This window comes from Dryas octopetala, chromosome 8 (assembly GCF_963921425.1).
Source record: "Dryas octopetala chromosome 8, drDryOcto1.1, whole genome shotgun sequence".
NCBI lineage: Eukaryota > Viridiplantae > Streptophyta > Magnoliopsida > Rosales > Rosaceae > Dryas > Dryas octopetala.
Genome location: NC_141373.1, coordinates 12,764,562 through 12,825,509, shown reverse-complemented (window position 1 = coordinate 12,825,509; position 60,948 = coordinate 12,764,562). Strand labels below are relative to the sequence as shown.

At 35.5% G+C, this 60,948-nt stretch overlaps 6 protein-coding genes across 9 annotated transcripts in view; 2 read left to right on the top strand and 4 right to left on the bottom strand.

Annotated features, from left to right (window-relative positions):
- Positions 1 to 327: 327 nt before the first annotated feature.
- On the bottom strand, positions 328 to 12,863 carry KUP7 (K+ uptake permease 7). The gene is made up of 10 exons (XM_086254102.1): positions 12,339 to 12,863; positions 9,455 to 9,683; positions 8,965 to 9,213; positions 7,938 to 7,988; positions 6,300 to 6,560; positions 4,358 to 4,410; positions 4,111 to 4,225; positions 3,655 to 3,909; positions 1,525 to 2,047; positions 328 to 1,246 (listed from the first exon to the last, which is right to left on the bottom strand). The coding sequence occupies exons 1-10, from the start codon at positions 12,612 to 12,614 to the stop codon at positions 703 to 705; spliced, it is 2,556 nt and encodes an 851-aa protein (XP_086110228.1). The 5' UTR covers positions 12,615 to 12,863; the 3' UTR covers positions 328 to 702.
- Positions 12,864 to 19,517: 6,654 nt separating this feature from the next.
- Positions 19,518 to 28,891, bottom strand: LOC147277343 (CD2-binding protein-like protein). The gene is made up of 10 exons (XM_086253658.1): positions 28,736 to 28,891; positions 28,388 to 28,610; positions 27,659 to 27,784; positions 25,972 to 26,124; positions 25,382 to 25,511; positions 25,211 to 25,252; positions 22,235 to 22,570; positions 22,082 to 22,124; positions 20,870 to 20,947; positions 19,518 to 19,998 (listed from the first exon to the last, which is right to left on the bottom strand). Exons 1-10 carry the CDS (start codon positions 28,807 to 28,809, stop codon positions 19,932 to 19,934), a joined length of 1,272 nt encoding a protein of 423 aa, XP_086109784.1. The 5' UTR covers positions 28,810 to 28,891; the 3' UTR covers positions 19,518 to 19,931.
- A 3,729-nt stretch (positions 28,892 to 32,620) lies between these two features.
- CLPP6 (CLP protease proteolytic subunit 6) lies at positions 32,621 to 41,305 on the top strand. Its single transcript, XM_086254367.1, has 9 exons — positions 32,621 to 32,796; positions 32,912 to 32,973; positions 33,288 to 33,357; positions 33,862 to 34,063; positions 34,187 to 34,252; positions 35,568 to 35,708; positions 39,609 to 39,662; positions 40,459 to 40,551; positions 41,109 to 41,305. Exons 1-9 carry the CDS (start codon positions 32,711 to 32,713, stop codon positions 41,154 to 41,156), a joined length of 822 nt encoding a protein of 273 aa, XP_086110493.1. The 5' UTR covers positions 32,621 to 32,710; the 3' UTR covers positions 41,157 to 41,305.
- Positions 41,306 to 45,556: 4,251 nt separating this feature from the next.
- Positions 45,557 to 50,855, top strand: LOC147277341 (tropomyosin). Of its 2 annotated transcripts, XM_086255160.1 has the most exons (4): positions 45,557 to 45,572; positions 45,750 to 45,956; positions 46,677 to 46,833; positions 50,531 to 50,855. In XM_086255160.1, exons 2-4 carry the CDS (start codon positions 45,783 to 45,785, stop codon positions 50,662 to 50,664), a joined length of 465 nt encoding a protein of 154 aa, XP_086111286.1. In that variant the 5' UTR covers positions 45,557 to 45,572; positions 45,750 to 45,782; the 3' UTR covers positions 50,665 to 50,855. The 2 variants fall into 2 exon arrangements, with proteins under 2 accessions (XP_086111286.1, XP_086111285.1); XM_086255159.1 differs by lacking the exon at positions 45,557 to 45,572 and having other exon boundaries at positions 45,701 to 45,956.
- A 2,088-nt stretch (positions 50,856 to 52,943) lies between these two features.
- On the bottom strand, positions 52,944 to 56,419 carry LOC147277340 (annexin Gh1-like). The gene is made up of 5 exons (XM_086253686.1): positions 56,344 to 56,419; positions 55,818 to 55,963; positions 54,473 to 54,694; positions 54,185 to 54,397; positions 52,944 to 53,237 (listed from the first exon to the last, which is right to left on the bottom strand). The coding sequence occupies exons 1-5, from the start codon at positions 56,417 to 56,419 to the stop codon at positions 52,944 to 52,946; spliced, it is 951 nt and encodes a 316-aa protein (XP_086109812.1).
- A 2,738-nt stretch (positions 56,420 to 59,157) lies between these two features.
- The window catches only part of LOC147277339 (plant/protein), a 3,354-nt gene continuing 1,563 nt past the window's right edge, over positions 59,158 to 60,948 (bottom strand). For 2 of the 3 annotated variants that reach the window (XM_086254470.1, XM_086254469.1), the window contains exons 4-5: positions 59,805 to 59,973; positions 59,158 to 59,614 (exon numbers count right to left, since the gene is read on the bottom strand). In XM_086254470.1, the coding sequence (XP_086110596.1) occupies positions 59,395 to 59,614; positions 59,805 to 59,973 (389 nt within the window). In that variant the 3' untranslated portion in view covers positions 59,158 to 59,394. The remainder of the gene's footprint in view (positions 59,615 to 59,804; positions 59,974 to 60,948) is intronic. The other variant, XM_086254471.1, reaches the window with a different exon arrangement.

Genomic DNA, 60,948 nt, shown 5'->3' with positions numbered 1-60,948 from the left:
TCTTTTTTTATTATTCAAAGCCCCCCACTATAGAGAATTTCTAGATCCGTCCATGCCCAAAGTGATGCATCATTATGGGTTACATGAGGTATACTTAATTTAAAGGGCCCTGTATACAATGGTTCTCTTTCATCAGCTTTCACTATTGAGATTGAGGCTCCTGCAATTCCCTTCTAATCAACTTGTGCACTACCAAAAAAGACTTGTGCACTAGGTATGAATCAATGCAGAAAACAGTTAAAAGTAAATCCACAATGGTGAGAGAGAGAGAGAGAGCACCTAATAAAACTCACAGGTGATCTCAATTTCGTATAATGTCTATACAAGTTATATGAATGCCAATCCAGCAATAGTCGTTTCAATGTCAACCAATTGTAAGTGGAAGGAAGTCATTATAAATTTGCATTCACATAACTTCAACATGGTAATTACAGTACACTTTCCAAATGCATAGCAGCGAAAATCTATGCTTGTAAGATAACCCGAGGAGTACAAAACTTGAGCGATGTGACATCCTAAAGGATTGGTGGATCCAAATGGTCAACAATCAAAAGAGCAAAGAAATTCTAAGAAGCACGTGATTGTAAGCTGCAGCAATAGCAAGGCGTGCCACATCTAGGCCTTTTTTGTAACACCAGTTGCCTGTGTCTTGACCCTGGTGTAAAAGTTAAATTTGCCTTATTTCGGTAGAAAAATCGACCCTCAAACCATGTATGTCATGCCAACCTGCATTAGATGCGTATGGGGCACACTCAAATTTGCAATCCCCCTCCTGCAATTCTTTCTCAAGAAGGCATAAAAGTAATTAATGATTAACTTCTTAATAAACCAGGAATCTTTCCTGGCCCTAATATCCCCATGGCCAAGAAGATAGACAACCCCTGATTCTTTGGCCTTGTGTATAAAAGATAGTTCCCCCTCAATACTCTGCTCAGCATCGGACGTTGTTGACTGTGTAGGGGGTGCTGGCATCACCTCCTCTGATGTGCTTGCTTCTGCGACTGGCGGCTTGCTTGCCTCCTTGTACTCAGCCAGGAGAGGAACGCCAAGTGAGTAGACACTTCCATTGGGGGCTATAAGAACCCTTGAGCAAGAGGACTCATCCTCAGAATCTGTATCACAGTCATCCCCATCACTCTCCAGTGACCGCTCCTGAGCTTCCCGACGAATGAATTTCTCAAGGCTCTCAATTAGAAGCTGTTCAAATGTCTGGTGACTTTCTTTACGGACATCCTTGTAGCCATACCTGTTGAAGTCATAACATCAGACGTGTAAGGAAACTAAACAAATGTGAACATCAATGATTCCACCTTATCTATTGTCAGATGTTTTGATTGAAACTAATACATTTTAGCTGAGGCTGACATTTTCAAGAATGATTTGGCAATTTGACATTTCATAAAACACAGGGTCATGTGGTCATGCCATTGAGGTCCAGTATTACAATATGGATAAAAAATTTGCACAAGATTCAACAATGGCCAGCACCTAACTCTCCCAACTCACAGAAATTTAGCATGTTACCTGGCGATGCAACGAAATATGTGGTAGCTTTTTGGGCAGACACGCCGGAAAAGAAACCTTTCACTTTGAGGCACTACAGGAACTGGAACATACTTTATACAAACAAATATGACCATTGAGTGGATTGCAGGAAGTGTGGTCAGAAAATGGCCAAAAATTGCTGGTATTCCCTTCACCAGCTCATTATATAGCAAGCCAATGCCTGGAGCTCTGATTGTCCCAAGATTGCAACCCAATTCCCGCATCAAATCCATTGACAGCTTTTGCTTGACTTCAGTTTCATACTTAAGCTTGCTTCCATAGTTCCAGATAAACATTATAAAGAACATAATTATGGCAAAGACCAAAATTATCCAACTTCCATCCCCCACACTCCACAAAACTGATGAGAAAAAGGTCAACTCCAAACCCAGGAAAATTACTATGAAACCCAGCACAATGATAACGTTTATCTGCCATATAAGAAGCATAACAATTGTTACTAAAATGGTCGTCATCATCATCACTCCTAGCTCAGCAATGCCTGTAGTAAAAGAGGATCATTATCAAGATATTAAAAACCTGTATATAAATCGGTTTTATGCAAATTAAGTTCATCCATGCAGGTACATGAAAAATATAATTGATATAGACTGTTGAAATAATTCATGACAATACCTGTATGTTATTTTGCAAGCGAGTAAAACCAGTTCAGTGGTTGATTCTGAGTTGGAACCACAGAGATATTTTAGAATGTGAGGTTTCAAGTCATGTAGGACTGACCTATTGGGTTCCAACTTAGAAAAACAAGAAAGTGCAATGACGGGTTCAAAAAGTGAAAGTCACCAAATACAAAAAGGGATCATTCCATAGCATTTAGATGGTTTATCCATAAAAGATATAAGATGTAGTATGTATTGCATCTAAGAGAAAAAAAAAAAAAAAAAAAAAGACTCCAAATTAGTATTATTTTTATTAATCATAAAGAATTTTAAATTGAGATTCTATTACGAATTTTAATTTATATATCTTTATGAGTTATTTGATTTTATTATCAAGTAACTAGATGGATCCCACACACTGTGTTTAAATGTGACTTTAAAAATATAAAAATAAAAAGTTGTGTGTTTAAATATCATAGGAGTAAAAAGAAAATGGGTTGTGCTTAGATGAGTAGTTGGTTGAATTAGGATAATATGTAATTACCATATTATCCATGATTTTAAAGCTTATTATCACAATTGTTAAAAAATAATGGTATACTTGGGATTTTAAAGCTTATTATCACAATTGTTAAAAAATAATGGTATACTTGGGATTTTATATATGATGATTGAAAAAATGGGTTCTCTTGAAAATAGTATAGAATTTTTTTCTTTGAAGAAGTAATTTGTTTTAGAAAAAAGTATTAAGGAAATTGAAAACTTTTAAAACACATGATATACCTTTCTTCAAAATGAAAAATACAAGAAAGTTAGTTGGAAGTAAGTTTCAGGTATGGAACGGCCAAAAAAAGTTCTAATTGTTGGGATTAGGCCAATAACAAGAATAAACAACAATAGAGAGGATAACTTTTCTCAAAAAAAAAAAAAAAAGGAAAAAAGAAAAGGGGATAACTTTAAAAATAAAATAAAAACAACAAACACAAGCAGTATGAAGTGAAGGCTAGAGTGTATAAATAAGAAAAAAAAAAAAGGGAGAGAATTTTATTATTCAAATATTGTCATTTCAGTAAGGCATTTTTGTTCAACAGATGTTATAACACACTACCACATTTTCTTTTTCTTCTGGTACTAACTCCCACTTTTATATATAACACAAAAATAGATTACTTTTACTTTATAGCAACATGCAAATGATTTAGAACTTACCTTTTTGTTGAAAACTACAGCAATAATAAAAAATTGTCTAACCAAACAAAGTTTGTCTAGTCAAGTGTGTGAAAAATTGGAAGTACTACTAGGTGAGGGGATGCAAAAGATTGATTCAGATCCCAAACAAACCTAAACAATTAGCTTTATGTAAAAGCTTGTTTTGTAAGACGGCTACAAGTAACCCAAAATTTACCTAAAGTTCATTAACAAATGAAAAACAAACATGAACAGAATATGGGATTAAATAGTTTGGAGCATAATGAGAAATGAGTATTACCATATGCATTTCCAATCTCATCGATGCTGGAAATAGAGCAGATAGACACCAGGCAAACCACCAGCAAAAACCAATTTACGACAGGGATATATATTTGCCCCATGAATTTCCGGGAGGTATGTATGATTTTGAGACGAGGGAAACAACCAAGTGCCATTGATTGTTTAATGCATGAAAATGTGGCTGTTGTCATTGCACGACTAGCAATCAATGCAGCAATGTTAGCAATGAAGAACACAGGCCAGAAAGCACCATCTGCAGGCAAAGACAGTAGAATTTCTCAAGAATTAATTTCCATCTATGCATGCAATACAACGTTACAAACTGCTAACAAGGGATTTATTAAGTTTACAATATATCTAAGAATTAATAAAACAAGTATGATCCCTGAAGAATACGTAGAAAGTCCAAACCAATTAGACTACTAATGATGGAAATGAACCAATGATTGCTTACTTGGAATTGAAGAAAAGAAAGCTTGCCCAGCCCCACTGGGGTTCTCCATAAGGTATGCGGCTTGACCCAAATAACCCAACATAAGACAGGGCAAAACAAGAAACACAAATGTAAGCTGCAAAGAACAAGTACCCAGTAAATTAATGTAGTAATCAGAAGGCCAACACCATATGCTCTGACACTATGTTGTATCACAAGAAATGTATAAGATAGTTATCCAGAAACCACTAATTTCTTCATTCTTTACCTGGACTGATCGAACAGAAAAGTAGCAAAGATCTGCAAACATTGCCTCAGAACCTGAAACATACTATGCCATCAGTAACAATAAGAAAAACAGGCAAAAATTTAGTGTTGATACCCACTAATATTTAGGTTCCCAGTTCACCATATGAATCAAGACACAAACTTGAACCCTATTTGCATATAAAAGCTTAAGAGTTCTATCAATAATTCACACCTTGTGAGTGATGTTTCACATCCCATAATTCATGCTTTGAGTTCTTTCAATAATAAGACAATACCAACACCACACCCTTTTTTTCCCTTATAAAAAGAAACAGAAGAAACAAGCTACGGGATAGAGTAAGAAGATTTTTTGTTTTGATTTGCAAAGCTGTGGAATACTTCCCCAGTTTCATTATAGAAGAATTACAAAGGCGATGGGGTGAAGGAACTATGGGAAAAGATTTTGGGCTTCTTTGTGGGCGTCAGTTTCAGTTGAATTTAGTGATTTATAACTTTCTACTATTCTTTTAGATTGGAAGGCAGCTATAAATTAGGGCTCTCTAAGTATGTTTAATAAGAGAGGTGAGCAATCTAACCAGCCATCTCTCCTCGTTAATAATTAAGCAACATATTGCCACTAATTCCAGAAACCACATTTCTAAAACCAAAATCCTTGTAGCTGAGCCTTTATACCTGCAATAGCCTTATTTGTTTCTGCATTAAACCTTATCTCAGTGAACTAGTTCAATAACTCAAATTCCTGACCAACATTCTGCCTCTTTTCTGTTGTCTTGGGATTTTGGCTTTCGAAGGAATCTAAATGATCAGGAAGTAGGGGGAGTTAACAGAGTTTTTGGCCGTCTTAGAGAATGCTTTTCTGGTTCCTTCAAAATCGGATAGAAGAATATGGATGTCTGAGCCATCAGGAGATTTCTCATGTAAATCCTATTCAAAGCAATTGATGGACAATTCTTCTCTCTCTCTCTCTCTCTCTCTCTCTCTCTCTCTCTCTCTCTCTCTCTCTCTCTCTCTCTCTCTCTCTCTCTCTCTCTCTCTCTCTCTCTCTCTCTCTCTCTCTCCTTTTGGTCTCTCTCACGCAATTTGGTAGGCAAAAGTACCTCCGAATGTACAGGTGTTAGCTTGGATTATATCCCATGGGAGGATGAACACCTGTGATATGGTTCAATGGAGACAACCTTCTTGCTGTCTCTCTCCCCACTGGTGTGTAATGTGTGAGAAGGATGCTGAAAGCTCAATTCATTTGCTGCTTCTTTGTCCCATTGCACTTACCTTGTGACAGAGACTTTTAGGGAGACTAAAGTGAACTGGGACATTCCAGCTTCATGTGAGTGCTTAATGTGTGCTAGATATAAGTTTTTTTGGAAGGAGAAAGAGGGGTGTGGTGTTGGGGATGCATGCTGTGATGACTGTTTTGTGGGTAATTTGGATGGAGAGAAATAAAAGGGTCTTTGATGATGCTAAGGGGAAAAGAAGTAGATAATTTGTAGGGGAGAGTTTGGTTTTGGGCTTCATTATAGGCATCAGTCACTCCAGCTTTCAGGGACAACTTAATTCCTGCAATTATGTCTTATTGGGAGGCTGTTATGTGTTAGCATTTAATTATTGCTGTTTCACTACTCTGTTATACTCTATTTGTTTGGCTTTTACTATCCTAGAGTTTGTTACCTAGGATCTTGTAGGATGGTGGACATCTTGTCCACTGTATTGTTCTATGAACTTCGTTATTTTCATTTAATGAAAACCTGTTTCTCATTAAGGGTTTACAGGCATTAAAATAATTTGTAAATTTCTTTCATAAGAAACAGAAATTTTATTAATAAAGAAAATGATTCCAGTGGGAATGTGATCCATTCATAATTTAAAATTTAAAATTTAAAATTTATAGAAACAAGATAGCAACCATAATGCATCCCCAAATCCACGTTCTCCAGATTGATTACCTGTTGCGCATAGAATACAACCCCCGAGAGAATACCAAGCCTTAGCTGAGTTCCTCTTGAAGAAGTAATAGATGTGAACAGGATTGAATGCCTTAAAGACACTGCTGTCATATTTAACAAGGTTGTAAATCCCAATGCTCCCAAGGGAACAAAACCATATGAATAAGGCAGGCCCTACAACAAGGCCAACTTTACTTGTCCCAAATTTCTGTACACTGAATAAAACTATAAGAAAGGCAACTGAAATCATCACCACTTCATCTGCACCCATAAGAAAAAGGGAAGTAAGAATCTAATTTTATGGTTAAACTAAAACAGCATAAACAGCTCAACTATATGTAGAACAAAGAAATAAAAAGAAAAAAGAAGAGAAAGAAGAGGGAAAAAAGAATAGGAAACAAAGATTTTCATCCCAGTCAACCACTTCAAAAAACTGCTTTCATGAAATGAGGAATGCATGATTTGGCCAAAATTTAGAACCATTGATATTACAAGCATGTTGTGCTTCAAGAAATTGATAAAACACACATGAAAACAAAAAAAACATTACTGGGGAAGCACAAAAGACAGATGTAAGAGGCAAAAGCAACAAAATGATATACAAAATGCTTAATTAAAACAAGGAAAATGACCATCAGTAATTACTTAACCATCAGACTGGGGGACTACTTCATATTGTAAGTGACAAACTTTAGAGCAATAAGTACGAAATAGATTTAGTTTTCATAGATACTTCCATAGCAGATCTGGAGGCATGTCCTGATGCACGTGTTAGAGAAGAGACCCAGGCAGGTCTTTTCTAGAATAAAATTAAAAAGTTTCCTTGGTAAGCTTATGCTTCACATCAGAGGTACACAGAGAGTATTTACTCTTTTACAAACACACACAATATTGTTGCTTTTCCTCTTGCTAACCACAACTCAAGCTGCACAAAGCAAAAAGTAACTGCTGTTTTGATGAGGGAAAAAGAAAAGGTCCACTTGTTCATTCCAAATCATAATACACCCATTGGATATTAATGTCATACCATGAAGGGCAGCATTCTTTACCACTATAAGTTCCAATAACAAAAAAACTCCTCAGTAAGCTTATGCTTCGCATTAGAGGTACACACAATATACTTTTACTGCTGAGACACAAAATATGGTAGTACTTCGTTTGCTAACCACAAGTCAAGCTGCATCAAAGCTAAAAGTAACTGTGGTTTGATGAGGGAAAGAGAAAAAGTCCACTCCTCCGTTCCAAATTGGATATTAATGCCATGCCATCAAGGTCAGCATTCTTTACCAACTAAAACGCAACCACTGTGACTCCAGAAATCCGCATTCATCATAGGCAAGTCAAAATTATAAATATACGCATCACATGAAACAGTTCTTTATGCTAAGATATCAAATTTTAGTTTTATTAAGAACCACAAGATTTCCATATTCTAAAGTTCTATGCTAGAACTCCATACTGTCCAAGCCATACTATCCCTAGCCCAAAACCTAAACTATCTAGCCCCTTAAGCTCAATCATGACTGTAAACTGCCAACTATGATAACAATACATCAAACAAAAAAAATAGAAAAATAAAAAGCAGAAAGACAAAAAGTAAAGTCAAATTTGAGACTTGCTCAACAGGTTAAACAATACCTTGCTCAATTGCATCTACTCCAACCTTTAGACCACCAACAGCTGACACTACTGCATTAAGAAAAACAAGAAAATGAAAAGCAATCACAAGGTAACACCAAACATAAAAATAATTATGCAAACCCACTCTCCTCAATATAGAATGATATAAAAATATACATGGAAGGATCATTGCAGTATTTCCTCATTTCATCACATCATTAGTAGGTTGATCAGTTGCAACAATAAACAAAAGAATGGTGATGCAGTAGCTACAGCTTGGTTAGAAAAGAAGTATCCTCTGTGGAAGCCCAAGACTAAGTCCTTTAGCCTAAATCTAACAATAAGGCCTTTTGGGTCTAAAATGAATTTCCAATGTCCCATGGTAGTGCAAGAATCAGAAATAAATAAATAAGTCAACGAGACAATCTAAGAGTTTTATTAAGAGTTTATTTGGGTCTAGTGTTATTAAGAGTCTACTTATTTGGGTCTTAGGAAAATACAATGTCTCTAGGTTCTTTAAGGGTCTCTTAGTGTCTAATGAAGCTTCTAGTATTGTATATTGTAATAAGACTTTTGGTATTTTACGAGTCTTTGGGAGATGTATTTGAAGCCTATAGATAAGGCTATTTTCTGTACACCAATTGAGATTTTGATGAGTTAAAATTAAGTGTTTTTGAAGCCCACGTAGTTCTGTTTTTTGTTTTGTTTTTATTGTTAATCTTTGTTAGCTGTAGCCTAAAGAGTGGATGTTCAGGGGACAAGGTGTGTCCCCTTTGTTTTAATTTCATTTCTTAATGAAATTTGTGTTTCTAATTAAACAAAAAAAAAAAAAAAAGGCTTGGTGCCTTGGTATCTCCTCTACCTTCTCTCTTTTCTTCCTACATTCTTCTCCATCTCTCTTATTTCTCTAAACTTACAGCAGGCATAAACCCTATTTGTTCCATTAAAATATTATAGTCCTAAAATTTCTATCACCCTAATCCCACCATAATCATAGGCAACACCCACCTTGTGTTGTCCTGCATCAAATAGATTGTGCAAATACCTGACATTGCTGGCGTAACAACCCCATCAGCTATCACCATAGCAGTACCAGCAAGCACTAACATCAGAAGAAGCTTTTTCAGAGTCAGTGAAGCCTCAAGCCTTTCCTTGATTTTTAAAGATCTCTCAAGTTCAGGAGATGGCACCTTTAGCCTGAAGCTCGATATACGGGCATCTGACGGAAGCTGATTAGGAAGAAGACTGACCTTAGCATGTCGACAGATCAATGAGTACAAAGCAAATGTACCACCTGGAACAATTAAATAGCCATAAATAAATATGCATTCAAGCAAATATTTACATTTGTACTACATAAATAATAGGTTTGTATTTTGATAGATATATATACACATATACATATATATATACATATAGAGAGAGAGAGAGAGAGTGAGAGAGAGAGAGAGAGAGAGAGTGAGAGAGAGAAAGAGAAAGAGAAAGAGAAAGAGGATGACAGAAAATGGAGGCTTGATTTACAACATGAAGCATACCTTCACCATCATCATTAGCCCAAAGAACGACCAGCACATACTTAAGCAAGGGGATCAAGATTAAGGTGTATAGGACTAGCGACAATGCTCCAAGAACATCTTCATTTCCATTAATAGGTGCCTTACTAAACATCACACTGAAGGTATACAATGGACTTGTTCCAACATCACCAAAGACAACCCCAAGGGTCTGAAACGCAATTATTATTTTCCTTCCAAAACTGAAATCCTGCAATTAAATATACTTTATTATTACAACAAAGTCTAATAACAAAATGTGTGCCCTATGGAAAGCAAATATAATTCAGCATAATTCAATAGTGTTATTGTCACTATTATTAACTCCTCCCCTAGAATAAAAATAAGGTTAACAACGTGAAAGGAAACAGAAGAAAAGGGGGAAAAAAACATAGGTAAAGAGACAACTATATGAGGAATATTTATGCTCCAAGAAAGGACTCCTGTAGCAAGGTTCCCTTTCAGTAGAGAATTCAAATTTGATTCGGATGAACCATAACCTATCTATGAATTCATATTAGACGAACTGGATAGTTCCAAAAACGAGCAGGGTTCCCTCTTTCTGAAGAAAACTCAAAGTTCATAATGAACTATAAGGCAGACAATCTAAACCCATATTGGAGAGAACTGCATACTTTCTCCAGTGGCCACAGAAAAGGTAACTGAGTTAAGTGCTTTTGTGAAGCAAATTTGTAATCTACTATCAGTTGCCTAGGTATTAGTTCAATATGCAAATTCATATATTGTACTTTCTGCTTTTTAATAAAAGTCTCTTTCTCATAAGAAAAAAAGTGCAAATTCATCATACTGGTTGGGTTATGGTTACAATCCAAATATCTATATCTTACCATCTTCCTAACATGAAAATACTAAGTTTCTAAAAACCTAAAATTCAACCTCCTTCACAGATGCACAAGGTAGCATACGAAATAAAACAGGAAATTACATATAACTAAGGGTTTATTGAAAATCCTTGAGCAGAAATTTGCTCCTCTTTTGTCCCTATAAATCTGGTACTGATTGCTACTATTATTGATCCTTCTCAATGCTAGCTATGCCTCCAATTAAATGTAATTAGATTTGTGGTCAAAAGAGATTTAAATCATAAATAGTCAACTAGAAGCACCACACACTTGAAATACATGTGCAGTGTGATGGGCTGTAATGGAAGGTACTACAGTGTGAGAGAAGAGTAATAATAGGGAGAGAAAAAGTAGGGTATGGGAGAAATAAAGTGGGTGGGTAAAGAAAAGGGTTTGATTATTATATTAACCTTAATTTTTATATCTATTATTAAACTTTTTGAATGTAAAAGGGGAATAATTGATATTTTCTACATTGACAAATAGAGTTTTCTCCATAATTGTATAGATAAGGCAACTCTATATTCATCCATTAAAATAAAATGCAGCACATTACCAGCCTTACAGCAGGAAGTATGGGATATTTTTCATGACAGCAAATTTAGATTTTACTAAGTGAAAAGTGTATGAGTTAAAAAATAATGTTCAACCGTGAGGTCCACCACTTAGACAAAGCTATAACCACCACAAAAAAAAAACTTCAGAACAGCCGTATACAAACTACTCCAATCTACCAGCAGCAATCCTCCAAATATCTTTCAATCTGCCTCTACCTATTTCCACAAAGAAGCCAAAAACCTCACCCAATCCCATAAAGATGACACCTCCTCCCCTAAATTTTCCTCAAATATTCGACCATTTCTTTCTATCCAAACCACCAAAAAACAGACATAACCCCGCACTTCCACCAAACTTTAACCTTCCTCACCCAAAAGCACAATGTTTCTCAAATAATAATTATACAACCCAGCTCAACCTTGCCTCTCCAAAAAGCTTGTGCCACAATCCAAGAGCTATTGGGCAATGAAGAAATAAAAAAAATGATCAATATTTTCTACCCATTCTTGCACGTAGAAAACCAATAGGGTGATAGGCATATATTTGGCCTCCTACCCTCCTTCCCTCCTCCAACCCCCCCTTTCCTCCCTTCTCTGCTGGGATAACCAATAAGAAAAGAGATAGAACAGGAATAATAAAGGATCCTATTGTTATTATAGCTACACGAATAATAGTTACCCATTAAAATGCCAAAATTTAATCAGTTTATTTATTTAAACCCCACCTCCTTAATTATTGTATACCAAGTTAGGAGCTCTACTCAAAGACTAAAAAGATTTAAAGTCATCCAATCTTAATTCTTTACCATAATTAGAACACCCATTACTTATGTTTACCTTTAAAAAGCCACTCATGCCATGCTCATGAGCTCTTATATAACATTCAGAATGTGATCTCATTAAAGAAGAAAGGGAAAAAAAATCTCAAAATCCAAAACTGTAGATAACAGAAATGCTTAGGCATTTCTTTTTGTTTTTTCATCCCAGCATTCTGCAGAAAATCAAATAGCTATAAAGGGTAATCATTCACAGAAGTAACAGTTAAAACTCCAAGCTATAAAAAAGTGACAGTATTTTAAAGTGGTTAGGATGCTAAAGATGTTCCCTACAAAGGGCATTAGCTTGCTTCAGCATAAACGTTGCTATGACATGTCAGGCAACATTCATTCTAACTAAAATAATAACAATAATAATAAAACAAAACAAAAAACAGCTCCACAAGTACTATTGTTACACCTAGATTCGCATCAGATAATTTCCCAATAACTATATTTCCCAAAATGTACAATAAGCCATTATAGGAAACCAAAGCGAAGACAAGCATTGATTTCTAGCTCATACAAAGCAATGTTAAAAGAGCAAGGCCACTTGCACTCAAACCACAATGCAAATCTTAAGCTCGTTTCAAAATAAATAGTAAAACTGAGAGTTTCAAGGTCGAAGCACCTCATATTCGTTTCGGTGAGCGCCGGGGACCTCAAGTGCTTCGACGTCGAAGGAATCGATGCGAGGCCCTGTGCGAATCAACCGCTGCTCGGCATTATCGTCGTCTTCATCGTCCTCCGAATCCACAACCGTCCGATGCCTCACATCTTCCTCTGCGTCCTCGTCGTCGATCTCTGAGTCGTCCTCATCCTGGAAGACCCACCGTGACTCGATGGAGTCCATGGAGGGTAGTCCGCCATTGATCTCGCCCCTCTCGGGAGCTTCCTCGTCAGCCATCAATGACAACTGTCCGTCTCTATTTTTCGTTTATATTTTGTGTGATTTTGAAGAGGAATTAGGATTGGTGAATACTAGAGTGGGATTTTGTGTTTGGATGGGAGGAAAGTGATGGAAAATTTTAGGATTTGGCATACGAAATGGGGAAAAAAGAGGAAGGAAATTTTGGGTTTGGAAATGGGGATGGGGATTTTGTTTATTTTTGGCTAAAGTTGGGGTTGAGCTTCTTCAACATCAACGGGAAATGAAAAATTGAGTGAGCTGGTGTTTGTGTGACTTGTGTGTCCGTAGGAGGATGTACAATGGGGCGACCCGATCCAAACCGGTTATGAATTGCTCCCTTTTGGGCCACGTCAGGCCGGTCCAGAAAGAGAGCAAGTCCATGGGCTCAAGCTTGGAAAACGGGTCATGCATGCATTATTCGAATCAAAAGTGTCGGTAATCGGTATTGACACTTCCATAACTGAAATCGAACTAGGAAGCTTGCCAACCGACAGGTTCAATTAACTGAACTGATTGGCTCGTTCGATTCGGTTATCCAGTTTTGAGTCTTTTGACTAGGGCTCTGATTTTTTAGAAAAAATTTTTAGATAAAGGCCCAATTTGCAAATATATCTCAAGCCTATTAACACTAAAAGGTCATACAATTTCAAGTATCCCACATCAAAAAAAAAATAATTTATTTATTTAAAGTCTATTTTACAGTCCTTAATAATAAACAAACTCACTTAAAAAATTACAATGACAAATATATTCACTTTGTAACAAATAAGCCCATTTTATAATTTCTCTGTGTTTTTTGTGCTGAGATCTCGGTGGGTTTAAAAAAAAAAATTGGACAAATTGGCACTAACAGACAACGGCAATTTGTAACAGTCATTTTTATGCCATAACACGGGTAGATGTGACTTCATAAACTTGAATTGTGTATTTTATGTTGGTTTCATTAGTTTTTAACATGTTTATAGTATAAATACCAACTTTTATTATATTTCTTTATTTCTAAATATCACATCTCTAATAGAGGTAAGACCTATTTGTATTGGTGGGTTTCACCTTTATTAGAGATATGGTACTAAAATATGATACACCTAGCATTGCCCTTTTATTTAGCTCTATCACAAATGCGTGAGACTCTATCTTTATTTTTTAAAGCCATTTGTTGTGTTCGTCGACCCAAAGACTATTTCAGTGAGGCCCAATTATTTATTCCTTTTTGGTACTATAGTCGGGAGGCCCAATTAATTATTTTCAATTGAAGAGGGTTGTTAGCAACTTAGCATAGACATTAGACACGGCACTACTCATGAGATCTTTGTAGACACCGTAACCAAATCCCACATTTGAAAATTGGGATAGCTTATAGGATGAAGCATGTTAATTTGTGATAAGATATCATAAGAATATTATTAATTAATTGAGAATGGCAATTAAGGTCCTTGTACTGTTTTTTTTTTTGTCAAATGTCCTTGTACTTGAAACCATATAATTTCAATGCATTTGAAAACCATACATCATTATCCTTTATTCATCCAAGTTGCAACCGTAAAGAACAAATAAAAATGTAACTGAAAACCAATTATTATGATTACTGCTATTTGCACACCATTTTTTTTCTTTTTGCATACCTTTCTTAACAAAAATAAAAAATCAAAGGGAAAAGACCAAACACACCTCTCTCTCTCTTTCCCACTCTCTTCTTCCCTCAACCAACACACCCCCCCCCCCATCAACTTAGACAAAAATAAAAAATAAAAAATAAAAATAAAAATAAAAACATACACCTAGCATCCCTTCCCCTTCCCTCACCCCGCCCACCTCCCTCCCCAGCCTAATCTCTCTCCTCACTCTTCTTCTCTCTCCCGAACACACACACACTCTCTCTCTCACCTCACTATTCTCTCTACCGAACCCACTATCTCCCTCACTCTCTTTCTCTCTCTCTCTCTTGAGCCTTACTCTTCTTCCTCGACACCGCCGAAAATGATGAACTCGCCGGATGGTGGCTGGTTCAGCAGTAAAAAACATTTACAGGTAGTGGCTGGTTCGGCGGGCCAGTGCCGAAACCTATGGTTTCGTTCGGCAAGTACCCGCCGAACAATCTTGTTCAGTTCATCAAGATTATTGATGATCGTAAGATCCTTGTTGTCTGTTTGTATGTGGATAACTTAATTTCCACATGTACTGATACAACCACGTTTGATGCTTTTAAGCATTCAATGATGACAGATTTGGGCATAAGAAGTATGTGTAGGAAATACTGGACAAATTTAAAATGTTGGATTGCAATCCAATTAGTACTCCATCATCACAAGATTTGATGCTCATAAAAAATCCTGGAGGAATGAAAGTTAATCCTACTCTCTACAAGAAAATAGTGGGTAGCTTGATGTATTTGACTTCGATAAGGCCGGATATTATGCACGTTGTTAGTTTGGTTAGTCGATACATGGAGAACCCAACGAAGATTCATCTCTTAGTTGCAAAGAGGATCTTTTGTTATCTAAAGGCTACAATTAATCTTGGTATTCTGTATAAAAAGGAAGTAAAATCAGATTTGATTGAATTTACAGATAATGACTATGCAGGAGATCCGGATGATAGAAAAAGCACATCCGTATATGTGTTTAGGATGGGTGCAGGGGCTGTTTCTTGGTCTTCAAAGAAACAGCAGATTGTCACTTTATCTACCACTGAAGCAGAGTTTGTTGCAGCAGCTTCATCAGCTTGTCAGGCTATTTGACTTAGACGGATACTGGAGTCACTTCACAATGAACAAGAAGATTCAACATCATTAATATTTTATGATAATGTCTCTGTAATCAAAATTTCAAGAAATCATGTTCTACATGGGCGAGGCAAGCATATAGTGAGATTTCACTTCTTGCATGATCTTTCCAAGGATGGTATCATTGACTTGATTTATTGCAGAAGTGAAAACCAAGTGGCAGACATTTTGACCAAGCCTCTCTAGCTACCAGTGTTTTAGAAGTTGAGAAAGTTACTGGGAATTTGTTCTATAGAGGATATGGCTTGAAGGTAGAAAGAGCAAACAAGCACTAGAGTTGCAATAATTTTTCTCTAAATTGTTGTCTGATTTAATTTAAGGGAGAGTGTTGAGAATAATTATGATTATTTATGTTATGTTTATATGAATTACATAGTGGAGTCAAGGAAGTCCTATTCTTTAAGGACACAGTTGTTTAGTTGCAAGTTTATAGGAGAAGTCAGTGCCTGAACGAGTTTGTTAGTCATGCACTAGTCTTTGTTATTTCCTAATTTAGTTTATTATTCTTTCATTTTATTTAAGTGTAATCTGTTTTGAAGTTATCTAACAAGTTTAAGTCTTGCAAATATTTTTCACATTCATTTCTCGTGCTTGCTCCTTTAATTAATTAACAAGGAGAAGCGATGTCGACCACCAAGCCTCATTTTCCCTCCACAAGAACGGAGTGCTCCATGTCGATGACACTTACATCTGACCAGTTCAAGTAATTGTAGGTGCCAAATGGGCTGGGGGGACCTTCTAATATTGTTGTGGTTCTTATCTTGTCACCGGAAAGGGTCGCTTTAATGCCAGTCTTGGGTGGGATGGTTATGGCTTGGATGGTGCACTTAAACCTGGTCGTCTAGAGGCAAGCAATAAGAGTATCGGTTGAGGGTGAATTTGCTGAGCTGGGTCACAAGACTGGAAGGATGGCCCTTCCTTAGTCCAAGCATTCCGCCTACGACATTGTCTTGGATAGAACCCAAGTCTTCTATGTAATTGAAAATACCTGACCCGAAGGCCAACTTGGTTGGGACAAAAGAAGCAGACACAACATTATCACAATGATCAAACATTTCAAAACTAAGCATGTCAAAAGCCATCTCACCTTGGTTGAAGACAAGGTCATAGATGCACAAATTTCCTTCTTGGGCAACAATGTGAGTGACACAGTATGGGTGGTTGGGTGGCATGTCTTCGAATGTCAAAATGGGTTCCTAATAGGAATGTAAGAACCACAACATTATCAAAAGACACGACAACAGAGACCTTGAAACACCCGACAAGAGAATCTAAGCTGCGCACCCCTTCAGTCAAGACCTCCTCCAAGAGGCAAATATGCATAAGCAATAGAATAGAAATAAAACAAATAGAGAAAGTAGGGAGTAAACATCTCATACGATCATAGCTTCCCTCAGGGGATCATTCTAGGTTTGAAAATCTTTATCAACATTTCTATGTGAAAGATTGATTTCTGAAATCCCAAAACATTTCCACAAAATCGATTTAACATATCAGCTGCAGCAGTATATAGTAAACATACATAAAAACCTATAAATAATAATAACTCAAATGGTTGATACACATTAGATACAACTACGACCAACTTTAATAAAAAAAATAGCATCCATAGCGAGAGTGTCACAGTAAACAAAGATATGAACTTGCAATTGAGAAACCGTATCACTGCCACTTGATCAATCATGAGTTCTCGTTTCGCACAAGAACACGTAGCCATGTGTTAACCTAGCTAGACTCCTTATAATATACAGATCCATTCTTCTATAAGGTTTAAAGATTTGAACCCAGGGTCACGTACTACGCTACCCAAACTCTCAGACCAATCACAATAATAATAATAGCATGTTATCACAGTTTAAAAACTACACATACACACACAAAGTCCATAGTGAGGAATGTAGGATAAATCCCCCTACCTGGAATCCAATGCACTTCAAGTATTTTCTTCCACAAGGCTTCCACGTTCGCATACGGTCCTATCTTGGCAAATCCGTCGTAACTAGACAATTATTGCAACCTTAACCTTTTAATAACTCAACAATTGGGTAATCCGATAGAAACAAACACGACAAGAGAAAACAAACTCTAAGTTAAAGACGATTAACAATAAGGGAAAACGATATGATATTTCCTTTAGTCATATGTCGATCGTTTCTAGTCCTAAGTGGACTAAACTCTTCTCTTTAGAGTTTACTTAAGGGTTCACAAGTTTCAACTTTTATCTTAAAGTCAAACTAATTAACTAGTTGTTTTAACTCAAAGCAATTCCCTAAAATAATTTAAATTAATTCAATTTAATCTCTACAATTGAAACTTATTAATTATAGCATGCTAATTATTTTCAAATAAGTAAATAAGTCTCTAAAAATAAGGCTAGATATGCTTAATTAATAAATAAATCATACTTATTTAATTTAAGCATGCATCCTAAAATTAAAACCTAAAAATAAATAAAGCAGAAATAATAAAATACTTACCCGATTGTAAACCTCCAAAGCTAGACTCCACTCCTAAGGTCTCCTCTTTGCACTCCCAAAACTTTAAACTTTGGGAAGTTTATTCTCTTTTGGTATATCTTTTCTTAGAAAGACTCTCAAATAACCAAGGAATGAGTAACTCTAACTTGGTGGTGCAAATGAAAATGAAGGACAAGAGTCTCTATTTATAGGCACTAGAGGGTTGGAAAAAGTTGTAAATCTCTAACGTGGGGCAAAGTGTACTAAAAATGCTTAAAAGAAGCCTAAAAGTTGAACTAGGTTGGAAAAAACCTATTTCCTCTCACAAAAACCCCACGAATCAACCCAAAAGCCCACACGCGGGTCAGCCCAACCCAGAGCTACAGTGGCCGGTCTTTTAGCCCAATCAACAGTCCAGATCAAGCCTTGTTTAATGAGCTCGAACGACTCTAATTAAATCGCAAGAAGGGGATCCGATGAGACGCATCCACGGGAGCTCGCCTGTGTCAAAAGCTCAGCACCTGCGTGGCGCCAGCTATCATCATGTCAGCTCGCACAGTCAACCGCGTCGCGCCACATGGCGCTGTGTTAGGCAATTTCCATTTATTTTGTTTTCCTTTTTTTCTTATTTTCCAAACTTTATTAAATCACCAAAAATAACTCGAGACTCCAAATAATTCTCCGAAAAATCATACGGAATCATAGTGATGAATACTAATTTCCGGTAGCCTGAAAACAATAAATTGATCTTCAAAAAAAAATTACGAAAATTCAACTTCAATGAATTTAATTCTAAAAAATATAATCCAACTTGATAACCACCAAAATTACACTTAAGGGTTCTAGAGCTCCACTTTAAACCTCTATTGGTACAAGTTATTTACTCAAAAACAAAGGAAACTTCATTCCCTTTAAGAAATCTTAAGTTTCTAAGAACAAAAGAAATTCGAAAACACGTGTCAAAACACAATTGGATTGCAAAAATCCAAGGTGTTAAACCACTCACTCTTCAAAAGTTACCATTTTCCTACCATGCTTTGTACAAGGCTAAAATCTTAGCCATTGAACTCCTCTCTCTCCCTACTCTTTCTCTCTCTACTCTCTCTTCAATGGCTAAGATTTTAGCCTTGTATAAAGCATGGTAGGAAAAATGGGTAAGAGTTCCTTGTCCGAAGTTGAGGATGCATTAGCTGGAGTCTAACTGTTTGAGGCCGCACATGGCATTCTTACAAAAATTAATTAGAAATACTTTTGAATAAGATTTAAATTTTAAATTTTATTCAAGGACAAAATAGGAAGTTTAGGAAAAGAAAGTTGATGTAGGTGTCAAATTAGCACAATTTGCAAAATATGGGTAGTAATTTGTCAAATTTTTTTAATAGGTAGGTGCACATGGCCTATAGTATGAGTGGTAAATGTGCAAAAAAACATATTTTTTAATCTTTTTATAGCTATTTTTAAAAATGATGAAAGTAACAAATATGTCCCTAAAAATGACAAAAATTATAACCAAATTGACAATATATTCTTATTCGAGTCAAAACTCAAAAGTGATGTTTAAGTCCTTAATTGGGTCAGTTTAAACTTTAAAGGTGGTATCCTTGTTTGGAACAGACATATAAGTTGGAGTCTTTCCCTGTATCTAAATGCAACATCTAATTCGTCTGAATCTTATTCACAAAGCTGATATTAAGTTTAGTTCTTTTATCATAGATCTCTAGCACAAGGTTTGAAGCACCATTTTCAATTTTCCAAAATTGTAAATAAATTCATATGTAGGGAATATTTGCCCAAAATTTGCAATACAATATGGTGCGGCTGATGGAAATACATACTACCGGATGAAGAATGACGGCATTGTTGTCACCCTTTGGATATGTTCTCTGATGCAGCAGAATTGTAATGAGCTAGTATATGGCAATCGTCTTATATGACTATCAACTAAGCTGTACTCTTAAGAAGAAACAAAAGGTGACATCAATCTCTAACCCATCAACTATTCAACTGCAGACACATAACTTTTGCTCTATAGTCTGTACAAACTATTAGTTTCGCAGCCATAACGCTTTCATTTCAATTCACACTGGTTGCAGCCTGGTGAATTTCATCATATGTTCCAGTCTCCTCATTGAACGAGTACCTATATTTGAAATAAACAAGTATTAGGTTGCAGGACACAGCATTGGGCCATAGGCAATCACATGAATCAACAGACAACCCATTAACAACAATACAAAGCAATAAAAGTAAAAACCCCCTTTCACTAACATTCCAGTAATCCAGAAGATTAAGGTGAAGCCAAACTTTTAGAGATCCCAACAAGATAAACAATAAATTGTGATTAGTCCCAAAAAAATTCCAGTTCACTTATGAGTCTGGACAAAACATTTCTTTATTTGGCAGCCCCAACGCGCTGCACTAGTGTCACACAGCTGATGATAGGTTGGCTGACCGATTGGTTGCCTCTTTTTCCATGTTAATTTCTTTATAGATTTTATAGTTGACCACAACAGCTGTAAGTAAGTAGTGTAACAAACTTTATTTACAGCAACAACCAGTCTTGTTTTCCTTTTTTTTTTTTTTTTTAATGGGCAAAGTAATTCAAATTAATTGTGCTTTATGTGCCAATATTGCACAACAGTACACCTTTTCATAGTAAACTAACCACATAACTGTGTTCTTTGTAATCACATAACTACGCTGAGGTATGAATTGCCCCATATATAGCAAATAGGCTAATAACAGAACTGTATTTCAATAACATCTAACATGATGTACAGCTAGATGCAATAAGCTTGCGATTTATGAGTATAAAGGAAAATAGATACTTATGACGCTTTATTGTATATACTATGTAAGGAAATAAAAATGAACCAGGACAAACAAGTAACATATATGGAATCAAAGCATGCATAGAAAGACTTGTCCATAACAATATCACAAAAAAAGAGCATTTCAAAAAAAAAGAAGGGCAATATATAAAATAATCTACGAAGGACAATTTGTTTTACCATAACCCTGATGCAGCAGAACAATAGAATCCTGTAGATGGATCATAATAATATCCCAAATTGCTGCTATAATAGTACCTAGAAGGATTAGACAAACTTATGTTAGTTTGAATTATACAAAATACCCACAAAATAATTATAAACAAAATTGCTATATGTATAGCAGTTGGATCATTATTTAGCGTCGTGGAAAAGCAACTGGGCCAAGGATCACTAGTTGGACCAGTGTGCCAATCACGATCCACGTCACCCACTATAGTTCATCCACGTGTTTGGCTCAAGCCATGGCATACGTAAGAGGGCGCTTGAGAGTATATCCCCCGGTGGGAATGTTAAGCCTTGCATTACAAAATATAATGTCTTGGGTCTCTCCACTTCTTATCAAATGGTTTTGGGTTGAATGCTCTAACTTCTACATGGGATCAGAGCAGACAATCCACGTGTTAGGCCGATTGTTGGGCCACACATGCTCCATATCAGTTCATCCAAGTGTTTGGCTCAATCACGCTACACGTGAGGGGACCCATTGACAATATATCCCACATTGGGAATTCCAAGCCTTGCACAATAGATAAGATCTTGGAGGACTCCACCAATTCCCAATTAGTTTTGGGTTGGATGCTCTAACTTCTACACAAGGCTATAAATTATGCAGGATTCTATTTTCGACACTCCCCCTCAAGTGTGGCTTGACTAAGCCAAACATGTGAACAAATTTTATTGGGTGACATGAAGCACCTATGGCCATTGGGCATAACACATACATTGCCTGCTATGATACGATATCATGTAAAAGTTAGAGCATCCAACCCAAAGCCAATTGACAATGCATGAAGAGTATACTATTGCGAAAGGCTTGGAATTCTCAATATGGGATATATTTTCAAATATGCTTAGTAGCAATAATAGCAAACTATTTAAAAGTGGCTCAATGGTAATGAGCACATAAAGATGCTATCAACAAGACATTTCAAATTAGTCCTACCCAATACCCCCACAAAGAGCAATTCTCGACCAGCAGGTCTAATAAGAATAGATGATTAGCAGTTATTGACTAAACATAGAGAACTAAATACTAATTTCATATCATGTCAATATAAAAAGTGACAAGTAAAACAAACAAGTGGAAAAATACCAACAGTTCTGCTCAATAAGGGATATTTTTGGGGGAGGGGTGGAGTAAGAGAGAGAGAGAGAGAGAGAGTAAAGTACCCAGAAGACTCGTCAAACACATAATCATTCTGCAAAGCTCCACCTGAAACCAAGAAATTACAAGGGACCAAACAAAGAAAGAAAAAGTTAAGCATGCAATTGCTAACCACATTGGAAAAATCTCTAATAAAAATTAACATAAAAAAAGCTTACTCTCAGAATAAGTGCTTATGTTGTTGGATGAGGATGAACCGATTCCATCAGGATTAGTGCCAGAAATAACATTCTTTCCATCAGAAGATGGTTTAGCAATGGCATGATCCTCATCTTCCGCAAATATATCAAACGCATCAGCATCATTACTCGAATTTTCTGCAGTGGATGTGTTAAAATTGGAAGTACCAACAGCAGTTTCAGGCAGTATTGAAGAGGGTACTCCAGGACCTGCTACATCAGAGGGAGTGTCCCATGTCATGTCCAGAACAGATTTCCCTTGATCTGCACTAATGGATATGCCTTCCCTTGCCCGAGCTAAACTCTCATATCCTTCTGGAAAAAAAGAAAAAAAGGAGCAAGTTAATTTATTTTTTTTTACAAGAAACACAAATTTCCTTCAAAAAATAAATTACAACATAGGGGACAAGGTGTCTTGTCCCCTTAATATCCACTCTTTAGACTACAGCTCATGAAAGAAAAAAACAATCAAAAGAAGGAGCATAGTTAATAAGCACTTGTGACAAACACCCACCAATCCTTTTTCTTTCTTCTTTTTGGGCAGAAACATGCGCTAAATGAGATTATAGATTCACCAAAGAGTCTTCAATACAAGAAGAGGCACTTCCCCAAATGCTAATTATTCCATAGCACATCTTTTGTAAGAAAAATGGACGATTTGTTGAGGATATGGCAGAGGAGGTCTTTGCATGCTCAGTTACAGGACTTGTTGAGGCAGAATTACAATTCTTGCCTTCGGAAAGCAGGTTTTCAATGATTTTATCAGAGAAACTAACTTGCATGACCCAATTCTACAGAATGCAAGGTTTACATGGTCAAAAATGAGGGAGGAGCCAACTTGCAGAGAATGGACAGATTCTCTTTTTCAAAAGAATGGGAAGAAGCATTTCAACATGCAAGACAGAATGCTTTCGCAAGGGTCATTTCGGATCACTGCCCAACTGTACTAGATACAAATAGGGTACAGTGGAGTCCTGGGCCTTTCAGGTCTGAAAATATGTGGCTGGAACATTCTATTTTTAGGAATTGTTTCAAGGAACAGTGGGAAGGCAGGGTAGAGGAAGGCTGAAGACCCAGCCTTTCTTGCAGATAATTTTTTAGGAGTTGTGCGAATTTCATCCCTCATCAGTCATTTAGAAAGCTAAAGTGCCTGCAAAAGTTCAGATATTTGCTTGGCTGGCTGCACATGGTAGAATTAATACGTGCGATAGGATCCAACAAAGAAGACCACAAATGTGTTTCCTACCGCAGTGGTGTATTATGTGCAAAGCTGGAAGCAAAAGCGTGGATCATCTATTTCTTCACTGCCCTGTGGCTTTAAACTCTTTGTGGAAATGTTGTAGAGAAGGAAGCATTAGTTGGGTTGTTCTGGTAGGTTGTGCTGCTTTGTTAAGTGAGAACCCAAAATTTTTTGGGTGCGGAAGACAGAAAAAGGTTTGGGGGGAAGTCATGTACTGGCAGTGCTATGGGTGGTGCAGCGGGAGAGTCGGAATTAGAGATGTTTCATTCTTGGCTATTCTTTCTCATTGGAAAGCTGCTGTAGTATAACTAAGAAAGCTGCAGTGTATTGAGTTTGTACTTATTTTTCTCTACTGAAAGTTTGTTTCTTAACAAAAACAAAAGTCCTCACACAACCCACCATTAATTTGCATCCCAAAGTCATAAAAGGACCTAGTACTATTCTCAGGTTGCCATTCACAGACAAGAATAACAATTCAGATTTCCAATTTCCCTTGTCTATTTCAACTCCAAAACCAATCCGTCTTACAAAAAATTACAAGCCCTAACCCATTTTACTTTTCAAATGCTTTTCTTAAAAATCAACAAAAAAAAAAAAAAAGAATTACAACTGTACTTTTTCTCAAAATCCGAATTATAGCTGCTGTTCCAGAAATCCTGCAACTTCTCTTTTTAATTTTAATCCATAAATCCTTTGAGAAATTAATAACTCCCAGCCTTTGCCCTTATGGAATCCATAACCTTCTAACAACCTTTCTCAACCACAGACCATGAAAATTAAATCCTTAGCCACCCATATTGATCATAGCATCCCTGATTTCAGGTTCTAAGTAACAGAGCAATCCTACATCACTTCGCACCCAACACCATACATTAAAACAAAAGAGATGTGCCAAAGAGTGGTGCTAACGCCGCCCTCAATATTGAACACCCACCCACTAACTATTCCCACCCCCACATAAATTAAAATTTTTTTTAAGAAATGCTGCTAATACACTTTACTCACCCCACCCAGCAATATTCCCAAACTCCCCCTCCTACTGCCCTTAACCCTGATGTCTTTTCTTTACCAACTAGAGATAGAGGCAGCCACACCAACAGCCATGGCCACCATCATGGGTGAAGCGTCCTAAACAGAATGAACAAAGCACTTCAGGGATAGCACTAGGCCATGGGGCTGCCAGACCTCCCATGAGAGCCACAATTTTTTTTTTTTTTTTATGGTTTTAAAAGTATCATTTATAGTAATTTTATGTAGGGCAAAATTTGTAATAAAAAAAATTATTGAAAAGGGGGGTTGGGAAGAACAAAATGGATAATGCATACCATCGTCATTTATGGTGAAACTGACACCAACGACCACAGACACAGATCTAATGCACATGGCACACTCTTATAAAAAAAAATGAACATGCCACGCACAAAAAAGTACCACCTCAATGTTAAGGGAAAATCTAATGGGTATGACCCAATCATTGTAGGGCATGACAAACAACAATAACATATAATGTGCACTGTCAAGTGCTAAAATACACAGAAAAACAAACACCATAAAGAAGCAGACACATCAATAATTATGTGATGCATGCACCAAAAGAAAAACGTATAGGCAAGACCGTGACTACAGCTTGTCCTCGTAATGGAAATAAGATTGATAAAAAAGATTGGGTAAAACAAGAAAATTCAGAAAAATGAAAGGTAAACCAAATCACTGACCTGCCTCGCGCTCAAAAATCTCCTTATTTTCATCATAAACACCTGTGGAACAAAACTTTAACCAATAAGCACTTGCCAAAGAAGAAACTGATTCTTGAAACAATCACGTATGATAGATGTATACTACTCATGCATTATTTTATTTAAGCCCAGAAGCATAACAAACTTAACTGTATTCACCATTTGCCATCAGGTTCATGGCATCTTCAGTTAACTGATCAAATACACGCTTTTTTTCAGCTGACATCTTCTCCTTCTTGTTATTTGAACTTCCCTTCAATCTTCTCAAAGCTTGTAAAACCTGTCATGAGATTTCTCACTTTATACAACTGTGTATAATGTTTGCAAGTGCCGGACCATAAAACCAACAATCTTTCTAAGTTGAATATTAGACAAAGGAATTAATTCTTAAGTGCAAGTAGACATTATTGGAGCCCAAGGACAAGAATATGACTGCAGTTGGGTGCACTGATTCAGTTTGTTTAGAATATAAAAAACATGAAAGAGTGTTTCTCATCAAAAAATAAAAAACATGAATTCTGTTGAACCATGAAGAAAGTTAGAAAAAGAGTGCATTCTATAAGAAAAATTTCTCAGGGATTGGGAAAAAAATAACCTAAAATCAAGTACATTGAGCATAATTTCTTCTCGAATAAAACAGGAAATTTGAATGGGATTTAGCATTTCGCATAGATAAATTGTCAAATAAAAACAATCTATTGAAGGAAGAAGAATTAGTACAAAGACAAATGCAAGCATACCGTTTCTCCTGGCTCGAGCACATCAGCAATACGTCTTTTAATCTTTCCAATGTCATCAGAAGATAAATCTTGGGCATCATCTTCATCTTTTGTTACCACAGAGGCTTTTTCAGCATATTTTGTATCAACTTCAACACTATCAAGCCATGCATCCTAAAATAATCCACATTAAATTAAGAAACTGAAGGCATAACACTGTAGGACACACTACAAGGAAGCGATCCAAAGTGCACGACCTATTTTCATGTTATCAATCCCAAGCTCAGGGTCTTACGTGTCATCAATCCAAGACTATACCTTTTGATTACAGTTGAGCAGGTAAGCAGGTAGTTAAAAATGAGTTCAGTTGTTTCAAGTCAGCTGTAACAAATTCAATTAGTTAAGCCTGGTATTCTCTTGTATTTAAAGAACATTATGCCTTGTAACTAATTTACAATGTGTTTGAATGAGAAAATTAAACTCGGTATTTGGGGAAAAGTCAGGATTTAGCAAACTACAATCTCTAATTTCCTTATTTGGTACCATCAACACAGAGATCTTGAAATTCAGAGTGAGAAAGAAAGGGGAATTTAAGGGTCATAACTTCTGACTTTAAACAGCTAAATAGGTATTATTTTCAAAATCTCAAGACAATGAGGTTTTAAGAAAGAAACACCACAGTACCACACCCATCACCAGCACCAGCAGCCCCGCTACCACTACCGTCACCATTGCCTCCATCCCAGCCACTGCCGCCTACACCATTACCGTTGTCACAGCCACCATAAGGGCCTCCATCATTGTTGTTGTTGTTTTCACTATTACCATGACCCCCAGCCCACCACCACCAGTGGCACCACTCTCACTCCCACCACCCCCATTGGCACCTCTACCACCCCCTGCCTCCACCGTCATCACCTCCACCACCACCACCTCTACTACAGATATAGAATTTAAATTCCATCATGCTAAATACATTAGCCAAAAAAGAAATTTTACAAATTCCAATATAGGATTGAAAAGTCTTGGCGTTATTTAGATAATTTGGATGGAAAGGAATAGGAGGATCTTCAAAGATTACAAAGGGGTTGGGATGGAGGAATTTTAAAAGAGAGTAAGGTTTTGGTCATATCTTTGAGCTTCTGTCTCAGCGAAATTCAAGGATTTAACAATTTAGTATATTCTCCAAGATTGGAAGGCAGCTGTAGGATAAAGATTTTGTTTCGCATCAGAAAACTAGAAAACTTTATCCTACAGCTGCCTTCCAAACTTTACAAGCATCAGAAAACTTTACAAACTAGAAAACCCATATTTTTAAATTCCGTCATTTTGAAATTTCTTGATACTTTCAAACTTCTCATCCAAACGCACTGTCAAGAAAACCACGTAGTCTATCATAGAGACTTTCAATTCATTTTCACGCTTCTCACTCTTTTCTATCAAAAACAAGTTCCATTACTAATTTAGTAAATTGTACAAAAGATATTTACCTTGACTGTTTGTTTTATTCTGGATCAAGTAAATTGTATTAATTAAAAAGAAACAAAAGCTTCAGTATACACATAGTTCACTTTATAAGTGTAGTAGCTCAGTAAATTCTAAGAACTATACTTCTAGCACTTGACCACCCTAAAAGAAGGCTAAAAACAAAAGGTTTAAAGCTGCAAAAGGGAGAACTTTTTATCCTCAAAACTACTACAAATGTTACCTTGACTTCATTTTCATTGGCATATTCAACAAAATTTCCATCTGCATCGAAGTAACCTTCTTCCCTCTCTTTGTCCAAGTTGAACGGTTCTATTTGAATCCCATCCTCGACAAAGTTCTCATAATCCTGCCAAAAGATACCCCAATCATTGGCTATCCTTTCCATTGATCCAATTAACAGAAGAATCTGGCAATCATCTCAACTGAAAAAAAATGCTGCTAACTCAGGAAAGAACCATTCTAAATTAGAGATGTACTCTTTTGACCAAAGACACGCATGGCACTATTGATGATCATGTAATTACTGACATCTAAAAACAAACTTCTCACAATAAACAGATAATAATAATAATGGTAAAATCACATGATTCACATCTTAAGCAACTAAACAGAGTGGATGCTGTATCAAGAAAGTTTCATCAAAAGCAATAGCCAGATTGGAACATGGCCTCAAAAACACCATGTAACTATGAAGTATATAGCTACCAAACAACAAATATAACGCCAAAAATAAAAGAAAAAATATGTGTGTGTACACACACAGCTAAGGTAACTTAGCATGGCCTGCCGGAGCCGTTTTCATACCCCATCAATAGTAGAGCAAGCCCCCGAAAACGGGCAAGCTTGAACAATAATTTACTCAACAAGCCAATAAAAGTAAATGCAACCATTGCACGGCTGCAATGTCAAAGAATTCAAAGAAATTGATCGAATACTGAGTATCACACACCTCGTAAGTAACTTCGGCGGCGGAGACATCGTTGAGAATGCCTCTACCGTCTTCACTGAAGAGCTCATTAGTGATTTGGGTGCGGCGCTTGGCACGTTCTTCGGCGGCAGAACGAGGGTCCGGTGGAGGAATCGGCCCAATCCCATCCTCAGCTCTGACTCTGTTTACTGGTTCGTCTCCGGGCTTCACCTTCTTCCCCTTGGGGAACCTAACCCTCTTTTGCCTGCACAACCCAAAATTTTCCATGAAATGCTTTCCCGAGAAATATACAGAAGCAGAGGCCACAAATAAATAAATATATAAGTAAATAAATAAGAGAATATGAATTAGGGTTTTGTGAATTGTTACGCTGGGGGTTTTCCGGAGTCGTCGTCTTCGAAGAAAGGGCGTTTGAGATTGGAGCGTGATGAACTGGGCTCCATTGAAAGAAGAAGACGAGAGGAAGAGGGAAATTTGGGTTTTGAGGACGAAGAAAGAAGAAGACGAGAGGAAAGAACTTCTCCATTTTTTTTTTCAGCTGCTCTATTTTATTATTGACTTTTTTAATTCACTTTTATTATTGATTTTGTTTGTGTTTTCTTTTAATGAAATCATTGATTTTGGTTGTTATTCAATTCTTACTGCTTCAAATTGGCCAAAAAAAAAAAAAATTGGACTGACTTTAGCATTAGTTATCAAACAAGAAAAAACCGTATACTTTCACCAATAATTATTTATAATATTAAAATTTGAAATAATGTCAAGTTAAATAAAAAATTATGTAAATAATTATAAACCCCCTACTTAGAGAAAAAATCTTTCATAACCTCCACCCAAAATCTACCTCTCCCATAACACCCAATCTTACACTTAATATTTTCCTAAACCCCCTAGTCAACTAATATCCAGCTAAGTTTGACTCCCTATCTTTTAATTTTCCAGTTTTACCCCTTTTATTTACTTTTAATTTTTATAAAATTTTAATTATGTTTTTTTGGTACCCGCTTCCTTCCCTTGCCCTTCACTTTCCACGAAACCCAACAACAGCAATAGCTTCCTCTGTCGGCGATCCAAGCTCCTCTGTCGGCGATCTCCATTTTCCGGTAGCGTCGCGGTCTAACTCTGGCACCAATAGCTTCCTCTCCTCGCGACGAACACGGTGGTGCCCACCGATCATCCAACCGACGCTCGACGGTGATGGAACGACGCCAAACAGCAGCGAAGCCTCCGCCGGCGATCTCCATTTTCCGGTAGCGTCGCGGTCTAACTCTGGCACCAATAGCTTCCTCTCCTCGCGACGAACACGGTGGTGCCCACCGATCATCCAACCGACCCTCGACGGCGATGGAACGACGCCAAACAGCAGCGAAGCCTCCGCCGGCGATCTCCATTTTCCGGTAGCGTCGCGGTCTAACTCTGGCACCAATAGCTTCCTCTCCTCGCGACGAACACGGTGGTGCCCACCGATCATCCAACCGACCCTAAAAGCTCAATTCGAGGTCCGAGAATATTTTTGGGTGAGTTCTGTAATTTTCTGTGTGTTGATTGGGGCTGGGCAGCCACCGTGTGTGGTGGTTACCGCCCGACTCGGCCGTTGAACGATCAATTTTATGAACCCTGTTTGATTTGTTGAACTGTCTGGTCTTAAACAGGTACCTCGGCGATTAAAAAGTGCAACTGAATTCAACAAATTCAGTTTCAGTTTCTAGCTTAATTAGTGTAACTGTGTAAATTCAGTTTCAGTTCTAGAAAATTTAGTTTCACTTTCTGAAAATTCAGTTTCACCCCAAATTCAGTTCTAGCTTAATTATGTTAATCGGATAGAAATGTGAGTTTTTTAATTGATTTATAAGTATATACAAATTTACTTAATTTATTGATTAAACAGTTTCAGTTCGTGAAACAGTTTCAGTTCTTGAAACAGTTTCAGTTCTTGAAACAGTTTCAGTTCGTGAAACATGAGTTTTAAATGAAGTTTGAATGAAATTATGGTTCTGAAATATGATGAATCAAATTTGCAGGTAGAAACAGATCGAGGCAATGGCGACTGTCGTGTACTCGTCGCGTGTGAGGTGATCGGACGACGTTGTATTGTTGGCTACTCCTCTCATCTCAATGACTTGTTGTATTGTTGGTTTTTTTTTTTGATAAGGTTGCTGTGTTCTTTTTAGTGAAACGGAATTCAGTAAAGGTGTAACTGTTTTAGTGAAGTGTAATTGTTTTAGTAAAGGTGTAATTGTTTTTTAATTAAGGTGTAATTGCATTTTAGTCGAGGTGTAATTGTTTTATCACTTAATTCAGTTTCAGTAAGTGAATTCATAACTGAATTCTTCAATTTAGTATATCTGAAATTCAGTTTCAGTGTAATTGAATTCTTGAAATTCAGTTTCAGTGTAACTGAATTTTTGAAATTCAGTTTCAGTGTAATTGAATTTTTGAAATTCAGTTTTAGTGTAATGAAATTCAATTTCAGTGTTTGATTTTAGTTTTAGTGAAATATTGAATTTTAGCAAAAACTTCAATTCAAAAAAAAAAAAAAAAAAAAAACAGTTTCACCAAAATACAGTTACAGTGACGTCAGCATGCGTCAGCGCGCGTCAGCATGCGTCAGAAGGGTAATTTAGGATTATAAGTTTTAGGGGGTTTTGAAAGAGTTTATAGATGGGTGGGGGTTTAGACAAATTTTTTTGGTGAGTAGGGTGTTTAAAATTAGGCACTATAAAAAATACTGTAAGATTTTAAAAGTAATTAGCTAAAGAAAGGTTGTAGCTAGGAAGAGTAAAATTTCTTTTTTTTTTGTATGAATTTTAACATGAAATTATCAATTTTTGGTCAAGATTTTGGTATTTTGAGATCAACTTATATTGATCTCGGACAATATTTCGGGAAATTTCGACTTTTAAAAGAGGTTTTCCTATTTTGGTATCATGTTCTCTATCTCTCGCGATTTCTCGGAGCACTATCTCCGGCCAAATCTCGGCAACCCAAGACCACTGATGTGACCCACAACCGCCGTCCATCCTCCTCCAAGCCATCTCGAAGCCGGCCATCCTCCCCCTGCACGCAGATCTACTCGGGAACACCAACTCTGTCGTCGGCTTGTCTCGCCGATTTCGGCCACCTCAGGCCTCCGATGACCAAAATTTTTTGTGGGTTTTCCTCTCCTCACCATAGGCTTTCATTCCCCTAATGTTTGGTTTTTCAATTTGGAGAATTTGTGAAATTGAAATTTTAGGGTTTGAAATTAAAATTTGTGAATTTGAAATTCTTATATGGAAATAATGGAATTAATTTATGAAATATAGATAAATCATAGAGAATGGATTATGGAGTTATATAATGTTTCGGAAAACATGAAATCAATATGTAAATCAACTTATATTTTGTTATAGACAAATTATACATAGAGTATGAAGTTGTTTATGAATTAATTTGAAATTTTGTTATAGACAAATTATACAAATTAAAGGAAATTTAGTATGTCACCATGAACAATTAAACATCATTTGTTATTAATTTTGTATATAACAGTATGTCTTTGCAAATTATAGAATATGCTTCGCAATATCTTGAGGTGAATATACTTACTTTGCACATAAGGATGCTGAAAGCAGTGAACATGTTGAACCTTATAAATGTTCTATGTGATACTAATTACTTATATAATTCATAATGTAATATTGTAGTATAAATAAAATTGAGATGTTTCAGTGTTTGTTAAATAAAATTTATGTAATTATTAATTATTAATTAGTAAATTATTTTTATTTAACATTATTTGTCTCCAGCACGCATTATATTCATCTTATATCACATGTATGCTACTATACAATTTGGTTTATTCAATGCAATTTATCAATGTAGTAGATAATATGTTAAATAAATATATGTTAAAGTTTTATTTAAAATTTTTGTATTTTCATAGTTTCTGTCTAATTTTTGTCGAAATCATAATTACCTCGAAATTTTCATTGAAATTTCAATATAAATTTTCTTGAAACCCGAAATTTAATTTTTTGCCAAAGAACTTAACTTTCAATATTGAAAATGCTGGTTTTGCCAATTGAAGCATGGAAGATTTGCTCTTTCTGTTTCTCCATATGTCTATTACAAAATTTTAAGAAACTATGGATCTCTAATAATAATAGTATATAAAAAAAAATAATCAAAATTTTGGGTTTCAATTCTTTCTTATTCTCTTTTATTGTACATCACCCATCCCCCATTTTAAATGGGCGCCCGTACTGGATCGGCCCAACCTGACCAGTTCACAGTCTTAGCGCTCTCTCCCTCACTGCCTCACTCCCCCTCCCCCTTCTCTCTCTTTCTCTCAGAAGCTACGAAATGATGGCATCAGCATTCTCAGCGCCACTGGACTTCTCATTCGCTTCTTGCCACCGAACCTCCTCCCTTCCTTTCTTTTCTCTCAGGTACAATACACACACAGCCACACAAACAAACGCATACAACAAATTTTTTTTTAATTTTTAATTTTCGTAAATATAATTGGATATTATCTGTTTATTTTTTTCTGTTTCTATGCAGAAACTCAACGAGGTTCACAGTCTCTGCTTTGCAGCGTCCGTACGGCGATTCTTCAACAGCTGGTAATTCCCCTTCCCAAATTACAATTCCATATATACCCAGTTTTCCACTTCTGATTATTTGGTTTCAGGTCCAGTCCAATTTCAGTTCAATGCCCTAATTGGACTTAATTTATTAATTTTTTTGAGCTATTGAATAATTTACAAATATGTGTTTGTGTTTGTGTGTGTGTGTCTTAATACTTGTGTATGCTTGTATATCTGTGCTAATAATTTAGAGTTTATAAATTAGAAATGATTTGGCATACTTAAATGTTTGCTGCTGAGTAATAATTTTGAGTTTATAAATTACAATTGTAAACTTATTGCTGTGTCAGGACTATCTAGTAGAACTTGTGGGTCACCTCTAAAGCTTGATGGGAAGGATTTTGGTGATACTAGTACAAGGTCTATAACTTCTGCCCTTTTGCTATATGGGTTTCATCTACTTGTTGTTGCTTTGTCAAATTATGGTGTGTTGTTATCCACTGATTTGTGTTGGATTATATTTATACTGATTTTCAGATGATATAGTATTTGTTACACTTAAGGGTAAATTATCTTTAACAAAATACGTTGAAATGGTCCTTGATCAGTTAGAAATTATGAAAAAATTGTTGAAAATGAACGCACATATTGTTCAATGATAAATGATGGATGAAAACCGGATAGAAGGGAAGCATTTTAACTGGGCCATGGTAATTCTTGAAACTCATTAAGAGTTCAATCAGAAATTTTTTGTATTAGTCTCTGTTCTATTACTTAGAGCAAGGCTCATAAATTTTACCGATGCTTTCGACCAAAAAAAGAAGAAGAAGAATTACCGATGCTAAATCTGTTCCGTGGTTTATATTATTCTGTTTAACAATTTGATGGGCTGATAAATTTGTTAATGTTTTGATTTATATTTAGTTATGGTGCAATAGAAGCCAAAAATGGGAATCCTGCCATACTGCCAGCAGTCATGACCCCAGGAGGACCTTTGGACCTCTCATCTGTATTATTCAGGAATCGCATAATCTTCATTGGGCAGCCAGTCAACTCATTTGTGGCTCAACGAGTAATATCCCAGCTTGTGACTCTGGCTACTATTGATGAGAATGCGGATATCCTGGTATGCTTACACTTCTATGTTGCTCTTTTCCCCCCCTCTTGCAATTGGCCCACCATGGCTAAATTTCAATATTTCAAAGCCAATGTCTTTTTCAGATTGTGACTTTGCCCTGTACCATTTCAGGTGTATTTGAACTGCCCTGGTGGGAGTACATACTCTGTATTGGCAATTTATGACTGCATGTCTTGGGTAATGTCATGAAGTTTCTTCTCTTTGTTTGTTTGTTTGTTTTTTTTTTTTTTTTTAAAAATATTACTCACAGCTCCTTGCTCTTTTCGTTGTTGCATTTTTATTTATTCCCTGGGGCATTGTTTACATTGCCAATTTGTCATCAAACTCTTGTATTGTGATTATGGCCTTCCACAATTTTGACAGCATCAATTGATTTTAATATGCCACTTAATCCTTATATCAATCAATTATTACTGATCTAAGATCATCAAAATTAATACAGTTATTGCATGCAAGCAATCCATTTCAATGGATATGCATGAATTTTAAAGCAAGTGCCCTCCCCAAATTTTGAAATAATGAACTATCATTTTCAGCTAACTTTGAACTTATGTCTAGAAACTGAAAAATATTCCTGGTGGTATCTTAGATGAATATTGTGGGATTCATTTGGTAAATATAACTAATTTATGATGTGCATTTCAGAGGTTCCTTTACTGTGCTATAACTTAGAACAGATACTCTTAAATGGAGAAAATGAAATGTGAAGTGAAAACAGAAAAGAGAAGATAAGTTAAGATGAAGCAACAAGAAAATATGAGATCTCTCTAGAAATAATTTAAGAATGGGGCTAAGAAAAGATAGGCCATCTGTTTGGGATGATGATGTTTCCATAGTTGGATCCTTGTATTCATAAATTATGTGGTTTGAGGGAGCTGATGTCCTGCATAGTTTGTAGCAGAAAACATAAAACATTAAGTCCTTAAAATATAAGAACATTGTAATGACAAACTTGACCTTAAACAATAAAAGCTAACATCAGCATAAAAAATGTTGTAAATTACAAAATTGACCCTAAATGATAACACTAAACAAAATTGACAAGGACTAAATTTCACGGACACCCTCTGAGATTAAGGGCATTTCTGGAATAAACCTTGTACTTTTGAAAATTACAACACCCAAACACTCATATTACTTTACATTTGTAACATCCAAACATGTCAAACATAGAAATAAATAAATCACTGCAAACTTTGTTTTTAGAGAAAAGCTTTGTAAAAATTACAAAACTAGCAGCCTAAAAACCTAAAAGATCTATTATTCATTTTAAAAGTTTATAAATATTTAAACACCCCAGGCTTTAAAGAAAAAAGCCTTATATTTGTTTAAAAAGAAAGATAAAAAACATGCTAAACCTAAGAGGGTGTTTGTGTAATTAACCCCACATTGTAACTATTGACAGTTTTTTTTTGGCTCCTAGATAAATAAATTATAAATTTGTATTTATAATTCTGTTATGTTAGCATTAAATGTTTCCTTATGTTATCAGATCAAACCTAAGGTTGGGACAGTTTGTTTTGGAGTAGCTGCAAGCCAAGGGGCACTTCTTCTTGCTGGTGGAGAAAAGGGAATGCGCTATGCAATGCCAAATGCACGAATCATGATACACCAACCGCAGAGTGGATGTGGGGTATGCTTCAACTTTTTGTATAGCTTGCCAAATTTGTTATATAAAGATGCTTATAAGAGGATAGGAAGATGTGAATGAACCATTATGGATTTATAGAAATGGTTGTGACAAATGTTTCTGTAGATGCAAAGAATCTGACCTGAACCCTTCATTTTCTTTAAAACAACTCGCTCAAAGTAAATGGTTTCGGTGGCTATATGGTGAGAAATAAATGTGAGTTATGGTTTAATGCTCTGTTCTCGTAGGTTGTCACTAAAGCCTGCCTCCCTTATGCTGTTATCAGTTATTTTTGGGAGTCTTTGGGGGATGTGTTTGAAGCCTATAAATAAAAAGGCTATTTTCTGTACACCAAATCAGATATTGATGAATGAAAATTAAGTGTTGTTGAAGGCTTGGTGTCTTGGTATCTCCCCTACCTTGTCTTCTCATTCCCTTGTACATCCTTCTCTATATCTTGTTTCTCTGAACTTATAAATAAGGCTTTTTTCTGTACACCAAATCAGATTTTGATGAATGAAAATTAAGTGTTGTTGAAGGCTTTGTACCTTTGTATCTCCTCTACTTTCTCCTTTCCTTTCCTTCTACATCCTTCTCTATCTCTTTTATTTCTCTAAACTTACAGCAACCTAAACCCTCTTTGTTCTCTAAATTATTATGTTTCCTTAAAGAGAGTGTGGAGTCTTGTTGGGGGAGTTAATTCAGCTGTTGTCTTGTCTTGAGAATGTTTTGTTGGTCAGCTCTACGAGGGATAAGAGAGTGTCGAGTTAGGAGGCTTCCGGGGTTTTCAATTGCAAATCTTTCTTGAGAAAATTAGTGGACAATCCTGCTCTTTCTCTCTTTAGCCTCTTCATGTAATTTGGAATGCCACAGGAGGGTGAATACATGTGATATGGTTCAGTGGAGACAACCTTCTTCTTGTCTATCCCCTGATTGGTGTGTTATGTGCAGAAGTGAGGCTGACAGTGTGGACCATCTGTTTCTTCATTGTTCAGTTGCGTCGTTCTAGTGGTGCCAACTGTTTAAGGAGACCAATCTGAATTTGGAAATTCCAGTCTCTTGTGCTGCTCTTTTGTTTGAAGGTATCATTTTTTCTTTTGGAGGGAAGAAGATGGGTGTGACTTTGGGGAGGTGTTCTGTGATGGCTGTACTTTGGGTAGTTTGGTTAGAGAGACAGGAGGATATTTGAGGATGTTAAGGGGGAAAAGATGACAATTTTGTGGGAGAGAGTCCGATTCTGGGCTTCTCTCTGGACATGGGTTTCTTAGGAGTTTAGAGACTATTCTTTGGCGGTCATTATGTTGGATTGGAAGGCTGTAATGTTTTAGTTTGTTGTTGGTTCATGTTCTGTTAATGATCTGTTTAGTTGTTTGTACTGTAAATTTTTTTGATTTTTTGTTTTTAATCTTTAGTGTTGGTGGATATCTTATCCACTTATCCAGTATGCTGTACTCTGTTTTCTATTAATAAAAGTATGTTCTTATAAAAAACAAAAAAAACATAGAACTGATCATGATGATAATCAAATTACTAAAACAATCTTCAATTTGGTTTTTTTTTTTTTGCATGAATGTTCTATAAATGGGAACCTAAAACATGGACAGTTTGGATCGGACCATGAGAGCACATTTTTGGGGCCCACCCCCGCAATGTTTTCCCACAGAGTTGGGGTGGGCCCCAATTGTTATTGGGGTTTTCTGATTAGCTGTCATTGGTTGGGAGTTGTTCTGGTTTGTGGAGGGTGGGTTAGTTCTTGTATTTGTATTGTTTCTCAGTGGATAGCTTGGCCACTGCATCTTTGTACTTTTTCTTAAAATTCTGTTTTTGATCCAAAAAGAAAAATGAGGCCATCCTTATAAGAGAAAGACTCATGATATATAAATTCTCAAGTCTCAACTAACAAATTTATGGTATTACATTTAGTCTATCTTAATGGAAAAGAAAGGAAATAGATGCCAAGGTTTATATGGATATATCTTTATTGTAAATAATCGGATACTTTGAACTGGATGCGTAAATAAGAAGGTTTTTATTCATGATTTTCATGACATTGAAAGTTATACCATTCATGCATATCATAACCACATCCATGTTGATAACCATGTATTTACTCCCTTGCTTGCCGCAACGCATGTGTTTTGTACCTAGAAGTTGTTTTTATTAATTTATTTTTAATGTTTGATTGCATTGTGTGCTTGCATCTGCACTTTCCTTCTATTGTTATGCTTTAGTAAAACCAATTACTGATTTTGTCACTAACATCGAATGTCCATATATATTCACACATGTGAAGACGCATGCATGCACACATGCAGAAGTATAAACATGCTTGAACATGTTTCTAAAGTGCCTTTTGACCTATATATATATATATTAATATTGTTCAGAGTGCTCTTGCTTATCCTCGTTCTTCCTAGGTCAAAACCAACTACTGATTGTTCATTGGCTTTCACATTATCTTTTTATTTTCATCTTACATTCATTATGAAGGCCCTACAATTTTGGTTCTCAGGATTCATATTTGTTGAAAGATGAATTTTATATAACAGATATTAGACTAACCAAGTTATATGAGACAAAATGTGGACTGTGCAATTACTGAGAACCTATAAAGTTGAAATGTAAATTTTATAGAACAGCTATTAGACCATCCATACTATATGGGACAAAGTCCTGGATAGGTAGAAAACATGATCATAAAATGAGTGGCAGAAATAAGGATGTTCAGACGGATGTGTTGGAAGACAAGGGAGTATAATATTCTGAATGATCACAGACCTGAGGAGCCTAAAGTAGCACCAATTGGAGGTGCAATGAGAGAAAATTGACTACGGTAGCTTGGACATGTTTAATGAAGATCGATAGATGCAGTGGTTAGAAAGAGTGACTTAATCAATATAAAGGGTAGTGCTATGGCATGAGGAAGACCATAAATAACATGGGTGGAGGTAATTTGGAAAGATATGATAGCTTGTGAATTAAATGCAAATATGGTTCATAGGTTGGGATGAAGGACCAGGATGCATGTAGCCAACACCAAATTGTTGGGACAAGCTTGTTGTTTCATTCATTATGGAGGTTCAAAAGGATAACCTTGTCAATGCTACTGTAGATTGTAGATTTTCAGTGTCCATGTTATTCTTATTTCTTCCTGCATTCCCTTCTTAACTTAATCTTTTATTGTTATACTAAAGAAGTGTGAGGATTGTAATTTCAAATTGGAATGTACTATAGAGCTGGAGCAACAACATACTTCCAATCTTTTTGTATTTAGTCTGGATTTCATTTAAAATAAAACAGAGTGATCAAAGATTTCAGCGCCTTTTGTAAATTGCGAAATCCAATATTTTATTCTAATTCCTAATCTTATACTCTTTATAAACATATAGTAAATTGATTGGACTGGTGGTTTGATGAGAATCTTTTGCCTACAAACAAAATAACTTAGTTTGATTGAATTAAAAAGGTTTCTTGCTTTTTCGGGCTATATTCTTGCATGTCATTTATTGTAAAAACCCAAGGCCTCATCCAAAAGTTCTAGCTGAAGCTGACTTTTGGACTCATATGCCTTACTTAAGTATCCTAGATCTCCTGAATGCATTACCAATGTGGGATTCAAGAGTATCACATTTATACATTTGAATTGAGCGCAAAAAATTTCCTAGCTCCACCCTTGTGCCTTATCATGTTTGGTTTGGATGAACTTTGTGGATCATGTAGTTGAGAGTGGTATGTACAACGTAACAAATTGAAAGTATTGCACAAAAACATTATGTTATTCATTTGTTTCAAAATCATCGATTCAATCTGTATTATATGCTGTAAAATTTAAAATAATTCCTAGATATTAAATGATTTGATTGTTTAAAATCCATGGATTGATTGTGCATTATCTGACTGTAGGGTCATGTGGAAGATGTGAGGCGCCAAGTGAATGAAGCAGTTCAAACTCGCCATGTCAGTTTCTTCTCCCTACTTTGTTGCATTCTTGATACAATTTCTGGACAATCATATATTTATATTGCTGCCTAATTGGATTCAATCAAGCTGAAGCAGAATACAGATAGAAAAGGGAAAAAAAAAAAGAGCTGAAGCAGAATGAATCAATTATGTCCGTACTTTTTCTAATTGAGTCGAAATTGAATTCTTTAAACTTTTACAAGTTAATTGTGAGTGTTGAGAACTGCTGCCTCACAGGGCTATTAGGAAACTGTAATGTAAGTTCAGCCTTGTTCGGGGATTGGTTGTTACAACTAAATTCACTAGGCCATGAGTTAAGTCTTCTTTTAATGACAGACAGACCTTGGTGTGGTATTTCAGTGGTAAATAATGATGCCATGATCATCATTTTGGAGAACCATGAAATAATTGTCAGCAGAAGCACCTACAATAAAGAAGTGTCGTGATTCTCCTATTTTGAGCTATTTCTCTTATACACTTACCAGTCCAAAAGCTCAATAGGAAAGATAGAGGTTCAAAAGCTTCATATTATTATCTGGAGCTTTGAAAAACTATGTACTCAGACCCCTGCATTGGCACCTTTTTGGTGTTTTGAAAAACTATGCATCCGTGATTTTGCATTTCCAGTTCCAGGAAATTGAGATTAGACTAATACCCACAGTCTGGTCAATATATTTTTCAGTTTCCACAACAGCTGTTTATTTCCTTTATTTAGTCAAATTTGTGAGTGGGGAGTTCTTTGCTCCGTATTAAGACTTTTCTTTGGTCTTCTAACCTGATGAATTTGATGCAGAAAGTCGACAAAATGTATGTTGCTTTTACTGGCCAACCTCTAGAGAAAGTGCAACAATATACTGAAAGGGATCGTTTCTTATCCGTTTCTGAGGTAATGTTGCTAACCTCGTCTTCTTAATTATGAGGCTTGTAAATTGGTAATGACATGCATTGTCAAATATGAGAAGAAATGTATAGTTCCCCTCCCCCATACTTTTCGGGCTTCATTTGAATTGGAAGGGAAGAAAAAGGGAAACTAAATAGCAGGAAAGGGGAGAAAAAGTGAAAAACAAAGGAAAAAGAAAAATCAGGCTGTGTCAATGATATGACAAATTCATCAACAATTCAAATGGAGTTGTCAGTCTGGAAATACTATTGAAAATGCACCCACTTTCTAATGACTGTAAGTTGTCTGGAATTTCATTAGCCAATTAAATTGGTACATTATATGAAAAAAAAAAAAAAAAGTATAAAAGGTTGTGTAGGAATATTTCATGTTCAGTGTACTTGGTGCGGAAAATATTATGAGCTCAATAGGATTAAAGAGCCATCATAAACTTCTGCAATTATATTATTTTCAACTTTTCCAGCAGCTAATACTACTTCAATACATATGCGCTCACCATAAACTATTTAACCATGACCTCTCTGTTTGTCCGTTTTATGCAGGCTATGGAATTCGGACTCATTGATGGTGTGTTGGAAACAGAATATTGAATTCACAATTTTGATAATTTTATGTTTTAAAAAATTTCATGTTGTTTGATGTCAAACTAATAACATGGGCTGTATTTATAAAATATGATCTTGCAATTGATTATCCCATCAATATGAATGCAATCCTACGAAGTTTTGGTTTTGGACAATTGATTCTTTAAATTGATGTTTTTATCAATTTGTTTACTTTAATCTGTCAAGCAACCTTGATAAGGGCCCCTGTAAAAAAAAAAAAAAATAAATAAATAAATAAAAAGGGTCTCCCAGAAAATGCGTTGGGGGCATATATTAATAATGTAGAATAACGTTCTCAATTTAGGTTCTTTTTAATAATCTTTGAAAATAAAGGGCTTTTTAATCAAAGTTCGACTCTGAACTGATAAGAGATTCACATATGCAAAATTGCAAAATTTTGTTACTCAACTTACTCACTCTTAAGTCTGAACTGATGTTTGCCTTTTTGTAGGAGAGTATTGGTTACAAATTTTCAAGATCAAATTGGCTCTATTAATTACGATTTTATTTTCATGTTACACTCTTTTTTTCAGAGGGCATGTTATGTACTTTTTATTTTTATATATAATAAGAAGGCTATAATTGGAAGACTGAATCATTTTTATTTGCTATTCCTGTGCAAACAAAATATGAGAAAGGAAATTTAAAGGTATTTTTTTGGGTTATTTATAAAAGGCTTTTTATCACAAATGGTCCATCAACTATCACCCAAATATCAATTTGGTCCTTAAAGTACATTTTCATTGAATGTGGTCCTCTATCTTTACTACCGTACATCAATGTTATCATTTCGTTGTATTCTGTTTGAATTTCCATAAAAATGGTCATGTGTAATGCATGTGACCCATTTTTCAGGGGCAAAATGGTCTTCACACGTCCGATAACCATCCAAAAGACCCTACAAATTTTTTATTATTCTTTAATTTCAAGTTTACCCTTAAAAAAAATACTCAAAAACATTAAAAATAAAATAATTTAAAAATACAAAATAAAATAAATCATCCCCAACCTGAGTTTCAAGACATTTTTACCCCTGAAAAAAGATTTTGTGCAGTGCACGTGACCATTTTCTTACGACAATTCAAGTGGAATTGAACGGAATGACAACATTGATGTACGATAGTAAATATGAAGGACCACATTGAGTGAAAATGTAATTTAATGTCTAAATTGATATTTTGGTCAAAGTTAAGGAATCATTTGTGATAAAAAGTCTTTTGTAAAATTGGTCCACGAATTTTATCCATTTTCTTAATGTTGTCCACGAATTCTCGTACGAGACATTTTACCTCTGAACTTCACATGTTGTTCCAAATTGGTAAAAATTGTTAACTTCATCCAAGAAGTTAATGAAAGTGGTCATGTCCACATCATGCAACCACTTTTTCAAGGGTGCTCCAGTTCATTTATGTGCCTCTAAACTAAAATACCAAAAACAATAAGAATGCTTCTAATCATACCTTAAAATATACTCTCTACACTAGTGGTGTCAAACGGGCCGGCCTGGGCCGTTTAAGTTGAGCCCATGGTGTTTTCATGCCATGCTCAGGCCGGCCCATATAGTTAAGACGTAAGCCCGGCATGGCCCACGGCCCACGGGCCATTCGTGCTCGTGCCGTGCCTTAAACGGGCCGGCCCACGGACTTTTTTTTATTTTTATTTTTATTTTTATTTTTTATAGTAATAAAACTAATCATATGATATCTTTTTTAATTTATAATTAAATATTAACATTATTTTTTCATGAAAATTGAATATTTTTGTTGAAAAATTATCTAAAAAAGGAAAAAACAATGTTAAAATAGTCGTGCCTAATTTGGGCTCATTTTGTGCCCGTGCTCGTGCCGTGCTTGGCCCGTGTTGTGCTCGTGCTGTGCCGTGCCTGATGCGCTATAAACTTCGGCCTGGCCTGACCCATTTAATCGTGTCATGCCATGCCGTGTCGTACTCGGGCCGGCCCGACCCGTTTGACACCTCTACTCTACACCATACTTTTGCTTAAAAATATCTTATATATGCGTGAGAATAAGTTTAAATTTTTTTAATAAACATAGAATAAATGTCGTTTTGCTAGATATGTTTAATTAATTACAAGTGCAAATTTAAACATTAATTCAATTGAAACAATTGAACTAATCATGCATTAGGGTTTAGGAAATTCAAACCATATATCAAACAAGTATATTATGCATTCAATCCATAAAACAATTAACAAACCTAGTTTGGTAGTTTATACAAATCGAAAAAAATATCTTTATTTAGATAGTGCCGAAAATTCCTCTTGTGCCTTTTTGAATGTATGTGTCGTTCTTCATCTCCTTCGAATGTCTTTGTGTGTTCATATATACCTTGCTTAAATAAACAAGACATATAAATTCCTTCGTTTAGGGCCTCAAATAACTAAATAAGCATTTTAATGTTTTTAAATAAAGTTTCCTAATTTGTATTTTTTATTTTCATTTGAATTTAGAACATCTAGGGTTGTAAAAGTATTTAAACAACCTTATTGACTACTTGTCAGAGATTATGATTAGTTATATAAAGACTTAGACTCAAGTCCATTTTATGAGTCTTTCTTAGACTAAGATCGGTAGTGATTTAGAGTTTTTAATCAAGTCCTTTTATTTTTTTTCTTTGACAGCTTTATGTTAGGTTTTAACTCCGTGCAGTCTCAACAAAGCCCACTCTACATCCTAAGAGGGGAAATACCCTTCAAATCGGGGGGAGGACTTTATTATGAATTAAAATGATTTTCTTATAAATTAAAAGGACTTTATTATGAATTTTAAATTTTTTTTTATAAATTAAAGGACTTTATTATGAATTAAAAAGATTTTTTTATAAATTTTAAAACATTTCCGGTCTCCATCTAAAAACTGTTTTTCTAAAGGATCAACCCTAATTATCTCATAATTTTATGAACTTGAGATTTCTCTCAATTCTCTGGTGGACTCTGGATCTATCTTTTAGAGTTAATGCTGGTTTTCCGTAGTTTTTCTTTACTTGCATGTTACGCTGTGTTAAAAATCAAGATATTAAATTGTTGTTTGGATTAAATTTTTGTGAGGGTGTTGTGTGATCTTGGTTGTGTTTGTTTGTCAGTTCAATATAAATATAGTTTTAAAATATATATATATATATATATCAGGAATCTCATTCATGTTTTTGGGTGAATGAGATTCCTTAGGGGGGATCCGGAATGCGGAGGGAGAATCAGAATGAAATTTTCATATCCAAAATGTCCCCACATTTTTTATGAAAAACCAAAAATACCCGTTATTTAATAATTTAAAATGAATATTAAATAGTTGATAGAAATAAATTGTAAAAATATTAAAATTGTAAATATAAATAGTTAGTAAATGGATTAATAAATAAAAATATTATAATTGTAAAAAATATAATGGATTAATAAATAGTTGATAGAAATATAAATAGTAATAAAATGAATATTTATCATTTTAAAAATTGTGATTAATAAATAACATCTAAGAAATATAATGGGTGTTGTATAAAGACATTTTAGTAATCAAACTCATTTTGATTCCGATTCCTATTAGTTAGTAAACATGTTTATGAAAATCAACTTTATTTTCATTCCAATTTATGACGATTAGTAAACACATTAATGAGAATGACTGATTCTGATTCCCGTTCATTCTTATTCATGTTAATTTTGATTCCTTCTCATTCTGATTCTTACTCATTCCGATTTTTGCTTATTTTGATTCCAATTTAGTAAACATGCCCTTAAAAATGATTTTTCTTAAGAGTGGATATATTCCTACCCCCTTGTCTTATTTTCCCACTTATCTTATTTTTACACCCACCATTAAATTTGATAAAAATATTAAAACACTTTTCACACCCCTTATTATTCATATACTGCCATTTTTTTTTGCACTTTTAAGCAATTAGTGGGGTACAATATGAGAAGATGTATTAAAATATAAGCACGCTTCTAAATGTATCCAAGAATTTGATAAGCAATGCTTTCACCAGTCTCAAAAGAAAGCAACACTACTCGTAATCAATAATTTTAGAGTTTATGAAGTTTAGGTCGTTATAAAGAGGCAAGTGAGTAGGGAGGGGTGGGTAGAATAAATATATTTATTTATTTTAGTCAAGTCCTCAAATGTCATTTTATAAAACAATAAATTTAGTATTATTTTTTTCATTAAAATAGGGTGAAAAAATAAAACGAAACGGTGAGAGTATAATCGCTCTTTCTTAAATGACAAATGACATTGCCAAGCTAGCAGCCTAGCACTACTCTTATAATAATAAAAAAAAAAATGAAAATAAAAACTAGCACTCTGCAGTCTGCACTACTTTTCGGGTAATTGAGTGTTGTGGAAACCAAACACATTCTTCAATAACCATAAAACCTAAATCAAAGAGTAGGGCTGCCCATCGGTCGGATCGAATCGGTAAATGCGCTTGCCGATTCGATTACCGAAAATTTGGCATTTTTCGGTATTTTCGATATTCATCACAAAATACAATCAGTGAGGCTTCAGATCCATTACCAATAATCCAAACGGGACCTTCACTTCACATGCGTTTCGGTATTCTCAGAATACTGATAATATTCAAAGGCAGTGAAATAAAATGGAGGACAAGGGCAAAGGAAGCGAGAGATGGAGCGGAGCCATAGCCAATCTGACAGAAATGACTTTCAATTTGGAGTCACTCCAAAAGCTGCTCCTCAAGAAAGCTGTCTTTGTCGACGAAGAGACCTTTGCCAAAGCCTCGCTTTGTTCCGAACAAGCTCGAACCATCAAGGTTTATTCTCATACTAAACTCTCCTCTATTTATATTTATTGATTTTACAACATGGGGTTTCCTTTTCGTATGCAATTAGATGACTTTCTGTGTAAATCTTGTAGAGCACATTTGCGTTCTTGTATTTTGGCTTCTTTTTCGTTTTGGTAATTTTGTGTCTCGCTATAAGTTGGACAATGATTACTCTCTTTGTTTTTGATATTATGTGATGGATATTAATTTTAAACATCTGGCGTTTTGAAGAAAGGTGAAGCCCTGAATTTGAGATCTGGGATTTAACCTGTCTTTACTATTCTTTGTTATAGAACTTATAATATTGCTGGTTTTTCCAACCAAGTTGTCTGGAATTTTATATTTCTCTGAAGTTTCCTTTAATTGCCTGAATTTTATATGTCTAGGTTCTTGAACAAAGGGTAGAAACTTCGTCGTTTATACTGATTCCTTTTCTATACTGATTGAAATTTTGTTGTTTATGAAGCCTAGATGTTCATTTCCCAAAGACATATTAAAATCGCACTGTTTGCTATGGCTGTGAGATTCAGCTAAAATATGTATCTGAAATATCACTTTAATGCATGATAATGAATATTTATATTTCACTTGTATGCAATCTGTTAATACTATTCTTCTCTACCAATGAAAGTACTACCAATTCCTTCCATATTTTTTCTGTACAAAATTGGTATCTTATCTGTATTAAAAGCTCTCTTTTCTGTCTAGGTACTTGAACAAAGGGTAGAAACTTTGGAAAGAGAACTTGATGCTGCCATAACAGCTGCTGCACGTACTCGTTCAGAAAAAAGACAGGCTGAGGCAGCAGAAAAGGCTGCTGAATTACATGCACAGGAAGTTACAAGAGAGCTTGAGAATACCTCAAGTATGTGCAATCCCAATATCTCTCTTACGTTTTTCTTTTAGCAGTGAATATCTTTAGATTTACAAATCATAAGTTCCTGTACTCTTTTTGGTAACTGGTTCTGTGGTTAACAGTAATCATCAATGTTGACTTTCACATTTAGAAAAATCTGGAAAGGTCGTATATATCCTGATAACTTGTTATGTCTGTCTTAGTAACTGAAGAACCATTGTTGGCAAGGATTTTTTTTTTTTGTCGTTTCAATGGACTTACATTAAAAGAAAGATTACAGTAATTAGTGGCACAGCTGCAGCTGGTTAGGCTTCTATAATTGATAAGTCCAAATTAGTGCTAGGCTGCACCCATAAGAAAATAGCTTTCCAAACCATAGGAGGGTGCTGCGTCAGCTTATTTCCGAGGTTTTTTAAAGCATTGAAAATGGTAATCAATTGGGTCCCACATTTTGGTATAACCTGGACACAATGGCAGAAGAAGAATCTCTTTTCGGAGTCGTGAGGATGAATCCCACAAACCTTGTTTTATGTGGGAATGAACACTGCCAGAAGCATATATAAAGGAGTTAGATATCTAAGAATGTATGTTGTCTTCTCCTTTTATAATTAGGTAAACTATACCAATGCCTCCTGAACTCTGACCAAAGTCCCACTTTGGACCCTGATTTTCAATTCAACTCACATTGTCGAACTTCATTTTGTGGATTAAATGGCCTTTATTGTGAGATTTGTTATATTTTCCATAACAAATTGTCAAATGGCGATGTGCCACGTGACCACATTTTCAAAGGTATATTGGGCATCATTATGGGCGTCAGTTCCTCCAAAATTCAGGGACCTGAACTTCTCTTCTTATGTAATTATGTCACATTGGGATGCTGTTGTGTCTTAGGCCCTGGTTCTTGTTTAATTTTGCTACGTTGTTGTATTTTGTTTGATGGCTTTTATAATATCTTAGAGCTTGTTATCTAGGATCTTTTAGGATTGTGGACATCTTGTCCGCAGTTTGTACTGCTTTTGTGATTGATCAATAAAATTTTTGCTGCTCTTCAAGAAATCCCTTTTATAGTGTTGGCTGCTGATGCAGTCACATGGTTTCATTTTTATTTTTATTTACAGTGGCTGCCCAGCCACTTACTTGTCTTTCTCCTCATTGGTGTTTAGTGTGTAAAGAGGGGGTGTGTAAAGAGGGGGGGGGGGGGGGGGGGAAGTGTTGATCATGTTTTTCTACATTGCCCAATAGCATTAAGTTTTTGGTTGGTTGAAGAATTTAATGGGTGTTTTTTTGTGTGAAAGGCATAAGCTGTTAGTTGGTGGTAAGAAGGCAATGGTTTATGGGGATGTATGGTGTTGGCAGTGTAGTGGTTTGTTTTGATGGAAAGAAACAACAGGTTATTGAAGAGTGTAAAGGGGTAGACATTGAAGAGTTATGGGATAAAATTAGGTTTTGGTCATCTTTTTGGGATTCGGTTTCTGCAGAGTTCCTGGATATTGATTTCATGTTTATTTCATGCTATTTTTAGATTGGAAAGCAGCTACGAACTAGAATTGATTTAGATCTTGATTTCATGTTTATAGTTAGTCTGATGGTGTAATGTAGTTTTTCTCCTCGGGCATTGTATTTTAGTCAATTGATGAATGTAAATATGATCCTTCTTCCTTTGTTTACCAAACTTTGTTAGACTAGAAGTGGGAAGCCCCACTGGCCGAATTTTTATTTATTTATTTATTTCCAAAAGGCCCGGCCCTGAGGCTAGGCAGGTTGGGCGACCGCCTAGGGCCCAGCCTAGTCCAGGGCCTCCTACTGCAATTAAGTTGGGTTTTTTTTATCTTTAATTAATTTGTGTCTCTTATTCTATTGCAAAATTGGGTCCATTGACTTAAAAAAAGGGGCTCTTACCATTTATTTATTTATTTTTTAAATTCATAATAAACTGAAAACTAATTTAAATAAAAAATTCCTTTTTGTCAGATATTCGATCAGAAATTGGGTCCTCTTATCCTATTGCAAAATTGGGTCAATTGACTTTAAAAAAAAAGGCCTTTTACCATTTTGTGATATTTAATTAAATATGTTGATATATTAATTGTGTGCTTAAAGATTCTCAACTAATTCAAATCAATGCTATTATTCAATTTCTTTTGCGAAACTTATGGTTATCAAGCTAGAAATTGCTTGTTATTGATTTTTTTTGTTCACAACTCATTTTAATTAGAGTGCTACTATTCCCACCCCTATGTCCTATTTTCCCACCCACCACTTTATAAAATTATTAATTACTTGTTTAATTTTTGCGAAATGACCTCTAAAGACTTATGTAAACAAAAAGATACTATACCCACCCACTTCTCTACACCCACCTAAACTCATTTCATCTTCTCTTCATAATACTCCACACTTTAATTTACAATGAAAACCACTTTGGATTCATGAACAATAATTTCTTTGTTTTGTTTTTCTCTATGTATAAGGTTGTATAAGGGTTCAAAATTTGGTGTGTGAATAGAGTTTAGAGGTTTATGGAAGAAAGGAAATATAGAGAAAGAATTGGGTAGAAAGAGTGTTTATTAGTAAGGGTATTTTAGGGACATTGGGGGTGGAAAAAGATGATTATTATTTCTAAAAATTTTAAAGGGGGTAGAATTATAGGGTGGTGAAAAAATAGGACATGTGAGTGGGAAGTGTAGCACTCTTTTAGTTATCATATGGGCAAAGGGCCTCAATTTTAATCTTGCCTAGGGCCTCCTAAATCCTCAGACCGGCCCTGTCCAAAGTACATATAAGTTTGGTATTGTTTTGCATTATATATTTAGGCTTAACTGTATCATCAAATTTCGAGCACACTTGGTGGAATAGGCTTCCCTTTCCATTTCTAGCAGAGTGAATCAACTCTGATAAAAAAGAAAAGACTGAATCAACCCAACACTTCATATTTGTTTTCTCAAAAGGGGTATATCAGGGTAAAGGGTTTGAGTATCTCACCTCTTAGAAAAGGTTTCATGTGGAGAGTTCAAATTTGATAGTAACGGCGTTCCTCCAAGCTTCAATGATTTTCCCCAAATGGTTCCAATTTTGTACTTGTTTCTCTTTATTTTTTCTTTCTTTTTGAAATGTTAACATGAGTTTGTAGTACCATAAAAGGTCAGTTTCTAATATGCTCCATAATACACATGCCCATCAAAAATAAATTCCCAAATGAGACAATTTTACAGAAATTTTGACACAGAACTTGAACCCAAGGGAAAAAGAAGGGTGGTCATTCCTTCCAACACTAAACATCAGTTTTATGATTCTTTTGATTTCTTCCTCTATCTGGTCTGAATGTTTCTGACTGTATTTCTATCAAAAATATATTATGAAATAATTCATTAGATTTAGCTACCATCTTGAAGTTTAGGCCTACTGCATATGGATAGAATATGGCCTCTTTGGAACCCTAGAGAATAATGGCCTACTTCGTAAGGAGAACCTTCTTGTTGAAGCTACATCTTTTGGCTTGGTTCTCCTTCTGCACTGATTGATGAATTTAGATCTTTCAGCCCTTCAGTTGCGTAATAACTTCATTAATGAAAACATATTTGAATTTGCTGTTCCTTTCTAATGCTGATTTTGTTATTTGGGGGTTTTTTTTTTTCGTAACATTTTTTCTTCATATTGTGGTCTGTCATGAAAGTCATCTTATATGTTTTATCATTGGCTGCAGAGGTATTTGAGCTGCACATGGAAGAGTTGCGTGCAAAGCAAGAAGAAATCTCTAAGCGTGATAAGGAAATCAAAGTTTTGGAAGCTATAATTCAGACGCTTGGGGGTAGAGAGTCGCATTCGAAAAATGGGTAGAATATCGGGCTTCTGAGTTCTGAATCAAATTGGTCTTTTCTTTTTTCTTGTAAATCTATATAGGAACAATTGAATTGAATGTATGCACTGTTCAACATAATGGGTTAGGTTCAGGAACACACTTTTTGACACACACTGACACATCTTACAAACCACTGGATTAAACGAGTTTGAACGGTTTTGAGATTGCATCTGCTATTAAGTATTGATTATTATGTAGAAGCAATTAATTTACATTGGAGATATCAATACTTTAAAAAGCTGTCATCATATTTTAATTTTCATTCTCTCTTTTCCCAAAAAGAAATGTTTTAATTTCAATTCCTCTCCAAACTCTTTTAAATATTATAATAATAAAACAATTTTGTTTTTCTTTTTTGGTTACTTCATTATCTCACTCACCCTTAACACTTGCCAACCTCAACACTTGCCAACCTCAACGGCTTAATAAATCAAAAATTTTCATCCCTTGCCATGGGGGAGATCGAGGTACTGCCGTACTGGACATGTTTTGCCCAACTGGTAGCTTCCATCCCATCCCAGTCCTTCCCTTCTTAAACTTGGGTTTGTTTGACAGTGTTTTTAGAAGACTTAAAAGCATTTTCAAATAGTTAAAAGTGATTTTACGGCTCGTTTGGCACTACTTTTAAAATTGTCAAAAGCGCTTTCAAATTAGTAAAAGCGCTTTTGATAGCGTTTGGCAAAAATAATTAGAAGTGCTTTTGAGTTATAAAAGCACTTTTAAGGGGTTTTTTGAGAAGCACCTGACAGGTGCTTTCTCAAGAAGCACTTTCAAGTGCTTTTGCATAAACAACTTATAAGTTTTATAAAAATTTATATGTGCTTCTTAACATAAGCGCTTCTGATAAAAGCGCTACTAAATAAAAGTACTTCTAAGAAGCAGTGCCAAACGGGCCCTTACTTATGTTTGACAAAAAAATAAGAAGTGCTTTTGGGTTTTAAAAACACTTGGAAGCACTTTTAGGTAAAGCATCTACTAATAGCTTTCTTAGGAAGCACTTCTTATAAAAGCACTCTCAAAAGCGCTTCTTAGATGCAATCCAAATATTTCTCTTAAACTTAAAAATTCATTGCTCTGCATAACTATGGCTATGTGTGTTCTTCATAAATTCAGAAACTTAAGATTCGGTAGCTATCAAACTTTTGGATGACTATAAAAACTATGGGTATATTCCTCCATAACTAAAAAAATCAAGAATTTTGGATTGCTATGTATATAAATTATTTGTTACCACTTTGACTGGTAATTGCAGGGAACAGTATGTCTAGTCACGTTTGATGCCTCATAGTTATATGGCTTACCTCCAAGGTGACAGTTGCCGCTGCGCAGGCAAAGCATTGAGCCTCTAAATATGAGAGATTTTTCATTGAGCCTCTTAAATATGAGAGATTTTTCAGACCGATACACTGTCACGTGGTATAACTAATCCAACGTATCATAATATGAGTGAATGTTATTAATATTATACTCTAGGAGAGAGAAACATATTGTCCAACAATACTTTTATACGTTGGATTGGTTACACCACGTAGTAGTGTATCGATTACACATTAAAAAAATTTCTTAAATATTGGAGGGAGAGAAGGAGAGAGGGAGAGAGGGAGAGGGAGAGGGAGAAAGTCAGATAGAGAAAGAGATGTTCTTACTGAGCTCAATATTTGAAACCTTTATAACATCCTTGCAGAGAAAGAAAATCAAATGGTTTTATTTAGAGAGAGAGAGAGAGAGTTTTAATTTTGGTTTTAATTGTAACAAAATGTACACTACAAAAGACTTGATTGAAAAAATTGAAACTACATGAATCCAATTAAAACACGGGTCAAACTACCGAGCCTAAATTGATCATTTGCTCTGTGGCCCAAAAAAAAATTGAGCATTTGCTCTATTAATAAATTAATAGACAATAAATAATATTTTATTCGTATATAGGTAGCTATTAAAATCCTGACCACAGAAACAAGGCATCATAAAAAATTATGAGCAATGCTTGGCCTTCATGTTTGAGAACCCATTTTGTCTTTATAGCCAATCAAATAAACCCATAATGAGATCCACCGTCCCTACTCCCTCTTTTCTTTGATTGGCCATGACGACAAAATTCCAAGCATTGTCGAAAAATTATTGTCTATGACAATTACAACATGTACGTAGGACTCATATAGGAAGTCACATATAACAATCCCATTCAAAAATTTCTTGTGACGTAATCACTAAAAAATGTGCAGGATATATAGTGAAGGATTATGAGTGGTAATTCTTAGGATTGATGATCAATCAAGGCAAGTAATGTTTTCAAAAAGTCCCCGGAAGTATCAGCCTTTATGTGAGTAGCCAAAGAGACACCATTCTTACGTTGGTATTGTTCCATTATAAGCTTCATGTCGACCTCCGCCCGAGTAACTACAACTCTAGTAAGGGCCTCTTCTGTAGTTCCGAGGCCTTTCATCGACTGACGAAGCACTTTCTCAAAATATTTTTCAGGGAAAGTCAAGCATTTTATGGTGCCTCTCAGTAACGCAAGGTATTCATCCTTTGGATTTTTCTTCAGCTCCTGCAATAAATTAATTAATTAAAGCCCTAATTCTATAACAAGCTTAAACATGATATGGATCATCTACTGATCTTTTTTGTACCCTATCTTGTGTTTATGTCTGAAATCACGTAGTTTTAAATTTATCCAAACAACAAATTTGATCCCTGTAGGTTGCTAGAATTTTCATTTTAATTTGTCCCTCTAATTTTAATTTGGGCAATAATTAATACCCATGTACGTTCCTGAACATTGCAATTCGACGACAACTTTAGGGTTTTGTCTATTTTTCCGTTATCTAGCTTGATAAATTTTATGTTATTTTAGTACTCAAAAATATATATTCTTTTTTTAGTGTGTAATGTCGCGATCTCAACAAAGAACTAATTTAACCACTCAAAATGACATAAAAGTCTCAACAAATGCACAACATACACATGGTTAAAATAACTAGCTAGAAAATAAGCAAAACGTACTCTAGAATTGCCCTCGAATTGCAATGCACATGAACAGGGGCGGAGCTACATGTGGGCCTCCCAACCCAATAGGTGGGATGTGGTTAGCTGAGTGTATATAAATTTGGGTCTTTATGCTTGAGTAAATACAAGTTTAACTTTCAGTTCTTGTTACCTATTGACAAGCTAGGTTAAGCTCTTAGTATAAAAGTGTAGAAGACTCAATCTTCTAATTTGCAATTGTGGAAATGGGTTCAACAGGTAGATCGAGCTAGTTTGATTGCTGTCTTTTGTTTTTGATTTATTTGAATGATTAATTGTTATGAGTGTTTCAATTTCATGTAGGTTGACTGATTATGTAATTAAGCTACTGCTTACAAAACATGCATGCACAACAAGACGAATACTAAACAAATTAGAAAGGAATCATATTCAGGTCACAACAATGGATCGTATCTTGCTGAATTATATGTACTTACCTTATACATGCGTGCCTTATACATACGTACGTACCTTGTTAATAGGAAGGCCAAATTGGTCGTTATAGAGTTTGAGTATTGCAGTGAGCTGTGCCTTGCTCCTAGTTGTTAGAATTCTGATTAGTTCCTCATGATTATAAGCCTTCTCTGAGATTATCTCATGAAGTAGCTTAGCCTCTGAATTCACCAGGGTCGTATCCACCTCTGCTCCCTCATATCTGTGAGCACTCACAAGAGGTACCAAAAGCTGCATGCATGTGGCACAAATCATGAAAATAACATATCTTCAATCACTAACCCAACCCTATATTAATATATGTACCTTGCGAAAATCTCCAGTTGTGTGATAAGCAACATCTTCTTCAAGAGATCTCTTGTGACTCGCTTGGTAATCTTCTCTGACCTGGAAAAGCTCTCGTGAAGTTCTTGTACAAGCTATTTCCATTATAACAAAATAGCGGCCTGAATTTTTCATGTTGACAGCTTCATTGGCTAGCAATACATCACGTTCAGCAGGATGCGGTATCCATAGAAGCACTGCACGCTGCATATATGCATGCATGTAGACACACATAATTAATTAACAATATTTTAAACCAACTATTTATTAAGAGAAAATTATTGGGGTTTTTCCTTCTAAGTCCAAAAATGAAAAGTTCTATGTAGGCCGGCTTCACCTAAAAAAGGTGATGATAGGCCGGTCTACTTTTTTAATTTTGCAAGTGCTTGGGGTCTTTGATGAGCGCTCGACACTAGTTAATTTTTTTGAACATTGTCAGCGTCTAAGAGTAATTATTGTCACTGCCAGATAATGACAATGAGTGATTGCATAAAAATGATACTTATAAGTATATTTTTTTGCCTTTTGTTACATAAGCATGTGAATAAATCAACATAAAATAGAGAAATAAAGCTTATGGAGTTAAATCAACCTTCTTTTTAACAGTAACAATAATCGTTAATAATTACGTGCCACTGCGTCAAATGGTAACAATGTTACTAGCTATTCGAAAGTGGCAATGATGCCGATCGAATGACAGTAATATATAATGAATTCAACACTATAATCAAATCTTAGGAGGGAGCAAATCGATTAGTAAAGGTATGCCAGTCAGCCTAGCTAGGGCCTATTGGCACCGGTTTCATCATTGAGGGCTTAAAGTTTAGCTCCACCCAAAACTTCAAAGCTAAAACCCTGAGACGACACTCAACAACCACAAATCTACACCCTATAGTACCTAATCCGGCCATGTCGAGGAAGGGATCAAAACCAAAAGTTAAAAAAAAAAAAAAAAAAAAGGCCAAGCAACCTAGAGTCTATTGTCAATCCTTACTGTCAAAAAGTGACTATATGCCCAGTACACAAAAACTAAAACATATAATTATAATAAGTAGAAAAACATAATTAATATTTCCGACAAACAGTTAAATGATCATTGTTTGACGAAATAATTAAACGATTTCTGATTTATCTAACTATTTGCATGAATAATTTGAAAAGTTAAAAAGTGAATGATTTGAATATTGAACTACCATATGTATAACGGGTCCTACAATATATCCTTTAAATAAACTAAGGGATCCTCATTTAAGTTCATATATATATTTTGATAATTGAACCAAGAAATTTAATGACTTGGGCTATGCCTAAAGGGCTAGGAAGTCACCAGAAAGTCACCAGAAAGTTCTTTTTCTAGTTCTTTGAATAATTCCTCCCCATATTTCTCAGCATAAGTTTGTCGAACAGAACAGCGGTGCTTTGCATTCCTATGAGCCAATATGGATATGATGCAATTCTCGTCTGTTCCCCATCCTGCATTTATAAAAGTTCTATCAAACAATGTAACCTAAAAAATCAAATCCAAATTTATCATTTTAAATCGATCTGCCAATCCCAAAGGAACCTTTGTATTTGTCCAGCATGATGGAATGTGATTAAATTATTACAAATCTTATGAAAGTGACTCACATTGGACATAGAAATCAACAAAAAAACAGATCGGGAATAACCACGTACAGCATTTGCCAATATATAATCATTTTAATCAATGTTATGGATCTTTGCATATGGAGCACATCGTTGATTAAATATTTATAGAGAGAGAGAGAGAGAGAGAGAGAGAGAGAGAGAGAGAGAGAGAGAGAGAGAGAGAGAGAGAGAGATGGAATGAATGAGCTAGCTAGCTACCATACCTTGTATGGCTTTACGAAGCCTCTCACAGTCTTCAGCCACGGAAGGGATCGGAGAAGGCACTGCAAGCGTAGCCATTCTTGTGCTCCTGATCGTCAATGCGTGTGTGTTAGAATCCGTGAACCAAAAAATAGGACAGATATAAATCTTGGCCCCTCAAAAATAGAACAGTAGATTGCTGCCACATTTGCAACATTTTAATTATGGCACTCGTTTAGTTTGGTAAATCAAATTCATTTGTTATTTCCATTCATGCATCATTCCCACCACCATCATCATTCAGTCAACTTCAAAAGTATTTGGTAGCCTTTTTAACATCAAGCTAGCAGTCATCCTTAAATTCATTTGGTGGTGAAGAAACAGGAATTGATAGCTTGTTGAACATTGAGAAATAAAGAAGAATAATTAAATTAGACTTTAACTAATTATTTTGGACCAATGAAATTTAATTGGGACTCCAAAGTGATAGGTGAAATATACATGGCCATTCTTAAATTTAGGAGTCCCTCGCAAGACTAAAGCTTACCTTTAACTTTTTTAGTTGATTACAAATTTACAACTACATAAAATAATAAAGACAATAGCTTCTGGTAATTTTACTGTCCCAAATAATATATCACCTCTCAACCCTAAATGTTCTTTAATATTAAGCATAAATTGCAATAAATCCAAAGAGCGCGCTAGTCTTATATTTCAGCTTTTGTCCCCCACAACGCTGTTGAGGAGTAGAACGCCCCAGTTTTCCAAGAAAGGTTGGACTGCTCCATCTGTTAGATGGTAACATCTATTAATCTGAATGAAGAACCGTTCAATCTAAACAACAATAGGTTGCCATAATAGCAACCGGAAACCCCACACAAACAATTTCGGAGAGAATATAGCACACCACATCGTGCGCGACAATTATGGCGGTCGAATCTAGTCATGCATATGCATATCAAAAAGGTTATTTGGGCTCTTTTTGAAGAAAAGATAATATCTGTAGTGGGTAGTACAAAGGATTGGTTTTATGTATGAGGCCGGACACATATTTATGATTGGGTGAAAGAAGTGGTTTATGGCATTCTTGATGCTGGCGCAAAACTCTACAAAAGAGCTTGAAATTGCACTCGCTACAAAAGAGCTTTAATATTTTCTCCCATGTGGTGGGGCCGACGGAACACAAAATTTCACTCACTCTCATTCTCAGCCGGATTTTTCCAACACTCTCAATTGTGACCCTCACTCACTCTCACTCTCACAATTCCGGCCCACTGTAGGAAATTTTAGACGTCACTCACTCTCACTCTCACTATCATTGCTGTGGAAGGCCTAAGAAATCAAAAGATGATGGGAAGAGAAAGCAGACGAGCTCCAAGAAAGATTAATTGTTATCTTTACATATTTATTATTCTTAATGTATATAATTGTTGTGAAAATTTTGTATTTCACTACTCATGTTTTATACATGCAATCGTCATGCATTATGCAGTTGTAGATATTCGTCTAATTAGCATGCTTTTAACGTTTTTGGCACCTCTGTTATTAAATTCTGGAATCAGTGATATATAGCACAAACTCCAGAAGTAACAATAATTGGTGTTCTTCCAGAGCAATACTTGGTACTGAAGGGCTGATGATCTCGATATCCTTAATCATTGAAATGGGCTAATTAAATTATAACATTTGTTATATTTTTAAAAATTTCTTCCGAACAATCAAAATTGTTTCACATTCACAAAAATAACCCATGGGTTCGGCCCTTTCCAGTTCCACACTTCCAACCACTGGCGACGGATGATTGACGAAAGAAATAAACCTCTCTAAACCTTTCTTTCTGCCAATGACTCATTGCTCTTCATGTACTCTCCCCTGGTTTGTGTACAACACCATCACAAAGGTGCATATGCAACCATGGAACATTTCTCATATGTAGATTCTATTGGAGCGACTATCTTTCTTAAAACTTTACACACATTTCTATGCATATTCAGGGATCAAGCAATTTATGATCCCATTAGGGAATTGACTTGAATTGTCTTCATCATTTGCTTCCTGTCTGGGATTTCTCAATGAAAACAATGCATTTCAGAAACCTAAATCAAGCATTTTTTCTGTCTCTGCAACCAATTTAAGCATTTGGGCGTCTGACTTCAAAAATATGGGGTCTCACTCTTTCTGAGGTTTACTTTTGTTCATGAACCCAAAAATCTTGCTAAAGACTATGTAATAGTTGAATCACAATGTTATGATTTCATAATTTTTCTACTTTGCCTCAATCATCTACTCAATCAAACAGTTTGTAAAATATACCAATTTTAATATAGGGATTTGCTTTAATACAGGACATCGAAGAAAGAAAAAAGTTCACAGATTCAATAGAAATGTCTGTGCTTCAAAGAGGCTCATAAATCAGTCTACAAAACGCTACATACAACTCATAAAGGCTCTCTTCCCTCATATTATTCTCAGTCTAAAGCAGCCCAACTCTACAGTTCTGTGTCTTAGAATATCACATCAAATTATAAAATAAAAAAAAATAAAAAACAAAGCAGGTCCATAAGTCAATAAGGACTGTCAGTAGGATAGTAAATAAAGAATAAAAGTTTAAATTGATGTTGGTATATGGAGAGCACGACCATAACTCACCATAACTGAATATCCGTTAGCAATAAAGCATCCATGGTGGACCAAACACGCCTGCAACCGTGCATACATAGTCAGTATGGAGAGCTGCATAGTAACCTCAATTCAGCCAGCTAGCAGGCTGCCTGACCCCTTTACAACTATTGCAGCCTGTTGTTCGCCCCTTTCTCCCAACCAAATAAGCATTACAGTCACGACCAATTGTTCTACTGGATCAGCTACCTCTATTAATAGGTAAAAAGAAAAAAAGTATAACCACATTTTGACATGACATCAGAACATAGCTTACATCACATTCACCCAACATAGCTTACATCACATTCACCCAGATGCATTTTGGGTCTGCTAACTGATCTAGTCATAACTACATGGATACTGTAAACCTACGACATGTTATGCTACTCCAGGTCATACCTGAACTAATTCGACTAGTCAAACTGCTGTCGAAGCTGCATTTCCGTTTCACTTTTCCATGTAGCATGAGATGACTGGCCCTTCATCCTCTTACTCTTCTCCTTATCTTTGACAGTAGATCCTTTCTTCTTGAGCTCGTTGGCAGCATCCACAGCAGCACGGTCACCACATGCTGGGCAGACCATTCCCCGTGCATTGGAGTAGGTCTTGGGTATTCCACATTGCAAACACATCCTATCAGAAGAAATATTTCATATTTAGTAATTACAAGGCCAAATGCCTGACAAATACTTAAACCAAAATAGGTACTTAACTACAAAATATCTGAAACAGCTATGTTTCTCATCAGTAGCAGAATCAGAGAGAAGGAAAAGAAAGGGGTAAAAACAAGGAGGAGGGGGGCAGGAAGAGCAACAATATGTACCTTAGAAGCTCGGCAGCATCCTCAGCACTAGGATTTGTTGCAGTTGCCACACGTTTGCCTCCTTGAGTTGTGCTTGAAACAGCTGATTTTGGAGGTTGGTTACCATCAACATCACTTCTTACTCGTTCATGGATTCCAACTAACTGAGCTTTAGACTCCACTACCACACCTATAGACAATTAAAAAAATGTCTGAAATGCTTCAATAGAAGAAAAATAAGAAGAAAATATATGAAGTACAGAAAGAGCTTATAAAACCTAAATCTTCATTAAAAATGATATGCAACTATCTCAAAGATCATAATACTATATGCGTAATCCCTTAATTCAAAATTTTCGATCAAAATTTAACCAGGTTTCTCTGCTATATCAATTAGCTGTTCCTGCTGAAGAAACACTGCAATGAGCATCTACAACTCAGATAACACCCATCAACCAGACACCATACTATAAATAATGGTTATAATAAAGATTTTTCAACGTATTTTCCAAGAGAATTGATTAGAAATGAATAGGTATGATTTTATAAAACAAATCCAGGAAACCACATAATTTAATGTTGATATGTTAATTGAGGCATGGCAATCAACCTTCATATTATTGCATAGACAGTTATGCTCTGTCCAGCTTAAGGCTTCAAATTAAAAGAGAAAGGCATCAAATTGAAAAAGGCCAGATCTAAGCAAGACGGTTCAGGAAAACTCACAATAGGTACCATGTCACATCTGTAAGTATATGATAACAACTAAACTTTGCAACTTGGGCAGAACAAAGGCTGATTCCAACATCACCACCATTCTATAAACTATCGACCCAAGCCAATAAGGACCTAATTAAGGACAAGTATTTCAACAATTAGACAAGATTTAGATGTTTCCAATGCACTAAGATACTTCGTATCCACTGTGCATCTAAGTCATCCATATATAATCTAACATCTGATCTGAGATGCATGTTCTTTCTCTTATCTTTAGGTCCTTGTACTAGATCTATGCCATTTATACAGGGATCACATCCCCAACTTGTAATCCAAAATCATTTTATGCCACACTTCCTGCTGTACGACCAAAATTATATGTATCATAATCATGTCTTTGTTCACTGCTGCTTTAACTTGTATCTTTCCTATGATGTCATATTGAGTC

What these genes read in the sequence shown, in the direction of transcription:
- KUP7 (XM_086254102.1), bottom strand. Translation starts at nt 12,614, where the DNA reads ATGGCTGACGAGGAAGCTCCCGAGAGGGGCGAGATCAATGGCGGACTA. An exon ending in CTCACCGAAACGAATATGAG is followed by an intron (nt 9,684 to 12,338) that starts GTGCTTCGACCT and finishes ATTTAATTGCAG; the next exon opens with GATTTCAGTTTTGGAAGGAA. An exon ending in TGTTACGCCAGCAATGTCAG is followed by an intron (nt 7,989 to 8,964) that starts GTATTTGCACAA and finishes TTCTTAATGCAG; the next exon opens with TAGTGTCAGCTGTTGGTGGT.
- LOC147277343 (XM_086253658.1), bottom strand. Translation starts at nt 28,809, where the DNA reads ATGGAGCCCAGTTCATCACGCTCCAATCTCAAACGCCCTTTCTTCGAA. An exon ending in CCGCCGAAGTTACTTACGAG is followed by an intron (nt 27,785 to 28,387) that starts GTGTGTGATACT and finishes ATCTTTTGGCAG; the next exon opens with GATTATGAGAACTTTGTCGA. An exon ending in CATAAGCACTTATTCTGAGA is followed by an intron (nt 22,125 to 22,234) that starts GTAAGCTTTTTT and finishes TCTTGGTTTCAG; the next exon opens with GTGGAGCTTTGCAGAATGAT.
- CLPP6 (XM_086254367.1), top strand. Translation starts at nt 32,711, where the DNA reads ATGATGGCATCAGCATTCTCAGCGCCACTGGACTTCTCATTCGCTTCT. An exon ending in TTTGGTGATACTAGTACAAG is followed by an intron (nt 33,358 to 33,861) that starts GTCTATAACTTC and finishes ATTTATATTTAG; the next exon opens with TTATGGTGCAATAGAAGCCA. An exon ending in AAGCAGTTCAAACTCGCCAT is followed by an intron (nt 39,663 to 40,458) that starts GTCAGTTTCTTC and finishes AATTTGATGCAG; the next exon opens with AAAGTCGACAAAATGTATGT.
- LOC147277341 (XM_086255160.1), top strand. Translation starts at nt 45,783, where the DNA reads ATGGAGGACAAGGGCAAAGGAAGCGAGAGATGGAGCGGAGCCATAGCC. An exon ending in AACAAGCTCGAACCATCAAG is followed by an intron (nt 45,957 to 46,676) that starts GTTTATTCTCAT and finishes TTTTCTGTCTAG; the next exon opens with GTACTTGAACAAAGGGTAGA. An exon ending in AGAGCTTGAGAATACCTCAA is followed by an intron (nt 46,834 to 50,530) that starts GTATGTGCAATC and finishes CATTGGCTGCAG; the next exon opens with AGGTATTTGAGCTGCACATG.
- LOC147277340 (XM_086253686.1), bottom strand. Translation starts at nt 56,419, where the DNA reads ATGGCTACGCTTGCAGTGCCTTCTCCGATCCCTTCCGTGGCTGAAGAC. An exon ending in AACTTTCTGGTGACTTTCTG is followed by an intron (nt 54,695 to 55,817) that starts GTGACTTCCTAG and finishes GCATATATGCAG; the next exon opens with CGTGCAGTGCTTCTATGGAT. An exon ending in TTGGCCTTCCTATTAACAAG is followed by an intron (nt 53,238 to 54,184) that starts GTACGTACGTAT and finishes AATTTATTGCAG; the next exon opens with GAGCTGAAGAAAAATCCAAA.